Source organism: Cervus elaphus, chromosome 24 (assembly GCF_910594005.1).
Source record: "Cervus elaphus chromosome 24, mCerEla1.1, whole genome shotgun sequence".
Lineage (NCBI taxonomy): Eukaryota > Metazoa > Chordata > Mammalia > Artiodactyla > Cervidae > Cervus > Cervus elaphus.
Window position 1 is genome coordinate 12,668,309 of NC_057838.1, and position 72,089 is coordinate 12,740,397.

Here is a 72,089-nt window from a genome sequence, read left to right on the forward strand (position 1 = left end):
AGCATCTAGTACATGATTACTAGGTTATTTCTGGATATTTAAAGACAAATTTGATGAGGAACATTTTTAAAGACTACTGAATTTCTTATAGTATTGCTTCTGCTTTATGTTTTGTTTGTTTGTTTGGCCACTAGACATGTGGAATCATAGCTCCCTAAAAGGGGGTCAAACCTTTGTTCCCTGCCTTGCAAAATGAAGTTTTAACCACTGGATCACCTGGAAAGTCCCCTATATAACTTCTTTATGCCACATGTATTTAGAAGTTTAAAAGAACTAAGCATTTATGAAATGATGTTGCTAATGGAAAATGATAAAAAACAAATGCATTTTTACTTCATTTACTTTAGACTTCATTGGAAGCTGAGCAAACACAATGTTAAAGGCAAACTACACGGAAGTGACTGAGTTTATTCTCCTGGGACTGACAGATCGAGCTGACTTGCAGCCTGTCCTTTTTGTGGTCTTCCTAGTCATCTACCTGATCACAGTCATTGGCAATATGAGCATGATTTTATTAATCAGAACTGACTCAAAGCTTCAGACTCCAATGTACTTCTTCCTCAGCCACCTCTCCTTTGTAGATCTCTGTTATGCTACCAATGTCACGCCTCAGATGCTGGTCAATCTCCTATCCAAGAGAAAAACCATTTCCTTCCTTGGTTGCTTTACACAGTTTGACTTTTTCATTTCCTTGGGGCTCACAGATAGCTATATGCTCACAGCAATGGCTTATGACCGCTACATGGCCATCTGCAAACCCTTGTTATATGGCACCAAAATGTCCCGAGGTGTCTGCCTCTCTCTCGTTGCTACATCTTATATTTATGGCTTTGCAAACGGTCTTGCACAGACCATCCTGATGCTCCACCTCACCTTCTGTGGACCCAATGAAATCAACCACTTTTACTGTGCAGACCCACCGCTCTTAGTCTTAGCCTGCTCAGATACTTATGCCAATGAAACTGCCATGTTTGTGGTGGCTGGTTCCAACCTCATCTTTTCTCTCACCATCATCCTCATCTCTTACATTGTCATCTTTACAGCCATTCTACAAGTGCGTTCTCCAGAAGGGAGGCACAAGGCCTTCTCCACCTGTGGGTCTCATCTGACAGTTGTCGCTATGTTTTATGGGACACTGTTCTGGATGTATCTGAGACCACCTTCTGAGGCATCTGTAGAACAGGGCAAAATTGCAGCTGCTTTTTATTTCTTTCTGAGTCCTATGCTAAACCCTTTGATCTACAGCCTTCGGAACAAAGATGTTAAAAACGCAGTAAGGAGAGTTATTCAAGAGAAATTTTCTGTCAAATTAGGTACACATTTGGCCAGAGGTCTGTAATATATTTGTATTCTCTGACCGATTAGAGAGAATTTTAAATTAATGAGTCACTTTTTGTCATTGACTTATTTTTTTCCCTTTGCAATTCACTTATGAAATGTGGAAGAATCTGTCAGATCATTAGCTTGTGTCATTTCACTGTAATTAAAATGTATACCACATGGAAATTCAATGACAAGAACAAACAGCATTGTTTTTTTTGTATTAGTAAAGGACAGATAATTCTGTGCACAGTATTCATAAAGGTAGAAAGTTATAAAAGACAGAATTACCAATGATGCTAAGACAATGCCAACTTGTTTGATTTGAGGGGTTTAAAGTTTTCCAAATTATTTTCCAAAACTTGTCAATCGTGTAAGGAGGAAAGTTTTTTGCTTATTTGGTTGGTTTTTTCCTTTGTTCACATTATATATCCAAGAAGATTTTTGGGTATCTTAAATTATTACTCTAAGAACTATATTTAAATATTAGTACTGGTCTAACAGAATCCTCATTGATTAAATGTTTGACAGAAATGCCAAATTTCCTTTAGATTTTTTTTTTTAATATTTCTTTCGATTTTTTTTTTTACCAGTATACCTCCGGCGTTAACTTATATTGGCTTTCACTTTTTTTTTTTTGTATGCACTGTTAACACCTCACAGACAAAAATAGTGAGTAATATAAAGAGCACTTTTCAAAGTATACCTAATCATCATTAAGTTTTCACACAAGGACACTTTGTTTCAAATTTGCACAAATCTCCATGTCATAGGCCTGACTGCTCAACCTTTGGCGTCTCCCCCTGGGACATATAGGTTGGGGAAGCTCACGATGCTGGAAAACTCTTCAGAAGAGAGGAGAGTTGAGCAGAACTTGGTTCTGTTAGGTCAATCGAGTTGTTCTTTTTTTTTTTTAACTGATTTAGAACTGATTTGTAATTTTAAGTTTCAGGTATACAACATTTGAAAGTCACTCAGTCGTGTCTGACTCTTTGTGATCCCATGAACTGTAGCCTGCCAGGTTCCTCTGTCCATGGGGATTCTCCAGGCAAGAATACTCAAGTGGTTCACATGCCCCTTTCTAGGGGATCTTCCAAACTCAGGGATCGAACCCAGGTCTCCTGCATTGTGAGTAGATTCTTTAGGGAAGCCTGGTGTTCAGCATAGTGATTTACAATTTTTAGAACTGTTAAAGAGGCTTCTCTAGTGGCTCAATGGTAAAGGATCTGCTTGCAGTGCAGGCGACTCACAAAATACAGGTTTCAGAACTGGATTGGGAAGATCTACTGGCAGAGGAAATGTTTAAAAAGCAGTAAGAAGATCAGTTCAAGATAAATTATTTGCCAAATAGCATAGACATTTTGGTCACAGGTATGTAACATATCTGTATTCGCTGATCAATCAGTGAGCACTTTAAATTAACAAATCATTTTGGCTATTGACTATTCTTTTCCTTTTATAAATCACCTATGAGACTTAGAAGAATGTTATCAAAAAAAAAAGAAGAATGTTATCAAATTGTTAGTTTTGTCAGTATATTAAAATAGCACCACACATATATTAAGACACAAGACCAAACAGCAGTGTCAATGCTCTATAAACTTAGCAAAAGACAGAGTATTCTATCTACATTACACATAGTCACCAAACATGTGAACTTGTTTGTTGGGCTGTTTATTTTGTATTTTTTATTCAAATTATATAGAAATGAAGATCTTTAAGAATCTCAGGTTATTGCTCCAAGATATATCTTTAGGTATTAGTACTGGTCCAATAGAATCCCCATTCATAAGATTGTTGATGTAAATCCCAAATATCCTAGAGAATATTTTTATTATTTCTTTTAAGTGTTTTAAGCTATTTACATCCCTATTATAAAACTAGTTCTGAGGTTTCACTTTGTTGTTGTTGCTATGAATTATTTTCAGTACACATCCAAAATATAAGCCAACACAAAGGCTACCAGTGTAAGGATAACTAACAATTAATATAACACACAATGCCACATTTTTCATTTTTGAAATGTTTATTTTGTCTTCGAGCGTAGTTGATTAACAATATTGTGTTAGTTTCAGGTGTACAGAAAAGTGACTTAGTCATACCTATAATGTATCTATATTTTTCAAATTGTTTTCCCATTTAGATTATTATAGAATATTGAACAGCCTTCCCTGTGCTATAAGAGCAGGTTCTTTTATTTCACTGTTTCAGAAACTCAGATCCTGCACCTCTGCACGTCATGGACACTGGTGCTCATCTCTGGCCTCTCCTCCTGAGGCGTATCTGGGGGAAAGACCATGACACTGAAACATGCTTAGAAGAGATGGGAACTGAGCAGAGCAGGGTCCTGTCAAATCTGTCTAGTGACTTTTCTTTTATCAGATCTTCAGTGTCCTTACAGATGTTTGCATCTTCATACATGGAAATGGAGAAAGATGATGTGAATTTGCTTATTTTCTTTTGTAGTTTTTAAAACTATTGAGACTATATTATTAGGTCTTATCAAGTACTGAACTAGTATTATTCTTTTATCATTTATACTTTCTATCCCTTCTATGATGTATAAAGTCTAAAAGTGTGACTTGTCTGATATTCACATTTACTTGGCTGTTTTATTTGTTTGTTTTTAGTTGGTTATCTCTACTATGTTTATGTTGCCTTTTTTATTTTCAGGCTTGGAGTCCTTTTGATCACTATTTCTTATTTTATTGTGGATATTGACACTTTTGAATATTTCTGACAACTTTGTGTTTTTCACAAACTTCTTTATGCTTTTTCTCCTCTTTACTTACTGTGAATTAAATCATATTTTGTAACTTTCCTTCCTTTTTAATCCTTGTTTGACTATGACATATTCTATTTTTTATTATTAATAAGTTCCCTTAAATTGCATATGCATACTTGTCTTAACTTAGTCTTCATTAATCAGTACATCTACTTTGCTATTAAATAATAAAAGGAACATACAATATTTTAATTATGAATTCATCCTGCTTCTAACTTATAAACTGTCATTTGCAGATATAGAATAAATCATTAATAGTAAATTAATAAATATTAATGAACTTTAAATATTATCTATATTGTATATGATTACAGTTATAATTATATTAAATGGTGATTCAGTGTTTGTGTTCCTTTAATTTTCATGACACTTATCGATTTTTCTCTCACTGTTATATGGCACCCACTCTTCATTTCTGGTTTAGTTTTCTCCTGTGTGATATATATCCTTAAGCACTTCTTTCAGTGAGAGTCCCTCTCTATCCACTTATCTGATATCACTTGTCCATTCTCAAAGGAGAATTTATTTGGGTGTGAATGTAGAAAAACAGATACTTGCTTTCAGTATTTAAAATATCTTATATTCTGGCTTCTTCTTGTTTGGTTATGCAGATGAATATATTACCATATTATTTGTTATTTCTCTGTGGGTAAGATACTTTTTCATTTTCTAATATTCAGTTTCAGTGTTTGTTGGGATTTAGTTATATTTATGCTTTTGTATTTTCAGTGCCTCTTTGCTGATCTCTTAAAGTCATATCCTCTTAGGATATATTCTCACAATATCATATAACTTTACTTCATAGAAATTTTAAAACTGCATTTTTAATATTATCACTGTGACTGACTCATGATTATATTATCCCCAGTATTCTCAGGGTTATGAGGGCAAGGTCTTAGATCCTTGTCTAGCTTTGCTCACTAATTTAAAGTCAGAATAGAGATATTCTGAATAAATATCACTTGAGTTAATAATCACTATGACCTTTGCATTATAGTTCTTTGAGTAGTGAAAGATCTACTCCCTTCCACTTTCCAACATAATTTTCATTCAATCTAAATTATTTAGAATCTGACTGTAGAGTTTCTATGCCTCATGCCTCCTACCATGAAACAGAAGCAATTGACAGACAAAAACCACCTTTATCTTTTTCTTACACTTTCTCCATTGACCACACAGTGGCAAACAGAAGATTTTCTCTGAATATTTGACAACTATGTGGATGGATGAATGAACGGATTAATCGATAAGTGAATGCCTTTATACCCAGAGAATGTGCAGCATTGTGTGAACGTGCCACATTTCTTTTCCAAGCAATACGTTATCATAGACTAATAATCTGTTTGATCCCAGCCTCACAATGTATTAACTGTAGGTTCCAGGGAAAGTTAATTAACCTCTACTTGTTTCAGTCTCTTATCTGTAAAATGAAGGTACTCATACTAAGAACCTACACCATTTGTAAGTTTAACTGAGCTAATGCTTGTGTAGCTGTTAACCCTAAGGCTGGTACATATTGATTCCTCAGTGCCTGTTATCTATAACTAATTACTCCCATCGTGTTTTCTTTCCTGTGACCTTTAAACAAGTTTGTCATTATCCCAAATCCTCTCTCTGTAGACTTTCAGTTTGAGGGCTAAGATTATGCATTCAATGAAATGCAGGTTTACCGGAGAGAGGGAAAACTAAGAGCTGTTTACAGTCCTCAATAAATACACATTGCACACTCCTTGAAGTATTTAGGACATATTGGTTCATAACTGTTATCTCCAGGGACTGTGCTAGCTGTGGAAATGACACCTCTGCTCACAAAGATTTGAATTCTAGCAATGACACTAGAAATATAAGTAAGTACTGAAAGCAGAGTATGTTAGTCAAGGGTAGAGCAGAGAGGTAGACAGCATGGTGAATGGAGGTCAAACTCTGTGGAGGCAAAACAAAATTATACTCATTAACAGAAGAGAATTTAATGGAAAGAATTTAACTTAATAAAGAGAACACAGGCAGGGTTAAAGAAATCAGTCTAAGTAGCTGAAACACCTCGAGGCTAAGTTCAGAAGGTAAATAAATCCCAGACCTGAAGCAGCCAACACAAAGGCCACTGTCAGGAATCCGGTGAAACTAGATCCAGGAAGAACATCCCAGGCCGCATCTCAACACACACCTCAGCAGGAATTTTCCTCGGAAGAATGCAGCCACCTTAGCACTTCATTGTGAAACTGGGGGGAAATGAGAAAGAAATTTGGATACTTTTTGATTATACTCTCACCTCTGTTATGCTCCTGGTTTCTCCTACTGGCCAAACTCAGAAATTCGAAACCAAAGGAGCTCTAATGATGGAATCTAATGATTAAACTTCAGGTGGGCAAAAAAAATGTAGAGAAAAAAGACATTAGGTCTAGATGGGCTAGGCTGACAAAAGAAGAATCACCATGCATTTAAGTTATCGGTATAGCCACCATATTCTCTTTGCTAAATATTTATTATTTTATAATACAAAGAACAAGGTTTAGAATCAGGATATAAGTAGCCCAACTAACTAAAGTTGACTGATTGTCCAGTGGTTTTCCTACATCATGCACTCTTCTATCTCGCATGTTGAAAATTTAAACACAATAAAATAAACTGCTGAAGATCTGTGAATGTCAGAAACAACTTTTAGATTTTAAGTATTAGGGATGGGATAGAAACTAGAAATGATGTTAGGAATAAAACTTGCTTATTGCTTGACATAATCTAATAATATAAAGTCAATGTTTATTGGACCAGTATGCGTATCTAATTTAGTATAACTTAATATCTACAAAATATGGAGAACTTAATATATCCCCCAATCAGCTCAAAATATCAAGACATTTAGGCTTAAGTTAAAACAAACAATGAGTCCCATTGCTTTACCATTTCAGGAGATTTGATTCCCTGATGATCTTGGGGTGTGGCAAGAAGTCACGTCTTCGATGAACTTAAGATTTTTAAAAAAGTAAAACGCTCATGTTTGTTTGTAGCCTAAATGGTTTTCTATGAAAAATAATTGAACCTTAAGGAGCTGGTCCATCTGTGACATTCTGGTATAAACTTCTCAGGTTCTTCACATCAGTGATGTCCCTAGGAAATCACTCTCCTCTCACAGGTAGGACTTGGTATTGTTAAAATATATTTTGGAAATTAGAAACAGATACTTTAATCAATAAAAATAAAATTATGGCCTGAAATCTATTCTTATAAATTAGCAAATGCTTTTATAAACAATTCTAAAGTCAGTCAATAAAAGAATCTGAGTTTGCATAAAAAATAACAGTACATATTTAGAATGAGTACAATGTGAGAAACATTCTTCATTGAAAGTTGTATGAAAATCATTATTATGTTATAATTTAGGCAAAGTTTTTTTTAAAGTTGGTTTTCTTCTCTTTCTCCGTAATGTGGGTAAAAAAGTATTAGTGCTACCTAGACCATCAGCTAAGTAAGTACTGTTATTGAGTACTTTCTACTATGAAAGTGAAAAAAAGAGTGAATGTGCTTGTCACTCAGTCGTGTGCAAATCTTTGCATGGACCATAGCTCACCAGGCTCCGCTGTCCATGGACTTCCCGAGGTAAGAATCCTGGAGTGGGTAGCCATTCCCTACTCAGGAGTCTTCCCGAACCAGGGACTGAACCCATGTCTCCTGCATGGCAGGCATTTCTTAACTGTCTGGGCGACCAGTGAAGTCCACTTTCTCCCATATTGCCCCCTCTAATTGCCACCAACTTTCACCTGATGCAAGTGATATGCTATGTTTGCCCCACAAAAGAGGATGCCATGAGCACACATTAAATGTAAGATACAGTTCAGCTTGACAAATGCTAAAATGTGACTCTCAGATTCAGGAGTCATTTCTAAGTATTGGACTAATTGTTTTGGACACTTACCTCAGAAAGGTAAGTGTGAGACCTCATTAAGTGAAAATTACCACCTTCATTAACATACAGATGAAAAAAATAAGCAGGTTTAAACTCTTCTATTATTCTCATAGTACAAATATTTATAAATGTACCTTGGAGTGAAATAATAGGAAAAAAAATAGATCAAAGACCACATGACAGAGTCTCAGCATGAGGGTGATTGTCCAGAGATCAAAGCTTGTTAGACTCCAGAGCCATTTCTGCCCACTTCTCTCTGAGTTTTCCTTGCCCCATCATGTAGGATGTGGTTCTCTGTTTTTGTGAAGAAATGTCATAACCATGAAGAATTCAGGTAAATGATCTAACACATTGACTGCTTGCATTGCCTCATTTCCACACAGTAAAAATGGAATGGAGATGTTAATTATTTGGGGGTCTTGATTGATGATTTAATAAATATTGAGATTAAAGAAACAATCCAGAAACAAAATAATGTTTGCTTGTTATGACAATAAGCCTAGGAGCTTATAAAAGGAAACCAAATGATTGTGATCTCATTGATTTAAATGACTTCAGCATGGGCTTCCCTTGTGGCTCAACTGGTAAATAATCTGCCTGCAATGTGGGAGACCTGGGTTTGATCCCTGGGTTGGGAATGATCCCCTGGAGAAGGGAAAAGCTACCTTCTCCAGAACTCTGGCCAGGAGAATTCCATGGACTGTATAGTTCATTGGGTCACAAAGAGTTGGACATGACTGAGTGACTTTCACTTTCACTTGCATTTTACCACCCTGGTCAATAAATTCAAATATCTCAGCAGGATAAGGAAGTAGTGTAAACGGGCGAGAAAGCAGGGGTGGTTCTTCATTTACAAAGTGCTTTAAACGTGATCTGTATCCATCCCTGTATTGTAGCTTTTAATAAGAGTCATTATCACAATGACATACCTGGTTATTTCCTGCTATTGAACAAAAGTATAGACTTTTCCAGCATTGCCTTTATGGTCTCTTTTATCATTCACAAAAGCTGAGAAGTGTACCTTATGATTTTTCACATAATATCACAGTTTTATAGGTAATATAATTATTATTATCAGTGTGACCATTTACATGTTTTAAAGAACTTGAATCAAATCTGTATCTTAGAGTTTATTCTTACCCTCTGTAAAAGGGAAACTGTAAGAGTTAAAATGAGGGTAGTTTCAGCAAAATCATTACGGTTTGGGGATGTGTCTGACAATCATTTTAAAATAATTGTCTCCTCCTCCAAGAGAAAACTTTTAATATATTATTTTCCCCTAATTAGTCCCTCCTTTAATATTTAATATCAATGATATACATTTGTGTGTTTGTATAAAAATACACATATTTTTGTGTAATGTATGCTTATCTATTTTTATAGAAACAAGAAATGACTTACTTTTGTGTCCCATGAACCAACTTATGCCCTCAATAACTGGCTACAACATACAAAGCTAAGGATAGCCTGAGATGTCTTAAAAGTGAAACAAGCTTTGGTGATGTGAGGGCCACCTGAGGCAGGCAAGAGTGGATGAAGTGAACAGGCATCACTTTATGTTGTGATGGGGGGATTAACTTAAATGTCCCTGAGGTTAGAGCGGCAGGTAGACAGACACTGGCCCTGTAAGTACCATCTGCTCTACTTCTTTAAGTCCACTCAGCTGAGAAAACGCATGAGCTTTATTGACTGATTGTTTAGACACTGCACCAAAATTACACTGAAAACAAAGGACTGTAATTAGAAAGAAAAGCAATGTTTAAGAGAAAATGTCAGTGACCAATTCATGAGAATGAATTGCAGAAAAGGTAAAAGATTTTCATATAGGAAAAGACTTGCAGAAAAGCATTGGAAAATATGACTATTTTATGTAAAGGAACTTTATATTAAGTTAACTATTGAAAACATCAAATACATACTTACTAGGATATTTCTGTGCTTTTTTAAAGAATTTTTCAATGTGGACAATTTTTAAAGTATTTACTGAATTTCTTATAATACGGCTTCAGTTTATATTTTGTTTTGTTTTGTTTTATTTGTCAATGAGGCATGTGGGATCTTAGCTTCCTATCTGGGGATCAAACTCTCGCCCCTTGCATTGTAGGGCCATTGGATTCCCAGGGAAGTCTCTTAGGTTACTTTTTTTTAAAAATTAATTTACTTATTTTAATTGGAGGCTAATTACTTTACAACATTGTACTGGTTTTTGCCATACACTGACATGAATCAGCCATTTATACGACATGTATTTAGAAGTTTGAGAGAGGCAGGCATCAGATGACACCATGTGAGTAATGGAAAAAAGACAAAGGACCAATTAATTTTTATTTCCTTTATTTTAGAAATCAATGGAAGCTGAGCAAACACAATGCTAAAGGAAAACTACACAGATGTGACTGAGTTTATCCTCCTGGGACTGACAGATCGAGCTGACTTGCAGCCTGTCCTTTTTGTGGTCTTCCTAGTCATCTACCTGATCACAGTCATTTGCAACATGAGCATGATTTTGTTCATCAGAACTGACTCAAAGCTTCAGACTCCAATGTACTTCTTCCTCAGTCACCTTTCCTTTGTAGATCTCTGTTACGCCACCATTGTCACTCCTCAGATGCTGGTCAATCTCTCATCTAAGAAAAAAAACCATTTCCTTCCTTGGTTGCTTTATACAGTTTGACTTTTTCATTTCCTTGAGGCTCACAGATAGCTATACGCTCAAAGCAATGGCTTATGACTGTTACACGGCCATCTGCAAACCCTTGTTATATGGCACCAAAATGTCCCGAGGTGTCTGCCTCTCTATCGTTGCTGCTCCTTATACTTACGGCTTTGCAAATGGTCTTACCCAGACCATCCTGATGCTCTGCCTCTCCTGTGGACCCAACGAAATCAACCACTTTTACTGTGCGGACCCACCTCTCCTAGTCCCAGCCTGCTCAGATACTTATGCCAATGAAACTGCCATCTTCGTGGTGGCTGGTTCCAACCTCGTGTTTTCTCTCACCATCATCCTCATCTCCTACATTGTCACCTTCACAGGCATTCTACAAGTGCATTCTCCAGAAGGGAGGTGCAAGTCCTTCTCCACCTGTGGGTCTCATCTGACAGTTGTCACTATGTTTTATAGGACACTGTTCTGGATGTATCTAAGGTCACCTTCTGAGGCATCTGTAGAGCAGGCCAAAATTGCAGCTGTTTTTTATCTTTGTGAGTCCTATGCTAAACCCTTTGACCTACAGCCTTTGGAACAAAGATGTTAAAAGAGCAATAAGGAAAGTGTTTCAAGAGAAATTATTTGTCAAATCGAGTACACGTTTAGTCAGAGGTATGTAATATAATTGTTTTCTCTGACCAATCAGAGAAAATGTTCAACTAATAAGTCACTTTTTCTCATTGACTTGTCTTTTTCTTTTGTAATTCAGCTATGAGACTTGAAAGAATTTGTCCAGTCATTAGCTTGTGTTACTTTACTGTATTTAATATGACTACCACCTTGAATGGAGAGGGAAATGGCAACCCACTCCAATATTGTTGCCCGGAGAATCGCATGGACAGAGAAGCCTGGCAGGCTACAGTCCATGGGGTCTCAAGAGTTTGCCAGGACTTAATGACTAAACCACCACCACCCACCATGCTGAAATCAATAAAGCACTGCTATTGTTCTGTAAAATTAATAAACGTCAGATAATTCTACCCATAGTACTCATAATGGTAGAAATTTATGAAAGACAGATTTACCAAAGGATGCTAAGGCAATGACAATGTGTTTGATTTGGAGGGCTTAATAATTTGCAAACTATTTACCAAAACCTGTCAACCATATCAGGAAGAAAGGTTTTTCTTTCTTTGCTTCTTTTGGTTGGTTTTTCCTTTGTTCACCTTATATATCAGTGAAGATCATTGAGTATCTTAAATTATTATTCTAAGAAATACATGTAGATATTAGTACTGGTGTAATGGAATCCTCATTCATAAAACTTTTGAGAGAAATGCCAAAATTTACTTTAGATTTCTCAAAACTTATTTATTTTTATTTTTGTTTGTTTGTTTTACCAATATGCTTTCCACTTTAAAATGATACTGTGTTTTGATTTAGTATTTTTTTTATTATGAACTATTAACAGCTCACAGCCAGAAGTAGAAAATAATGCAAAGAGCAGTTGACTATGCATAACTTATCATCAGTAAGTATTCACACAATGACACTTTTGTTTAGGATTTTCACACATCTCCATGTCATGGACCCCACTGCTCACCTTTGGCATCTCCTCCTGAGGCATATAAGTTGGGTCTTATGGTGCTGGAAAACACTCAGAAGAGATGGCAATTGAGCAGAACATGGTTCTATTTGGCCAAGTTAGTTGATTTTTCTGCTTTATTCAGATCTTCAGTATCCTCACACATGTTTATTATTTCATACATAAAACACGAGAGAGAAGTTTGTGAAGTTTTCTTTCTTTTCATAATTATTTAAATATTGAATTTATATTATTATATTATGTCAAGTAATAAACTAGTATTATTCCTCATATCATTTATAGTTTCTATCCCATCTCTGATACTTAAAATCTAAAAGTTGCTTCTGATAATCATAAATCTTCAGCAGCACTTTTTACTGTTTTCAGTTGGTGCTTATTTATTTATATATTTACACTTTTTAAAATTAATTTATAATTGATTTATAATTTATAAGTTTCAAGTGTATGACACAGGGATTCACAATTTTTAGAACTGATAGGAGGCTTCCCCATTAGCTCAACAATAAAGAAGGCCTGCAGTGCAGGCGACTCAGAAGATTCCAATCTGAGCTCTATCTAGTCAGGAATATGTCGTGGGGGAGGTATTGTTAAAAAAGCAAAAAGGAGAGTGACTCAAGAGAAATTATTTGCCAAATAGGATAGATATTTTAGTCACTCGTATATCACATATCCATATTCTCTTGTCAATTAGTGAGTACTTTAAATTAAATCATTTTGGCTATAGACTATTGCTTTTCTTTCTGTAATTCACATATTAGACCTGGAAAAATGTTTTCAAATAGTTAGTTGTGACTCAATATATTAAACAAATACCATGTATAAATTAAAACACAAGATCAAACATCATTGCCAGTGCTCTATAAAACTAATAAAGGGCAGATTATTATGTCCACATTACCTATAAAGGTACACAGTTTTATCAGATAGAATTACAAAATTATGCTAAGGCAATGGCATTTTGTTAGATTTCTAGGGCTTACTGGTTTCCAATAAGTTTTTCCAGGAACTTGTCAACAATGCATGTGTATTGTCTGTTGGTATTTTTCTTTTGTTTTCTTTTATCCAAATTATATAAGAATGAAGATCTTTGGGAGTCTCAGGTTATTACTCTAAGACACACCTTTAGAATTCTCATTCATGAGATTTTTGATGTAAATGTCATATATCCTATAGAATACTTTTATTATTCTGTTAATGTTTTAAAACAATTTATATCCCTGTCATAAAACTAGTCTTGTGGTTTCACTTTTTTTGTTATGAACTATTTCGAATACACAGCCAAAATATAAACTAATATAAAAACCCCAGTTTCAGTAACTAACAGGCAATATCTTCACGCAATGCAACATTTTTCTTTTTAATTTTTATTTTATACGGGAACAGAGTTGATTAACAATGTTCTGATAATTTCAGGTGTACAACAAAGGGACACAGTTATACATATACATGTAACTCCTTTTTTCAAATTGTTTTCCCACTTAGATTATTACAGAGTATTGAACAGTGCTTCCTAGGCTCTTTTTGTTTCATATATTTAAGAAACTCAGATACTGCACCTCTCCATGTCATGGACCCTACTGCCCATCTTTGGCATCTCCTTCTGAGATACATGTGGGGGAAAGATACGATGCTGAAAGTCCTTACAGGAGATGGGAACTGAGCAGAGCAGGGTCCTATTACATCCATCTAGTGCAATTTATTCTTTAAGATCTTCCAGAGCCTTAAAAATGTTTGAATTTTCTTATGCAAAGATGGAGAAAGATGATGTGGATTTGCAAATTTTTTTTGTATTTTTTAAATATATTGAGGCTGTATGATTAGGTTTAGTCAAGTACTGAACTAGTGTTATTCATTTTATCATTTATGGTTTCTATCCCTTCTATGATGTATAAAGTCTGAAAGTCTGATATTCACATATATTGGGCAGTATTTTTTATTGATTTTAGTTGGTTATGCCTATTATGTATATTTCAAAACTTTTATTTTCAGGTCCTGAGTCCTTTTAATCATAGTGATCTTATTTTATTGTGGAGGTTGGCACTTTTGATTATTTTCTAACAACTTAATTTGTGCTTTTCACAAATCTTTATGTGTTTTTTCCGCCTTTACCTACTGTGAATTAAATCATATTTTTAAGTTTCTATTCTTTTTGCTCTTTATCTATGACACATTATTTTATCTATGACACATTCTTTTATATATTTTTAATAAATTCCTATAAACTGTATATGCATACTTGTCTTAACTTAGTCTTCATTAATCAGTACATCTACTTTGCTAATTAAATAGTAAATGAACTGAAAATATTTTAATTGTGAATACATCCTGCTTCTGACTTATAAATGGTCATTTACAGGTATAGAATACATCACTAATAATAAATTATTTAATAATGAAGTTTAAATATTATCTATATTGTATTTGATTGCAATTATAATTATATTAAATATTAATTGATATCAATATTCCTTTAATTTTAGTGACAATTATAAATGTACCACTCACAATTCTTTTTGCTCCCACTCTTAATTTACAGTTTAGTTTTCTTCTCTGTGTTATAAACACTTACTTAGTTCTCTTTAGTGAAAGTACCTCCTTATTCACTTATCTGAGAATATCACTTGTGAGTTCTCAAAGAAGCATTCATTTGGGTATGAATGTAGAAAGACAGAAACTTGCTTTCAGTACTTAAAATATTTTATTTTCCAGTTTCTTTTAGTTTGGTTATACAGATAGATGTACCACCAGATTATTTGCTATTTCTCTGTGAGTAAAATTTTATCTTTAATAATTTGCTATTTTTCAGTTTCATTGTGGGGATTTAGTTATATTCATCCTTTTATATTTCCAGTGCTTCCTTGGCTGATCTCTTAAAGTCATATCCTTTTAGGATATGTTCTCAAAATATCATATAATTAAATTCATAGAAATTTGGCAACTGCTCTATACAGTCAGCAAAAACAAGACTGGGAGCTGACTGTGGCTCAGATCATGAACTCCTTATTGCCAAACTCAGATTTAAACTGAAGAAAGTAGGGAAAACCACTAGACCATTCAGGTATAACCTAAATCAAATCCTTTATGACTATACAGTGGAAGTGAGAAATAGATTTAAGGGACTAGATCTGATAGACAGAGAACCTGATGAACTATGGATGAAGCTTCGTGACATTTTACAGGAGACAGGGATCAAGACCATCCACATGGAAAAGAAATGCAAAAAGGCAAAATGGTTTTCTGAGGCGGCTTTACAAATAGCGGTGAAATGAAGAGAAGCGAAAAGCAAAGGAGAAAAGGAAAGATATTCCCATTTGAATGCAGAGTTCCAAAGAATAGCCAGGAGAGATAAGAAAGCCTTCCTTAACGATCAATGCAAAGAAATAGAGGAAAACCACAAAATAGGAAAGACTAGAGATCTCTTCAAGAAAATTAGAGATACCAAGGGAACATTTCAGGAGAAGATGGGTTTGATAAAGGACAGAAATGGTATGGACCTAACAGAAGCAGATATTAAGAAGAAGTGGTAAGAATACACAGAAGAACTGAACAAAAAAGATCTTCATGAACCAGAAAATCACAACGGTGTGATCACTCATCTAGAGGCCTGGTGTGCTGTGATTCATGGGGTCGCAAACTTGTTGAGAACCTGTTCATGATGTGCTTTTTCTCTCATTCACTTCCATGAATTAATTGGGCAATACAATGACATAGTATAATGAATTAGACTTAAAGCATATTAATATTTTCAGCTCTGCCACTTAACACCTATAATCTGTGGCAGTCATTTAATGGCTCTTTGCTTCAGGTTCTCCCAAGTACAAATCTGAGACAGTAATACCATGTATCTCAGTTGTTCCAATGGCCATTGAGGTAATATCTGTAAATATCTGGGGTGAAAGACCTGTGAAATGCATGCTGATTACTGTTTGGCATATAAGCAACACTATACATGGATTGTCTATTAATCTACCTTCTAATGTTTTTGCAAATTATCCTCTATGTTTGGTCTTCCACTAGTATCACTTGTCATTCTAACACCCACACTAAGCTTAATAAATTCTTAAGTCATCCAGTGGGTTTTTTTTTTTTTTTCTGCTTTAAAAATGCAAAATAAAAACCGTTTTAGCTACCATCTCTTCCTCTCTCTTTCAGTCAGTTCAGTTCAGTTCAGTCACTCAGTCGTGTCCGACTCTTTGCAACCCCATGAATCGCAGCACGCCAGGCCTCCCTGTCCATCACCAACTCCCCGAGTTTACTCAAACCCATGCCCATCAAGTCAGTGATGCCATCCAGCCATCTCACCCTCTGTCGTCCCCTTCTCCTCCTGCCCCCAATCCCTCCCAGCATCAGGGTCTTTTCCAATGAGTCAACTCTTCTCATGAGGTGACCAAAGTATTGGAGTTTCAGCTTCAGCATCAGTCCTTCCAGTGAACACCCAGGACTGATCTCCTTTAGGATGGACTGGTTGGATCTCCTTGCAGTCCAAGGGACTCTCAAGAGTCTTCTCCTACACCACAGTTCAAAAGCATCGATTTTTCGGCACTCAACTTTCTTCACAGTCCAACTCTCACATCCATACATGACCATTGGAAAAACAATAGCCTTGACCAGATGGACCTTTGTTGACAAAGTAATGTCTCTGCTTTTTAATATGCTATCTAGGTTGGTCATAACTTTCCTTCCAAGGAGTAAGCATCTTTTAATTTCATAGCTGCAGTCACCATCTGCAGTGATTTTGGAGCCCAGAAAAATAAAGTCTGACACTGTTTCCACTGTCTCCCCATCTATTTCCCATGAAGTGATGGGACCAGATGCCATGATCTTAGTTTTCTGAATGTTGAGCTTTAAGCCAACTTTTTCACTCTCCTCTTTCACTTTCGTCAAGAGGCTTTTTAGTTCCTCTCTGCCATAAGGGTGGTGTCATCTGCATATCTGAGGTTATTGCTATTTCTCCCGGCAATCTTGATTCCACCTTGTACTTCTTCCAGCCCAGCGTTTCTCATGATGTACTCTGCATATAAATTAAATAAGCAGGGTGACAATATACAGCCTTAACATACTCCTTTTCCTATTTGGAACCAGTCTGTTGTTCCATGTCCAGTTCTAACCGTTGCTTCCTGACCTGCATACAGGTTTCTTAAGACGCAGGTCAGGTGGTCTGGTATTCCCATCTCTTTCAGAATTTTCAACAGTTTATTGTGATCCCCACAGTCGAAGGCTTTGTCAATAAAGCAGAAATAGATGATTTTCTGGAACTCTCTTGCTTTTTCAATGATCCAGTTGATATTGGCAATTTGATCTCTGGTTCCTCTGCCTTTTCTAAAACCAGCTGGAACATCTGGAAGTTCACGGTTCACGCACTGATGAAACCTGGCTTGGAGAATTTTGAGCATTACTTTACTAACGTGTGAGATGAGGGCAATTGTGCAGTAGTTTCAGCATTCTTTGGGATTGCCTTTCTTAGGGATTGGAATGAAAACTGACCTTTTCCAGCCCTTTGGCCACTGCTGAGTTTTCCAAATTTGCTGGCATATTGAGTGTAGCACTTTCCCAGCATCATCTTTCAGGATTTGAAATAGCTCAACTGGAATCCCATCACCTCCACTAGCTTTCTTTGTAGTGATGCTTCCTAAGGCCCACTTGACTTCACATTCCAGGATACAAAGATATATTCAAAAAACCGAGTAACATGTCACATATCTTCAAATTCGATGGTGATTAGGGAAATGAAAATTAGAACTATAAAATATTTGTCCTTACACACAAACCTAGCATACAAAAAATTTTTATAAACAACTTGTAATATTAATATTGGTAAGACCATGGAACAAAAACTACTTAAATAGTGCTAATGGGAATGTAATTCATATAACCAGTTTGTGAAACTATTTGTCAGTTTAAGCAGAATATATACCTAATCTGTAAACCAGCAATACTATCCAAAATTTTATCAAGCAGAAGTGCATGGATATATATTCATATAGAGACAGGAACAAGAATGTATTTTGTAATAGCCACATCAGGAAGCACTCTAGATAGTCTCAAAAATAGGAAGAATACATAAGTTTAGGTACAGTCACATAATGGATACTATGTTGCTGCTGTTCAGCCACTCAGTCGTGTCTGACTCTTTGTGACCCCCTGGACAGCAGCAGACCAGGCGTCCTTGTCCTTCACTATCTCCTGGAGTTTGCTCAAATTCATGTCTGTTAAGTTGGTGACCAACTTAACAAAGTAGCCAAAGTATTGGAATTTCAGCCTTAGCAACTGTCCTCTCAGTGAATATTCAGGGTTGATTTCCTATAGGATTGACTGATTTGATCTCCTTGCAGTCCAAAAGACTCTCAGGAGTCTTCTCTAGCACCACAATTTGAAAGTATCAGTTCTTGGGTGCTCATCCTTCTTTGTAGTCCAATTCTCAAATCCATACATGACTACTAAAAAAATAAACCAATAAATAATAACAACAACAAAAAAAGCATAAAAGCATAGCTTTGACTATACAGACCTCTCTCAGCCAAACGATATCTCTTCTTTTTAATATGCTATCTAGATTTGCCATAGCTTTCTTTCCAAGGAGCCTCTTTCAATTTCATGGCGGCAGTCACCATCCACAGTGATATTAGAGCCCAAAAAAATATAATCTGCCACTGCTTCCAATTTTTCCCCTTCTATTGGCCATGAAGTATGGGACATCCCATGTAGCGCTAGTAGTAAAGAGCCTGCCTACCAATGCAGGAGACATACAGGATACAAAAGATCCTGGTTCGATCCCTGAGTCAGGAAGATCCCTTGGAGGAGGGCATGGCAACCCACTCCAGTATTCTTGCCAGGAGAATCCCCATAGACAGAGAAGCCTGGCATGCTACAGTCCATGGGGTCACAAAGAGTAGGACATGACTGAAGTGAGTCGGCATGCATGAACAATGGAACTGATGTCATGATCTTAGTGTTTTGAATATTGAGTTTCAAGCCAGCTTTTTCACTCTCTTCTTTCACCCTAATCAAGATCCTCTTTAGTTCCTCTTCACTTTCAGCCATTAGAGAGGTATCATCTGCATATCTGAGGTTGTTAATATTTCTCCTAACAATCTTGATTCCAGCTTGTTACTCACCCAGCTCAGCATTTCTTATGATGTATTCTGTATATGTTAAATAAACAGGTTGACAACATACAGCCTTGACATATTCCTTTCCAAATTTTGAACCAGTCTGTTATTCCATGTCCAGTTTTAACTGTTGCTTCTTGACCAACATACAAGTTTCTCAGAAGACAGCTAAGGTGGTCTGGTACTCCTATCTCTTTACGTTTCTCTACAGTTTGTTGTGATCCACACAGTCAAAGGTTTTAGTGTAATCAGTGAAGCAGATTTTTTTTTTGGAACATCTCTGCTTTCTCCGTGATTCAATGAATGCTGGCAATTTGATCTCTACACTTACAGTAATAAAAGAACAATTGCTATTCAGATGTAAGGGCTTTAAGTGATTAGGTCATGGAGGCTTTGCTTTGCTCTCATGAACTGAATTAGTGCCTGCACATGCTTAGTCATGTCTGACTCTGTGACCCCATGGAAATTTATGTTTTGTGCACATTTTGAATGTGTACTATAATGGTTTAAAATATATTAAAAATGATACTCTTCAAAGAAGCAAAGCTTCCTTTGAATATGAAAGCAGTCTCTTTGTCTACAGAAGGCAGAGCATATTAGTTTACAAGGGCTGCTATAACTAAGTACCACAGCCTGGGTGTCTTAAACAAAGGAGACTGATTTCTTTCTAGTTTGGAGGGTAGTAACTCAAGATCAAAGCATTAGTAGGGTTGGTTTCATGCTGAAGCTTCTATCTGGCTTATAGACGGCCGTCACCTCCTGTGTCTGTCACAGTCTTTCCTGTGTGAACTTTTGTGTCCTAATCTCCTTTCTTAAAAATGACACCAGTCATCTTGGGTTAGGATGCACTCATCTGAATTCATTACAATTTAATTTCCTCTTTAAAAACTATATCTACAGATTCAGCCATATTCAGAAGTATTGGGAGTCAAGATTTTGATATATGGATATTAAAGAAACTGTTCAACCCATAACCCAAAGTGAGATGGTAATAAGTTGTGGCACAAAGATATGATAGTTGTGTGGAAGAAATTGCATGAAATTTGATTAAGCAAATATTATGGGTAACAGAATATGGTATGAGTATCAATGGCAGACATCAATATTATGATGTGGACTTCCCAACCTATGAAGAAAAATATTGACAATGAATCGAAAAAAAGAAAAACACTAGAAAAGCAGTTGGGTCCTGTGGCAAATCAGAATTGTACCCATTTGTTATTTCTCCAGAGAATTCACTTAGTGTAAAATACTATCTAACAAAGTAGTTACTTAATACTCACCTATATGTGTAATCTCTTAGGGAAATGTATCAGTTGACAAATAATATAAATTCTGCCTGCATTATTCAGCAGAAGAGCCATGACATTCATATTCTTTCCAAAGATGGCTCTTTCTTCATAGGTATGTAGACTTCTATATTATACATTTATTTATTTATAACCATCAAAATTCTGCTTTCTTATTTAGACAATCATGTGCATTACCCAAACTAGATTTATGATTCAAAAATGAAAAAATAGAAAAAGGAAATACAATGACTAGAAAAGTGTGAAAAGTGTGGATATTTACTATTTTAAGTACTGTTACTTATAAAATTCATTGAATCATTTAGGTGGATGATAAGGAAAATGAAATATATTGAATGCCATTCTCTAGGATTCTTTACTTAATGACTAATAGCTAATATTATTGAGAACTAGCCAGTCCATGGGTGTACAAAGTGTCAGAAATGACTAAGCATGCACACATACACACAGACATGTATATAGAACAATATTTTTGGTATTGCATACTTTCTATTGTATAATCCTCAAAATAACCCTATCCATATAAGGAATCCATTTTGAGTAGAAAAAAAAGAAAATGATGAAGCCCAGAAATATTAAGAAACATTGTCCAGAGTGCTTGGATCAAAATTGCTAAAGCCAGAATGAGAATTCAACAAGCTGACTTCACAGCTCATGTTTTCACAAGTAAATTCTCCTCAGTTCAGTTCAGTTGCTCAGTCGTGTTTGACTCTTTGCGATCCCATGGACTGCAGCATGCCAGGCCTCCCTGTCCATCACCAATTCCCGGAGTCCACTCAAACTCATGTCCATTGAGTCGGTATCCAATCATCTCATCCTCTTTTGTCGACTTCTCTTCTCTCCTTCAATTTTTCCCAGCTTAAGGGTCTTTTCCAATGAGTCAGTTCTTTGCATCAGGTGGCCAAAGTATTGGAGTTTCAGCTTCAGCATCATTCCTTCCAATGAATATTCAGGACCGATTTCCTTTAGGATGTACTGGTTGGATCTCCTTGCAGTTCAAGGGACTCTCAAGAGTCTTCTCCAACACCACAGTTCAAAAGCATCAATTCTTCAGCATTCAAGCTTTCTTTATAGTCCAACTCTCACATCTATACATGACTACTGGAAAAACCATAGCCTTGACTAGATGGACCTTTGTTGGCAAAGTAATGTCTACTTTTTAATATGCTGTCTAGGTTGGTCATAACTTTCCTTCTGAGGAGTATGTGTCATTTAATTTCATAGTTGCAGTCACCATCTGCAGTGATTTTGGAGCCCCCCAAAAATAAAGTCAGCCACTGTTTCCCCATCTATTGGCCATGAAGTGATGGGACCAGATGCCATGATCTTAGCTTTCTGAACATTAAGCTTTAAGCAAACTTTTTCACTCTCCTCTTTCAATTTCATCAAGAGGCTCTTTAGTTCTTCTTCACTTTCTGCCATAAGGGTGGTGTCATCTGCATATCTGAGGTTATTGATATTTCTCCCAGCGATCTTGATTCCAGCTTGTGCTTCATCCAGCCCAGTGTTTCTCATGATGTACTCTGCATAGAAGTTAAATAAGCAGGGTGACAGTACACAGCCTTGACATACTCCTCTCAATCCTCTGCCTTTTCTAAATCCAGGTTGAACATATGGAAGTACTAGATTCACGTACTATTGAAGCCTGGCTTAGAGGATTTTGAGCATTACTTTGCTAGTGTGTGAGAGGAGTGCAACTGTGCGGTAGTTTGAACATTCTTTGCTGTTGCCTTTCTTTGGGACTGGAATGAAATTGACTTTTCCAGTCCTGTGGCCATTGCTGAGTTTTCCAAATTTGCTGACATGTTGAGTGCAGCACTTTCACAGTATCATCTCTGAGCATTTGAAATTGCTCAACAGGAATTCCATTGCCTCCACTAGCTTTGTTCTTAGTGATGCTTCCTAAGGCCCACTTGACTTTGCATTCCAGGAAGTCTGGCTCTAGGTGAGCAATCACACCATCGTGATTATCTGGGTTGTGAAGATCTTTTTTGTACAGTTCTTCTGTGTATTCTTTTTTTTTTCCTTCTGTGTATTCTTGCCACCTCTTCTTAATATCTTCTGCTTCTGTTAGGTCCATACAATTTCTGTCCTTTATTGAGTCCATCTTTGCATGAAATGTTCCCTTGGTATCTCTGATTTTCTTGAAGAGATCTCTAGTCTTTCCCACTCTGTTGTTTTTCTCTATTTCTTTGCAGTGATCACTGAGGAAGGCTTTCTTATCTCTCCTTGCTATTCTTTGGAATTCTGCATTCAAATGGGTATATCTTTTATCCTTTGCTTTTTGTTTCTCTTCTTTTATCAGCTATTTGTAAGGCCTTATCAGAAAACCATTTTGCCTTTTTGCACTTCTTCTTCTTGAGAATGTTCTTGATGCCTGTCTCCTGTACTATGTCATGAACCTCTGTCCATAGTTCTTCAGGCACTGTGTCTATCATATCTAATCCCTGACTCTATTTGTCACTTCCCCTGTATGATTGTAAGGGACTTGACTTAGTTCATACCTGAATAGTCTAGTGGTTTTCCCTACTTCAATTTAAGTCTGAATTTAGCAAGTGAATTTGAATTTGGCAAGTGGATTTGGATAATCTTTGTTACCTTTTTTTTTTTTTTTTCCCCCCAAAAGTGAACCACTTTCTCTACTCTTTTCAGAGTTGTTTCAGTGTTGCATGAAGGATGATAATGTCAAGGTCATTGGTTAAGTAACCATGGTTACATGGTTTTATAACCATGAAATGGTTGAAATTCAGGGTGGTTTTGTAACATATTTTAAAAAATGGATCTCATTCATACATTTATTTATATATCTATCAACTTTGTTATAGTTACGCATCTCTAGTATAAAATGTATTTAACATTCACTCTCTTCCTTGCTGTCTCCCTCTAACACACACACATACAGGCACACTCACACACACAATGCTTTCTTGTTTTAAATTTCCTTTTTCTCTAGGGAGTGCAGGTTAAGTTATAATAACATGGTGCCAGTGAGTTTGCCTGATGCAGTCTCTCCATAAAAGGGGAGAAGGAACTAAGGAATCTGGGGTCCTTGGGCACTGAGGAATACAGGAAAGCTTTGCCTAATTATTATTCTGTCCATGATTTTCCAGCCAAGTTGAGGTAGTACAAATAAGAGTTTATGAACAATTTTGGCTTCCATTCAGATTCTTTAAACTGCTAGATATCTTTAATGTCTGAGCTACTAGGGAAGTACCAGCAATACTGGAGAGGATAGCCATTCCTTTCTCCAGAGGGTCTTCAGGACCCAGGGATCAAACCTGGGTCTCTTGCATTGTAGGCAGACTCTTTTCCATCTGAGCCACCAAGGAAGCCCCTACTATCTATACTTTGTGGAAAAACAGAACCTCAGAATTATTTTACATATGCTTTTCTTTTACCCTTCAACACAGAGATAATACTGATCACAATCACAAATAGGTGGTGAGATCTTACTTGTGAACTGTTAATAGGTGAACCTACACAAGTCATTTCAATTTTTTGACTGCTTCATCAGAGACAGGCATTATGCTAAGAATTTCCCAATGTTATCTGTGATCCCCACACCTCACTGAGACAGCAGTTTCCTTTTCCTACAGATGAGCTTTGAAACTGAGAATCCTTACTTTTCCAAAGACAGGTAGTTAATAATGGTGCAGAGTTAAGATTTTATTTCTGACCTAACTGACATCAAAGTTGATGCTCTACTGACTCCCAAAAGAGCCTCAGTTAACTGATAAATTGTTCTACTACAATCAACTTCTCCACCAATGACCTCTACTTGTACTCATTCTCCCTAGATGCTTCCATGGGATCTGTACTTCTGAGGCCCTGGGATCTCTTCAGCAGCCATGAGATACACAGAGTGTACATTGCTGTGATTTCCCTGAAAGATAATGATTACTAGAACTAAAGCATAATAGAAAAGAAAGTGACTGAGCAACATTGTATAATGCAAACCAAGGATGCTTTCCTGAGGCGCAAGGTGTTTTCCTGAGGCCGATATTATACCATGTGAAGATGGGAGAGACTATACCATGGTATTAAGGATATTGGTCACTGATGTTATCATAAGACATTCTTCTGATCAACCCTCCTTAACTTCCCTTACTCCTGAGATGTTTCTATAATTTTAATTATAATTTGTTTCATCATTATCTGGATAGTTCCTTGGGGAGATGCTCTCAATGTGTGCAGTGTTCAAGATTCTATTATAAATAGTGAGGAATTATCATTGTTTTTTGCTGCTGCTGAAGGTAGGTCTGCAAATTTTATACTCTGCAATAGAGATTAATGCAATTATATCTTTTATTTTTATCCCCTTTTTGAAGAGGAGACTAAGACCTTACTTGTGGACCTATTTGTTATCACAGTGTTTTATTATCTGGAATTATATACTTGGAGAATATTACTATTTTTATTAATAGTTGATATAAAAATTCATAAGAATATCTTGCTATCATAGGGACTTACAAGAGTTTTTGCTCTTCAGGTTTTGCCTTTTATGTCTTCTCTACAAAGATCATTGATTTTCACATTGTGTTTTAAAATGTATCTGAGTGGAATTGAAGGTATTGCATCATTGGGAATGATTGTTATTGTTCAGTCACTAAGTTGTGTCCTACTCTTTGCCATCCCATGGACTGTAGCATGCCACATTTCCCTCTCTTTCACTATATTGGACAAATAATTATACCTTTGCCATATTGTGTGTGTGTGTGTGTGTGTGTGTGTGTGTGTGCACGCGTGTAAAATTCCTGAAAAGTTAATGAAAGTGATTTTTTAAAATTTCTAAATTATACATTCTATATGCTTAATTGCTTTAAAAGATGTTGCACAGTTATATAATAAAGTGGTTCTCTATAAGAAGCTACTTCAGTCATCCAACCCTAGGACTATGGGATCACCTAACCTTGAGAGGTGTAGATAAACAGTGGTCCAAGAACTCTGTTTTTTTAGGCTCTAGGGCAATGCCAAGCTCTTCTGGTTCATCAAGCATGAATTATCAAAGGATAACTTTTTCTCTTTTTTGGATGATAATCAAACTGAATTTTAAACGTAGAGAAATAGAATATTAGAAAAAGTTATCAAAGAGGCAGCAGTGATATAAAGTTATTGAGTGTAACCTGAGAGTCCAGTTAATTGCTTTGCATTTCCGTCTGGCAATTTGCAGATGTCTGATCCAAGGAAAGCCTCTTTATCTGTCAGTGCTTCAGTTTTCTCGTTTTTTAGAAAGATACACTAATTAGAACCTCTCTCATGGGACCTTTGTTTATAAAAGATTGTATAAGGATTCAACAAAAGTTAGCTATTCTCTTACCTTAAAGTTGAGACTGCTGCCACTAGAAAAAAAATTAATAGACATTTTATTAGTTATGGACACAGTAATGCAGTCTATAAAGCTGATCTGGAGATCAGGATGCTTAAAAATTGTGTGTGATTATCTCCAAATGTCTACAATATATAATAAACTAATACAGTCAGTTTGAAGTGTTCTAAGATGAATGAGACACACTCTACTATCACAGAGCTGAATATGATTGTGAAAAGTGGAAGAAAACCCACATATCACACAGGAAGAGAAGTTGGAGAAGTAGTATTACTTTATGTTTCTTAGGTGCCTTGATGATTTTTTATATATTTTATATTTAGTTGCTGTTGTTATTCAGTCACTAAGTCGTATTCGGCTATTTGAGGCTCCATGGACCGCAGCACGCCAGGCTCCTCTGTCCTTCACTATCTCCCACAGTTTGCTAAGGCTCATGTCCACTGAGTTGGTGGTACTATCTAACCATCTCATCCTCTTAGAATTAGTAGAACCAATAATCCAAATCAAACTCTGTTAATTAGTTAATTATGGGTTCACCAAGTAGAGTCAAGAGTTTTTATATATGAAAATTCTTGGTCTTAGCTCTATCTCCCAGTCAAAATCATCAACTCAAATCTGGGTTAGCAGCCAGATTAGCAGCCACACTTAGCAGCCAGAAGATCTACAATCATGAAAATATAGGGTACAGGTGAACCCAGACCAGAACTGAAATATGACTGCCTATGTTATGTGCCCAAATCATTTTCTCTATGGTGCACTTAATTCCCATATGAATGATTTCAGGGGTAGGAAAATAGTTCACAGATATTAATCAAATTCCAAATTGTGAGTTGCTACCCTTTTCCAACAACACAAGAGAAGACTCTACACATGGACATCACCAGATGGTCAACACTGAAATCAGATTGATTATATTTTTTGCAGCCAAAGATGGAGAAGCTCTATACAGTCAGCAAAAACAAGACCGGGAGCTGACTGTGGCTCAGATCATGAACTCCTTGTTGCCAAATTCCCGACTTAAACTGAAGAAAGCGGGGAAAACCACTAGAGCACTCAGGTATGACCTAAATCAAACCCCTTATGATTATACAGTGGAAGTGAGAAATATATTTAAGGGACTAGAACTGATAGAGTGTCCGATGAACTATGGATGGAGGTTCGTGACATTGTAAAAGAGACAGGGATCAAGATCATCCCCAAGAAAAAGAAATGTAAAAAAGCAAAATGGCTGTCTGAGGAGGGCTTACAAATAGCTGTGAAAAGAAGAGAAACAAAAAGCAAAGGAGAAAAGATATACCCATTTGAATGCAGAGTTCCAAAGAATAGCAAGGAGAGATAAGAAAGCCTTCCTCAGCGATCAATGCAAAGAAAATAGAGGAAAACAATAGAACAGGAAAGACTAGAGATCTCTTCAAGAAAATTAGAGATACTAAGGAATATTTCATGCAAAGATGGGCTCAATTAAGGACAGAAATTGTATGGACCTAACAGAAGCAGAAGATATTAAGAAGAGATGGCAAGAATACAGAGAAGAACTATACAAAAAAGATCTTCACAACCCAGATAATCGTGATTGTGTGATCACACAACTAGAGCCAGACATTCTGGAATGTGAAGTCAAGTGGGCCTTAGGAAGTATCACTATGAACAAAGGTATTGGAGGTGATGAAATTCCAGTTGAGCTATTTCAAATCCTGAAAGATGATGCTGTGAAAGTGCTGCACTCAATATGCCAGCAAATTTGGAAAACTCAGCAGTGGCTACAGGACTGGAAAAGGTCAATTTTCTTTCCAATCCTAAAGAAAGGCAATGTCAAAGAATGCTCAAACTACCACACAATTGCACTCATCTCACACGCTAGTAAAGTAATGCTCAAAATTCTCTAAGCCAGGCTTCAGCGATATGTGAACCATGAACTTCCAGATGTTCAAGCTGGTTTTAGAAAAGGCAGAGGAACCAGAGATCAAATTGCCAACATTTGCTGGATCATCAAAAAAGCAAGAGAGTTCCATAAAACCATCTATTTCTGCTTTATTGACTATGCCAGAGCCTTTGACTGTGTGGATGACAATAAACTGTGGACAATTCTGAAAGAGATGGGCATACCAGACCACCTGACCTGCCTCTTAAGAAACCTGTATGCCAGTCAGGAAGCAACAGTTAGAACTGGACATGGAACAACAGACTGGTTCCAAATAGGAAAAGGAGTACGTCAAGGCTGTATATTGTCACCCTGCTTATTTAACTTATATGCAGAGTACATCATAAGAAACACTGGGCTGGATGAAGCACAAGCTGAAATCAAGATTGCCCGGAGAAATATCAATAACCTCAGATATGCAGATGACACCACCCTTATGGCAGAAAGTGAAGAACTAAAAAGCCCTTGATGAAAGTGAAAGAGGAGAGTGAAAAAGTTTGCTTAAAGCTCAACATTCAGAAAACTAAGATCATGGCATCCGGTCCCATCACTTCATGGCAAACAGATGGGGAAACAGTGGCTAGCTTTACTTTGGGGGGCTCCCAAATCACTGCAGATGGTGATTGCAGCCATGAAATTAAAAGGTACTTACTCCTTGGAAGGAAAGTTATGACCAACCTAGACAGCATATTAAAAAGCAGAGACATTACTTTGTCAACAAAGGTCCATCTAGTCAAGGCTATGGTTTTACCAGTGGCAATGTACGGATGTGAGATTTGGACTGTAAAGAAAGCTGAGCACCAAGGAATTGATGCTTTTGAACTGTGGTGTTGGAGAAGACTCTTGAGAGTCCCTTGGACTGCAAGGAGATCTAACCAGTCCATCCTAAAGGAGATCAGTCCTGGGTATTCATTGTAAGGACTGATGCTGAAGCTCAAACTCCAGTTTTTTGAACACCTAATGCGAAGAGCTGACTTATTTGAAAAGACCCTGATGTTGGGAATGATTGAAGGCAGGAGAAGAAGGGGATGGCAGAGGATGAAATTGTTGCATGGCATCACCGACTCGATGGACATGAGTTTGGGTAAACTCTGGGATTTGGTGATGGACAGGGAGGCCTGGCATGCTGTGCTTCATGGGGTCACAAAGAGTTGGACACTACTGAGTGACTGAACTGAACTGAACTAGTTGGAGGGAGCCATGATACAATCATCAAGTTTATACACTTTTTAAAATAGTTCCACTTCTAACTTTTTGTATTTTCATTTTCCTCAATATTTTTACATAACTGGCTACTTGCCCATAACTGAAAAGTTTATCCTCTAAGAGATCTTTGACTACTCTGTGTGCATACTGCTGCTTCTTATTTCTGTTTATCAACATGTTCCATTTTTGTCTCATAGTAGTTACATTCCCTAAATTGTCTCTTTTGTATGTTTTTCATTCACTCACTTTCAAAAAGAATCAATCATGATACAAACCAGAATCTCACATAGCTTGTTCAATTTCATATTATAAAACTTAGACTACTTCTAGATATAATATAATAAATAATAAATATAATATAGCAAATATATTTGACATAAAATTGGTTTTGATGTCTGTAAATGAATTATCATAAGCAATTATAAGTACAGCCCATTTTATGTCATAATATTCTCTTCAAGCAGTATTATTATGGGGATCTTAAATTCCCAAGATGATGTTAATCCTACAGATGCATCTCTAAGTACTCAGAGCAATTTACCTCTCAGAAGACTTATCTGGGGAAGTGTATTAAATGGAGAAAATATTCCTTGTGGACATTTTCCTTGTAATGACATTGAATTTGAAAATAAATAATTAGATATATAATGGATTGTTGCTGAAAAGCAGTAGAATCTGAAGTAAGACAGTAATTTTAAAAACATGGCACCTGAATTTTATTTTATATATAAATAGAATTTATCTATTGATATAATTTTGATATGGTGATTGAACCACTTGCAGTTTACTTTTCTGAGATAACTGTTAAACTGATACAGTCTGTGTCATTAAATACCCCTTACCTCATCCTGCAAGCAGCAGTAATCAAGCAAGTGAAATATATAGCTAAATAAAATAAAACATGACTAGGATTTTCATAAGTTGAAAGTTTTTGATATCATATACTGGCATAATGTAGAAAAGTATGTCAGTGACTAGATTGTAAGCCCAAGGTTTGAGACAATCATCCCGTAAAATTGCGTAGATAAGAAGATATCTTCTGGACTTCCCTGGTGGCTCAGTGAATAAGAATCTGACTACCAATGTAGGGGACACAAGTTTGATCCCTGGTTGGAGGAAGATTCCACATGCCATGGAGCAACTAAGCCCAAGAGCCACAACTACTGAGCCTGCACTCTAGAAGCTGTGAGTCACAACTACTTAAGCCTGCTCACCTAGGGTCAGCGCTCCACAACAAGAGAAGCCACTGCAGGGAGAAGCCCACACACCCCAACCAAGAGGAGCCCAAGTGCAGACAAAATTAAATAAACAAACACATTTTAAAAGGTATCTTTCAAGTTATAGGGAAATGAGTAAGTTAATACTACATGTGTATTTGTATTAATATTGACAATGAGAGGCAACCATCATACACAAAAATAGTGTTCAATGGAATTTCAATGATTCACTCTCCTTACCTCCCTGTTCAGCACAAAGTGGTTTTCTGACCTTGGTTGAATATTTACATTTATGAGTCTCAAGTCTTTTCCTATAAGACAATACGTTGAAATGGATTTGGTCCTTCTCTGATGACTCTCAGTCTAGCTTTAGTTCTATTAGCCCTCTATGATGTTAATATCATTGAAATAATTTAGCAAAAATAAGTGTCTATTACTAGTAGTACATGAATGTAATTGTCTGTTTTAGAGTTAAGAAACTAATATTGCAATAATTACCTATAAGGCCTATTAAAGGAAATACATGTGATTATATAGTCTTAGACTGTGCAAAGTCTGCATTGATTTTTATAGTATTTGAACTAGAATACTGATAAAGATGACTCAAAATTTTCAAGAATAAAATAAATCCATTCATTTCTTTTCATTTGTCCATAGGCAATGTAGACTGGGTCTAAGTGAAGACAATGCCAAATTTCACAGATGTGACAGAATTTATTCTTCTGGGGTTAACCAGTCATCAGGAGCTTCAAGTTCTCTTTTTTGTGGTGTTTCTAGTAGTTTACATGATCACTCTGATAGGGAACATTGCTATTATTGTTTTGATCAGCATCAGCCCCCAGCTTCAGAGCCCCATGTACTTTTTCTTGAGTCATTTGTCTTTTGTGGATGTGTGGTTCTCTTCCAGTGTCACTCCGAAGATGCTGGAAAACTTAGTATCAGAGACAAAAACCATTTCCTATGTGGGGTGTTTGGTGCAGTGTTACTTCTTCATAGCCCTTGTCCACGTGGAAGTATATATCTTGGCTGTGATGGCCTTTGATCGCTACATGGCCATCTGCAACCCTCTGCTTTACGGCAGTAAAATGTCCAGGGCTGTCTGTGCTCGTCTCATCTCTGTGCCATACATATATGGATTCTCTGTCAGCCTGATCTGCACGCTGTGGACATACGGCCTGTACTTCTGCGGAAACGTTGAAATCAACCACTTCTATTGTGCTGACCCTCCTCTTATCAAGATTGCCTGTGGAGGGGTCCACGTTAAAGAATACACCATGATTGTTATTGCTGGGATTAATTTTACGTATTCCCTCTCAGTGGTTCTAGTTTCCTATACCCTCATCGTAGCGGCCGTGCTGCGCATGCGCTCTGCCGATGGCAGGAGGAAGGCGTTCTCCACGTGTGGGTCCCACCTGACGGCCGTTACCATGTTTTACGGGACTCTCATCTTCATGTACCTCAGGAGGCCCACTGAAGAGTCTGTGGAGCAGGGGAAGATGGTGGCTGTGTTTTACACCACAGTGATTCCCATGCTGAATCCCATGATCTACAGTTTGAGGAACAAAGATGTGAAAGAGGCGGCCAACAAAGCAATCGTCAAGGCAAACTTGAGGCAGTGAACCTGCAGGACATAATTCTGTGTATGCCACTTCTTGTTATAAATGTCCAGGCATATAAATTCCCCGTTTAAAACAGACTGCGTACAGGCAACACTTAAATATGCTAAGAGGTCCAGTCTAACACAGCGATGGTTTACCCCATGAATGGACTCTCAGGGCTAAGCCTCCTTTATCTACATGTGCAAACATACTAACGCTGACCTATTACTGTTAGTCACAGCGTGTGTAAAATTGTGCTAAGTGTACTCATCAGATAACTCGTTAATACATTTGGATAAGCACATGTTAATTTGTAGGTAACTTTGTAAGAGTTGAATATGATTTCTTAGGATATTTTGTATATACAATTGCTCTTCACTTGTTTTATAAGTAATATATAATTTCATGAGAAAAAATTAAGACTTCATCACTTTTCCATGAATATAAAAGTTGGTGGATCCTCATTTACCAAACAAGCTTTCAGTAACATTCATACATGCATGCGCTTTTGAAAACAAAAATGTATTTAGAATCTTCAACTAGTGTCATGAATCAATCATAAGGTTAGTTCTCAGTATGTATTGCTCTATTAACACTATTTGTGTTTCAAGCAATCTGTTGACTCACCATAATTCTACTCTTTGGTTTGAATTTTGGCTAGCTATTTTTCTCTTTATTAAATAGGTGAAAAATTTTGACTAAAGCCTATCATGTCCTTCTCATGGTTTAAAAAGATGAAGCAATATGGATTTTCGTCATTTAAAATCTAACTTTTGATCAGAAGAATGTCCTGTTAAACATTTGATTGCTATGATGAAGCTATTGTTTGATTCCAAATTCTTGTCACTAACATTACATTCTTAGGTCTGTGTTTAGCTGCTTAAGTCAAGCTTTTAATAACTAGAGTGGATCAACCAGGTAAGAATCTCTGTAAAACCAAATGCCATTGCACTAGACATGTGTAAAAATGTGATCAGCACAGCTCAAACTGGTATCCATTGGGATCTGATTACAAGTTTACTATTCAATTTATGTTGATTGGTGTCCACTTAATCTACCTTCATTCTTAATATAAGTGGAATATATTTTTTGTCCTTGTTGACTCTTGCTAATAATACCAGCATAAAAGCAAGTCAGAAGAAGTAATTTATCATGAATGGGTTTTCTTGTTTAAGGGCTAATCCAATTAAAAGGGATGCACAATTGAACATGTGTAGAAAGACTCTGAGAAGTAACATTTACCTGTGATAATATCACTGGAAAGATGGATTCATTTAAGCACAGAAAATATTGTTATTCAGGCTAATTTACTAATTGCCCACAAGCCACACTCCCTCAGATTGGTTCTGATAAAAGGCAGATGGTGGGAGGAGAGTTCTTTTTCGTAACTTTAGGTTCTGAGCAGGAAGAAAGAGTACCATTTGATTAGTATTGGAAACTATATTAACAAAGTATTTTTTTGTTTGTTTTTTTTTCATGTTTTCAAATCACCCAAGTTTGCTTCTAACAAGTTGGTGTCAAATATGAAATGATAGGCTGCTCAAGAAACAATTGTATTGACAGAGATCATTATAACTTGACCCTTTAAGATCACATTTTCTGTGATCCTTATGGCAGACATATTCCTCAGTGTCCACTATTTTATATTTTATTTTATAAGTAAAACACCTGTCATCCAGCTGTTAACCACCATTCCCATTGTCCCTTGTCAGTGAGATACATAATATTGTCAGGTCTTGGCAATGAGCCATCAGTAGAAGGTGATGCCTGAAACCTAAAGATCACCTTCTCTATGTTAAAGCCATTAGATATGGACTTTTTTCTCTTCCTTCCCACTGGAAAATGTTGCCACCGAAATGATCACTTTTTAGAAAAAATGGAAACCACATATTGAGGGTCTAATTGCCCTTCCCAAACCCCTTAACTCATACTGGTGCCTGAGAAAGGAATAAATTATTTTATTAAGTCACTGCATCTTGGGAGTTCACTTAGCTAGAGTGCTATACTTGCTCTTATAATATTCTCCATAAACATATCCTTGGCACTTCATCTCTGCATCTTACCACTTACTAGGATGATTTTTACCTCAGAATGATCAAGTCTCTTCAGAATCTATTCTGGTATTGAGAGAAGGGCATCTTGTCTTCTGTCTTAACCAGAAGGAGAAAAACTCAAGCTTCTGATCTATATTAGATATTAGGTTATATATCCCTTTGTCCTAACTACTTGATGAGTCCTTGGGCTTGTTATGACCTTTAAGACTCCAGTTGTCACATTAACTGGTTTTGGATCCCTTTTGACCAGTCATCTAGGCCATTTTGCTAGCCTTTTTATGTACTTACAGGTCTCTTTCTTAAGCTTAGGGAATCTCAGCTTTTTTTTTTTTTTTTTTTTTTCATGAACTGTGCTTACAGGTGTAGATAAGGTGTGTTTTCACCAGACATTTGAGCCAGCATATCTTTAACTGTCCTTACTTATTAGTGGGGCTTCCCCAATGGCTCAGCAGCAAAGAATCATCTGCAAGGCAAGAGACATGGTTTCAATCCCTGGGGGAACATCCTCTGGTGAAGGAAATGGCAACCCACTTCAGTATTCTTGCCTGGAAAATCCCATGGACAGAGGAGCCTGGTGGGTTACAGTCCATAGGGTCACACAGAGTTGAACACAACTGAGCATGCACACACTTACATGCACTTATTATGAGTGAAATTGTTCCCCCATAAGATGTGTTAAGTTCCTAACCTGAAGGACCTCAGAGTTTGGTTATAGGGTCATTGGGTTATAGGGTCATTATTTGAATATAGGGTCGTTGAAGATGCAGTGGTTAATATGAAGTCATACTGAAGTAAGGTGGACCGTTAACCCAGTGTGAGTGATGTCCTCACAAGAATGAAGAAATGTGGACACAGATGTAGAGGGAAGAAGACCGTGTGGAGACAGCAGACACTGGAGTGATGTTTACAAGCCAAGGAATGCCTGGGGCCAGGAGCAGCTGGAACAAAACAAGGAAGGAGGCTCCCCTAGGGCTTCACAGAGAGCATGGTTCCACCAATACCCTGATTCAGACTTGTAGGCTCCAGAAATGCGAGAATATAATGTTGTTCTAAGTCAATGAGTGTGTGTACTTTGTTAACACAGACTGATGAAACTAATATATTTCTTTCGAGTTTTGTTTCAATGTTAGAACTTTGTTTTTCCTTTAGTCTTTTTTAGTCTCCCAGGTCATCACCCTTTCTTCTCTGGGAGTGCTTCAAATGTATCTGAACTGTCTTTGGTAAATGGGTGGTTTTGCAGCAACCTCCCCCAGATCCAGTGTGCTACCCAGAAGGGGCACCAGATTCCTTTCAAAAGATTCACTAACCTTTAAACCCTTCTTACATTGCCGATCTCAGGTTCAGCCTTTACTCTACAGTTTACTATGTAAGCTTGCTGCTGTGCTTTTAACTGTTTAAATTATACTTTTGAAACTATTTTTTTAAAAAGCTACAACAATGATGTTCTCTTTTCTTGCGTTTTATCTTTGGCAATTGACAGTCATGATTTCCAAGATTAATTTCTCTGCAACTGTGCTCCCTGACCCTGAAAGACATTGATAGAAGAACTTGAAAATCAGGATTGCAAGTCATTGCTTCTCTTCAGAATTTGTACAATTTACATCCACTTAGAACACCTCATTGCTGCTTTAATAATGGTGGTGAGGTTAGCTGAGGCATATATTAAAATAAAGTTTAATATAAATAATTTAATATGGCAATACTGATGTCTTCACATAAATCTGAAATCTAATTTAACAATGAAATGTGTACTAAGATAACTTGGATAGAATAAACTAAAATGTTTCTGAATAACTTATACAATCATTTCTTTTGCCAGTATTTCCCAAAATAGCAGACTGTTCAGCATATTCAGGAATGTTTTGGATTTGCTCTACAAGAATAGCTCACAATATCACCCACATGGTAGACACTAAACATTTGAATCTGAATAAAAGAAAACAAATACATTCCAGTTGATGGTTTAATTGGGTTTTAGATTACATCACTTTACAACCACCCCAACATAGAACTATATTCCTGACATATGACAGCAACCACATTTATAACTTGGTTTTAAACTACCCCTCCCTGTCCCCTCAAACAATTGTAATTTCTTCAAATCCCTAAAATATAAAAGGATCCTAAGTTTTGCTGGGGGAATATAGGAGTATGTCTGCATTTTCGTTTTGATACAGAAAAAGAGAGTATGACTTTCCAAAAGCCAACCCTAAATCCCAGACCTGCGTGGTGAAAAATGACATCATTTTGAACAACATGAGAACCATGGAATTATAGAGAGTGACCAACAGTGAATCTAGTGGGAGTCAGAAGCAGAGAGGAATGATTTTTAGCAGACAGGGTACAGTTGAGGAACTGCTACTGCATGGAATGACGTGGGGATGGACAAGAAACTTACTTTATCACTTCCCTTTTTCTGTCTCCACAATGTATAAAATAGAAACATTTTTGAAAGCAGTGGCTAAATCTTATTATCAGTTAAATAGAAACTCTCCAGGTCAAAACTGTCAAGTGTCACATATGCAAATAGTAGCAATTTGTTCAAAATATGCATTAGAGTCTTTTATTTATTTATTTATTTTAGACTGTTTATGTTTTGGTTTATTATCCCCCTCTGGTGAAGCATAAGCACTTAAAAATGTATTTTCTTTCAAGTTGGACAAAAGCAATTAACATAACCTCACTCACTTATCGCGTGAACTTAATTACAATCTCAATTTTAAGAAGATACTTTTCCTTCTTGCTTTTCACTCAATCTGAGGTGCCCCTGCTCAAATATGACATATACTCTTACCATATTTAATACACTCTACTGTGACTGTTAAAAACCTTTTTCATCTTTCTTTTTTTAAACCTTTCATCTTATTCATAAATTATATAAAAAATAGAACACCTGCGCAAAGTCATTTCGCTCATATAAAAATGGTGAAAATAAAATTAATCTATCAAAGATAATAAAAACAACATATGTGTATGTGGCATAGTTCTAAGACAGTCAGTTGTTACAAGATACATTTTAATGTTTATCAGAGACAGAAAATAATATTTTTCAAAGGCTTTCCTCAACGCATTTTTTACCTCTTGGTTCCTCAGGCTGTAGATCATGGGATTCAACATAGGAATGACTATTGTGTAGAAGACAGAGGCCATTTTGTCTGTGTCAAGGGAATGGTTTGATTTGGGCTGCAGACACATGAAGATCAGAGTCCCATAGAATATAGTGGCAGCAGTCAGATGAGAACCATAGGATGAGAATGCTTTGCGCCTCCCTTCTGCCGATTGGATTCTCAGGATGACAACCACAATGTATAGGTAAGAAGTAAGGACCTTAGTCAAAGAGCTGATCATGTTGAATCCAGCAAAGATAAAAATCAAGATCTTTTTGAGGCTGGTGCCTGAGCAGGCAAGAGCCAGCAAAGGAACATCATCACAATAGAAGTGATTAATAATACTGGGGCCACAGTAGATCTCTTGAAAAGGAACAACTATGTGGAGGAAAGCAACAGAAAACTGTATAAGTAAGGGCCTGCTACCAGTTGCATGCACACCTCTTGGGACATGATCACCAAGTAGAGAAGAGGATTGCAGATGGCCACATAGCGGTCATAAGCCATTACTGCAAGAAGGAACATCTCCAAAATCAAGAAGTTCCAGAAAAAGCCCAGCTGTGCGCACATGCACAGAGAGATATGGGCCTGTGCTTGGTCAGGAGGGTCTCCAGGAATGTTGGGGCTATTGATGAGGAGTAACAAAAGTCTACAAAGGCCAGATTACTGAGAAAAAATTACATGGGTGTGTGAAGGTGAGGATCCAACCGGATTAAGGAAATCATGCCAATGTTTCCCACCAGAGTTAGAGAATATACCACTAAAATGAGAAGAGAAGGATTTCAATCTCTCTCTGCACTGAAAAACCCAAAAGAATGAATTCCATCACCACGGTAATATTCTCTTCAATCATTTGTTCTAGTCTCTGAACTGCCAAAAAGAGACAAGTTAAAGACAGATAAGTTATCAGGAGTAAGGAATTGTCATCAGATGCCAAAACATGTGTGTTTTAACTTGAGAAATTATTGCTCATTGAAGCAGAATATCAGAACAAATAAATATAACCCCTCTCAAACTCTCCTGTTTGACTATTTTTAATTCTCTGAAACCAAAATTTGAGGTTTAATAAAAATAGTGTTTATAAAGATATGTAATATTTTAGGTTTAGATTATTTTAGTTATATTTAATAATAGAGAGAATAAAGATATTTTTAAATATCCTGCTCCCATATTTACTTCTCAGTGAAGTAAAACTTAAATATGTAATATTTTATTTGTTTTAATAGACATTTATTTTAACAAATGTATATTATGATGAATATAATAAAAGCTAAACAGGATATTCAATGGATAGAAAAGTAGAGGCGATTAAGTATTTCTATTTGTGAATTAGGCAAACTTTGGGTTCATATGCAATTTATTCATTTTTACTTTTTTTTTTAATTCATTTTTAAATACTACTTTCTAAAAGTGAAAAAGTACAGTTGTAGTTTGAGTTAGAATACACATATGTTAAAAAGTACAGCTCTTTATAAATATAAGAAAATAAGCCTGATTTCAATGTATGCTCAAAGAAAAGTAACTCAGTATCAAAATTTCTGCTACATATCTGGTAAATCATCTGCCTGCAATGCAGGAGACCCAGGTTCAATTCCTGTGTTGGGAAGATCCCTTGGAGAAGGAAATGCCAACCCACTCCAGTATTTTACCTGGAAAATCCCATGGACAGAGGAGCCTGGCAGGCTACCATCCATGGGATCACAAGAGTCAGACACGACTTAGCAACTAAACCACCACATACAAATCAGTTCAGTTCAGTCGCTCAGTCATGTCTGACTCTTTGTGACCCCATGAACTGAAGCACGCCAGGCCTCCCTGTCCATCACCAACTGCTGGAGTCTACCCAGTCCCATGTCCATTGAGTCAGTGATGCCATCAAACCATCTCATCCTCTGTCGTCCCCTTCTCCTCCTGCCCTCAATTTTTCCCAGCATCAGGGTCTTTTCAAATGAGTCAGCTCTTCGCATCAGGTGACCGAAGTATTGGAGTTTCAGCTTCAACTTCAGTCCTTCCAATGAACACCCAGGACTGATCCCAATATGCATATATACAAACACATGCATACTTATACATAAGTACACACATAAAATGTGACGTGAAAACTGTTTCCCCCCATTCATTTATTTTCCTCTTGCTGGAGGCAAAACCCAGCTTGTGAAAGTTCTGTTTCAACTAACTTGTCTTCCTGAACAGACATCTTAGAAGAGCTACTGGCACTGCAGCTCACCATTCTGGCAAAAGAGTGGAAAAAAATGATAAAATATTGATCTGAACATCATTTGCCCATTTCCATGATGGTAATATAATAACTCTAGATGCTTTTGAACTGTGGTGTTAGAGGACTCTTGAGAGTCCCTGGGACTGCTAGGAGATCCAACCAATCCATCCTAAAGGAGATCAGTCCTGGGTGTTCACTGAAAGGACTGATGCTGAAGCTGAAACTCCAGTACTTTGGTCACCTGATGCGAAGAGTTGACTCATTTGAAAAGACCCTGATGCTGGGAAGGATTGGGGGGGCGGGAGGAGAAGGGGACGACAGAGGATGAGATGGTTGGATGGCATCACCGACTCAGTGGACATGAGTTTGGGTAGACTCTGGGAGTTGGTGTTGGACAGGGAGGCCTGGCATGCTGTGGTTCATGGGGTCACAAAGAGTCGGACACGACTGAGTGGCTGAACTGAACTGAGTCTCACTTTGGTCTTCCATAATAAATATCAAATTGGGATTTTTAGAGGTAATTAGCAGAAATTTTGATAATGAGTTACTTTTCTTTGAGCCTACATTGAAATCAGGCTTATTTTCTTATATTTCTTCTTTTTAATAAAAGGAAAAAGAAGCCAAATACACACAGCCTCATCAATTTTAGAAACACACACACACACACACACCACCTCCCTATTTTGTGAATTACTTTCAGCCACAAATGTCTCTTTTGGCAAATGTTTTTAAAGATCAAAATTTCTCTCGAGAGAAAGACAGCACTCATACAAACAAATGCTCTTCTTCCTTAGGAATTGGCTTCCACAGTTTCATCAACAAAGCGTTTTCTTCTAAAGGAAGCCTAAGTCTTGGGCAGAAGTCAAAGAGGATATTTTATTTGGGGTAGGCTAAGAAAGTATTTCATTATTGTGTATACATGTCAGCTTCATCCAACTGGAGCCGAGTTAGACAGGGTCTTCTACTTTCCTTTAAATTGTGAAAAGTGTAGAGGCTTGGAAAATGAGGATTATGGAAATGACCTACAGTATCTCTTAACCTACTTGGTTGTAGAAGAAATTTTCCCCTGAAAGTTGGAAGACCCAGGGTAACTGAATGTGTGAAGTAGACCTTTATAAAGTGCAGTCTCTGTTCCTTGGGGAGTTAATTCCTAATATTCCCCAGACATGACTGCACCAGGTTCACTGACCCTCCAGGATGCAGCTGTGATTAGAAAGTGTCAATTAGGAAAAAAAAAAAAATAGCCTATAAAGACAAAGGTAACAATAGGTCTTATTTTAAACTAGAATGTTGTGAAGTAATTAGCCTTTGATTAAAATAAATTAATTTTTAAAAATAAGCAAAAATAAACTATAATGATGTCATCATGAAATCACTAATCCTTGATTCAGTTCAGCTTAGTCACTCAATCATGTCCAACTCTTTGCAGCCCCATGAACTGCAGGATGCCAGGCTTCTCCTATCCATCACCAACTCCTGGAGCTTACTCAAACTCATGCCCATCAAGTCTGAAATGTCATCCAACCATCTGATACTCTGTCGGTCCCTTCTCCTCCTGCCTTCAATTTTTCCCATCATCAGTGTCTTTTATAATGAGTCAGGTCTTAGCATCAAGTGGCCAAAGTATTGGAGTTTCAGCTTCAACATCAGTCCTTCCAATGAACACCCAGGACTGATCTCCTTGAGGATGGACTGGTTGGATCTCCTTGCAGTCCAAGGGACTCTCAAGAGTCTTCTCCAACACCACAATTCAAAAGCATCAAATCTTCAGCACTCAGCTTTCTTCACAGTCCAACTCTCACATCCATACATGACTACTGGAAAAACCATAGCCTTGACTAGACGAACTTTTGTTGACAAAGTAATGTCTCTGCTTTTAGAAATGCTGTCTAGGTTGGTAATAGCTTTCCTTTCAAGGAGTAAGCGTCTTTTAATTTCATAGCTGCAGTCACTGTCTTCAGTGATTTTTGGAGCCCCAAAAAATAAAGTCATCCACTGTTTCCACTGTTTCCCCATCTATTTGCCATGAAGTGATGGGACCCGATGCCATGATCTTAGTTTTCTGAATGTTGAGCTTTAAGCCTTCATAGAGTCATTCAACTTCAGCTTCTTCAGCATGACTAGTCAGAGAATACACTTGCTGTTTTTTCTTGTGTGTGTGTGTGATATTGAATTGTCTGCCTTAGAAACAAACAGAGATCATCCTGTCATTTTTTGAGATTTCATCAAACACTGCATTTTGGACTCTTATGGAGTGTGATGGCTACTCCATTTCTTCGAAGGGATTCTTGCCCACAGTAGTAAATATAATGGTCATCTGAGTTAAATTCACCCATCCCAGTCCATTTTACTTCACTGATTCCTATAATGTCGATGTTCACTCTTGTCATCTCCTGTTTGACCACTTCCAATTTGCCTTGATTCGTGGACCTAACATTCAAGGTTCCTATGCAATATTGCTCTTTACAGCATCGGACCTTGCTTCCATCACCAGTTACATCCACCACTCAGTGTTGTTTTTGCTTTGGCTCCATCTCTTCATTCTTTCTGGAGTTATTTCTCTACCAATCTCCAGTAGCATATTGAGCACCTACCAACCTGGGGAGTTCATCTTTCAGTGTCCTATCCATTTGCCTTTTCATACTGTTTATGGGGTTCTAAAGGTAAGAATACTGAAGTGGTTATTCTTGATTGTGCACGTCCAATTCAGTTGCTTGAAACAAAACAAGCAAAAGCAAAAAAAAAAAAAAAAAGTGGTAAACTCTTTAAATATCCCAACTGTTTCTGATGCACTGTCATCATTTGTTTACATGTCTCTTCCATTCCCTGTGACCTTCCTAGTTGAAGGGATTATGATTCAACTTATTTGCTTTATATCTACTAACTGTGTTTTTCACCTAGATGTTGTAAATCATAAGTTGTTTTCTTTATTCTTTGCTATGTGTAGACTTAAGAATAATAAATACCCTCTGTCTACATCATATATCATTAAAACTCAACTTTTAAAATTACATAACATTAATTTGTTGTGTGACCTGCAGCAAGAATCTAAGCTATTGTTTCTCCACACAGCGAGCTAATTTCCCTAATAATATTAATTAAATAATCCATCTTTCTTATTAATTTATAATTAACAAGACTTTAAAAATATCACCTCATTTACTAAAATACCTCAATAAAATCTATGAGTTTAGAGTTTTAGAAAATTTGATAGGTGTAGGGCATTTTTATATATGCTTTACTTTATGAAAAGATAATTTTTTGAGAACATAAATAAAGTATAGTTGACACCTGAACAACATGGGTTTGAACTGCATGGATCCACCCAAATGCCATTTTATTTTCAATAAATACTACTACAGTCCTACTCTATCCAAAGTTGATTGACTCTTCAGATGAAGAATTGCATATCTAATGCAAAGTTAAGGCAAATTCTACAACCAGTGGGGTTTATGTCCCTAATCCTACATTGCTCAAAGGTCAAATGTATATGTAAGCATCATAATAAAATTTGATATACAGAAAAATATGAAAAATATACAGTATAAGTCATCCACTACAGGTAACTTCTCTTTTAAGTTTCAAGACAATTCATTTTCCTTCATATTGTATGTACTTTATTAACATATGCTCTTAGAGTATATGACGATTTACTACTTATACTGCCCCCCCTTTTTTCCCCCAGCAAGTTCATCAATATCCAGGGGGGAATGGTTCTAGGACACCTCTCCTCCATCCCCACCAAATGCAAGGGTGATAAATTCTTTTATACAAAACGGCATTGCATAGCACAGTTGTCCCTCCAATACAGAGGTTCTGCATCAGTGGATTCACCAACCATAGTTCCTAGATGAATTGCCAAATTCAGGGCCCACAAATATAAAAGCCTGATGATATATCAGGATTCTGGGCTTTCCTGGTGGCTCAAATGGTAAAGAATCTGCCTGTAATGAAGAAGACCTGGGTTCAATCCCTGGGTCAGGAAGATCCCATGGAGAAGGGAATAGCAACCCATTCCAGTATTCTTGCTTGGAGAATCCCATGGTCAGAGTAACCTGGCAGACTACAGTTCACAGAGTTGCAAAGAGTTGGACACCAGCAGCTAACACTACTACTACTACAATATCCGGATTTAATATACCATGTAAGATTATTTCCAAAATACGTTTCTAATACTCTGTTATATATCCAATTTTAATATTTTGTTACTTTTTCTAATTGATAAAATGGTTCCCCGGTGGCTCAGTAGTAAAGAATCCACCTGCCAATACAGGAGACACGAGTTCTATCCCTGGGATAGATTCCAAGGAGAAGGAAATGGCAGGAAGATCCACTGGAGAAGGTAACAGCAACCCATCCCAGTATTCTTGCCTGGAAAATTCCATGGACAGAAGTTGCTAGCTGACTACAGTCCATGTACATGTCTTGTGACCAAAAGAGTCAGACATGACATAGTGACTAAACAACAGCAAATTAGAAAATACAAATCCTATAATAAATCCTCTTACTCAAGACTGGTTTAGAATGATCCAATATTTTTAAGATTAAATACTGAAAAATAAAATGTTGAGTAAGACAATAAGTCTATTTTAACATTTTTGCTGTGGTTGTTCAGTCACTAAGTTGTGTCCGACTCTTTTCAACCCCATGGACAGCAGCATGCCAGTCTTCCCTGTCCTTCACTACCTCAGAGATTTTGCTCAAACTCATGTACATTCAGTCAGTGATACCATCCAACCATCTCATCCTCTGTCACTTCCTTCTCCTCCTGCCCTCAAACTTTCTCAGCATCAAGGTCTTTTTCAATGAGTTGGCTCTTCACATCAGGTGGCCAAAGTATTGGAGCTTCAGATTCAGCATCAGTTCTTCCAACGAATAGTCAGGGTTAATTTCCTTTAGGATTAACTAGTTTGATCTCCTTGCAGTCCAAGGACTCTCAAGAATCTTCTCCAGCATTACAATTTGAAAGAATAAATTCTTTGACCCTCAGCCTTCTTTATAGTCCAACCATCTCATCTGAACATGACTACTGGAAAAAACAAATAAACAAACATAGCCTTGTACTTACTTTACTGCAAAATTATCTTTTTTGCAGCACTGTTCTTTGCAAAGTTGTTTGTCTTTGTATGCTGCTTCCAGTGTATGTCCTCCCACTCCTCATGAAATCATTCCAGTCATCCTTTTATTCCGATTATTCAATATAAAGTCCACTTTACAAGATCATGCTATTTAATCTATCACCATATTTGCTATAGTTTTTCCTTCCTTGATGAATTTTCTCACATTTGAATTTTCATGCCCCCCTGAATTTCTTCCTGAATGTTCATCCTCAGTTTCATTGTTGGTTTCTCTTCATTGCCTTGACCACTAAATGTTGGACAGACACAAGTTCAAGTCTTTGTCAATTTCATCTAATTATATCTACACATTTTCCTTTGCTTGTTAATTTCATTCAGTCTTATTCCATTTAACAGTGTCCATGTGCAAATTGTTCCCAATGTAACTCTTCGCCTTAGTACATTCTGAATTCTAAACTCTCATATTCAACATCAGATTGATGTCTTTACTTGGTAGTGCACTAAGCATCTTAGATTTAGGGTCCAAAACTGAGTTTCTAGTACCATTCCCTTTCCTTTCTCAAGTCTGTTCCTCTCAAACTCCTCTGAATCCTATGGTTGCTCCGGACAAATACCTTGAGTCATTCTTGACTTGGAGGAATTCAGATCGGTGCTTTCTTCCAGTTTATCTGGCATCCAACTTATTTTGCCAGCTAGAATGCTACTCCATGTTTTACCCATCATCCTTTCAGCTAGGTTCCCTGTTTCCATCCTTTCTCTCTCCAGTCAATTGTAAAGCAGAGTAATTTGTTTGAAGAGTAAATTAGGTTATCTCACTCCCTGGCACAGAATCCTCCAATAGTTGCCCATTTCACCCAGTATAGAAATCAGATTCTTTTTTATGGCTTTTTCAAATTTATTTTGAATTGGAATATAGTTGCTTTACAATGTTGTGTCGATTTCTGCTCTACAAAATGTGACTCAGCTTTAAGTAGACATATATCTCCTTCTCTTGAGTTTCCCTCCCAGTTCCCCACTCCATCCCATCCCTTTCGGTCATCACAGAGCACCAAATAAGCTCCCTGTCCTCTACAGCAGTTTCCCACTAGCTATCTATTATAGACATCCTGGTGTGTACATGTCAATGACACACTCAATCTGCCCCGCTCTCTCAGATATGCAGATGACACTGTTCTAATGGCAGAAAGCAAAGAGAAACTAAAGAACCTTCTGATGAAGGTGAATGAGGAGAGTGAGAAAGCTGGCTTAATACTCTATAATCAAAAAACTAAGGTCATGGCATCCAATCCCATCACTTCATGGCAAATAGATGGGGGGAAAAGTGGAAACAGTGCTAGATTTTATTTTCTTGGGCTCCAAAATTTCTGCAGACTGTGACTGTAGCCACAAAATTAAAAGATATTTGCTCCTTGGAAGAAAAGATAATAAATCTAGACAACTTCTTAAAAACCAGAGACATTACTCTGCTGACAAAGGTCAGTATAATCAAAGCTATGATTTTTTTCAGTACTCATATAAGAATGTGACAGCTGAACCTTAAAGAAAGCTAGGCACTTAAGAATTGATGCCTTCAAATTTTGGGGCTGCAGAAGACTCCTGAGAGTCCCTTGGACTGCAAGAACATTAAACTGGTCAATCCTAGAGGAAATCAACACTGAGTATTCATTGGAAGGACTAAGGAAGAAGCTCCAATGATTTGGCCCCCTGATATGAAGAACTGATGCATTGGAAAAGACCCTGACGCTGGGAAAGATTGAGGGCAGGAAGAGAAAGGGGTGACAGAGGATGAGATGGCATTACTGACTCAATGGACACGAGTTTGAGCAAACTCCAAGAGATGGTGAAAGACAGGGAAGCCTGGCATGCTGCAGTCCATGGGTCTGAAAAGAGCCAGACATGCTTGGGGCTGATCGACAACTCCTTCTCCTCCTGTGTCCACAAGTCCCTTCTCTATGTCTGTGTCTCTATTCCTGCCCTGCAGATAGGTTCATTAGCACCATTTTTCTAGATTCCATATGTATGCAGTAATATATGATATCTATTTTTCTGTCTTACTTCATTCTGTATAACAGGCTCTAGGTTAATCAACAGCACTTCAGAAAAATTTACAGGGGTCCACAGAACTGGGAATGATTAGGCTGTTTATGGCTTTCTGACTACATTTATCTTAATTCTTCCCCCTCCCCCCATTCCCTTCTTTCTATCCATATATATATATTATACATATATATATATATATATATATTTTGGGGCATGACAGCTTGCGTGTGTGTGTTCTAGGCTCCTCTGTCCATTGGATAATCCAGGCAAGAATACTGGAGTGGGTTGTCATGCTCGCCCTCAGGGGGATCTTCCCAACCCAGGGATCAAACCCATGTCTCTTATATCTCCTGCATTGGCAAACTTGTTCTTTACCACTAGAGCCACCTGCGAGACCCCATGTTTGCATTTGTTCCCTCTGCCTAGGATACCTTTCTTTGACATCTCAATCTTTCACCCCCTGGACACTTTCACAGTGTGAAAGGTGAGAACACTAGTCAGATATCGAGCCCCAAATTCTGGCTTTGTTGGCATGAGCCATGACAATACTTATTCACATAACACCCTATGTTTTGTTTTCAGCATCTTTGAAACAAAAATGGACATAGTAACTGCTTCTGGTGTGGCTTTGAAGATTAAATGTGTGTGTAGACTATGCAAATATAAAGGATGTAAACTGTGTAAAAGATCTAGAATCATGTCTGTATCATCATAAATGCCACATCGGCATTAATTGCTAGTACACTACTTCTCTTCCCTAACTTACTTTTTTTCCCCCAATATCATTCATCATTACACCAAACTTTTAGTTGGTTTGTTCCTTTGTCTTCTCTGATATTTATCATATGGGAAGAAGTTTTGGTCTCTCATCAGCCTCTTTATATGTGTTTGCTGACACAAACTGGAGACTCAATAAAGATTCTCAACAGAGTTGTAAGAGTTTACATTTTTTCTGCATTAACATTAATAATTATATATATAGTTTTCACTTGCCAAGCTCATTCTTTAAAAATAATATTTTCTCTTTTATGCCTATTAAATCATTGTTGTTGTTTAGTTGCTATGTCGTTTCCAACTCCTTTGCAACCCCAAGGACTGTAACCCACTAGGCTCCTGTGTTCATGGGATTTTCCAGATAAAAATATGGAGTGGGTTGCCATTTCCTTCTGCAGAAGGTCTTCCTGACCCAGGGATTGAACTCGTGTCTCCTTCATTGGCAGGCAGATCACTGAGCCACCAGGGAAGCATTAAATCTTTAGTAAACTGTATGTTAATCATTAGTAAAATTTAAATTTTACTAATAATTAACTAAGTTAACAAAAAAGAGGAAACCTTTTTTGAAAATAATGAGATTGGTATTGTTGGGAGTCAAACCGCCAAAACTTTTTGAGAAATTCATTTATTGCTCAACAATAATTTATTAAGTCCCTAGCTGTGTCAGGAACTACAGATAAAGTGGCTAAAAAATGACACCATTTAATTATGTTTTCTTTGTTGTTGTTGTTTTTAATTCCTAAATCAAGTTACATAAGGCTTTTTATTTTCTTTACCCAGTTTTTGGTACTTAATTTCTAATATACCTAGTTTCAATCTTTCTTATTTAACTACGAAGGAGGATACGGCTATTCATGATTAATTATCTACATATACCTTCGTTTGTATTCTTTTAGCTTTTATTTGGGCTTCCCTTATAACTCAGATGGTAAAGCATCTGCCTGCTGTGTAGGAGACCCTACACACACACATACACAATTATTTCTCTGATACTTTTAAGCTGAAAATTTGACTTATTCCTTGAAGCAAGCTTTTTATTTGTTTTCACAGAGTAAGTTGATTTGAGGGCTTCCCGGGTAATGATAAAGAATCTGCCTGCCAGTGTAGGAGACTCAGCAGACACAGGTTCAATCCCTGAGCTGGGAAGATTCCCTGGATTAGGAAACGGTAACCTACTCCAGTATTCTTGCTTGGAAAAGTCCATGGACAGAGGAGCTTGGCAGGTTAAAATTCATGCAGTAACAAAGAGCCGGACACAACTGGACGCTGGGCACTGGCGCTGACTGGACTTCATTTGACACCTTCATATCTTGTTTCCATCGTGATGAGATTTTTGTGCCCTAATTTCTAGAAAATGATCAAACCATAAATATGAGCATTTTAATCATATTTTGGTTCACAATTTCTATTCTAGAGCTATAAAGAAACCAAAACTTTGTCTAATTATTGCAGCTCACACACTATCACCTAATCCAAACTATGCACACAAGGTATATGGCATCTCACATTGGTAGTACATATATTTTACATTAGCTATTTCAATCGTATTTCCATCTGAATGAGCTTTTAACTAGCTGACTCTTCAGGATTTTTTTTTTAATTCAGGGAAGTATTAAACCCATCGGTATCCTTTAATGCATTCTAGCAATACCTTCCCTCATATGTCAAAAATGTGAATTATTAAAAAAAAAAACAGTAGCAGCATTGAATTTGAAAAAAATTAATCAGTGATTCTATTACCAAATTATTTGGTGTTAGCGAATATGAAATATCTCTCCAGAAAATTTAAAAGTTCCCAATTGCCTATTGCTTGCCCATAATATATGATATGAAAGAAATTAGGTTAATATTTCCATTTCTAGTCAGGTTGCAAAAATTCAGAATACCTGGGAAAACTAAGAAAAATATAATTTTTTGTAGCTACCATTCTTTACTTGTCTATTTTAATTGAATAACTGCTGATCATTAAGTAAAGAGAAACTGAAGTCAGAGTGTGCTTAAGTGTCAGTGAGGAAACTGTCTCTCTGGGTCTTATTACAAAACTTCCCTGCAAACAGAATTCCCTACTGTAATTGCTAAAGGTAGATTTTACCTTTTAATCAGTTTCAAGGAGACTTATTAAAATGATGTTTCTCAGCTTTTTCATGGGGATGTATTAATAGAAACCAATTTCAACAAACAAAGTTTCAACTCAGGATTAATGAATGTGGGGTGCAGTGTGAGTGTGTTGAAGTAATCATCTGATTCCTCAGGGATGACTCTGTCCTCAGCCTTGGAGCATCTTCCTTTGGGAGATCAAACTGCAGGCTGCAGTGGGAAGATTACAGGTTTCGGAGCAGGATGTAGGTTTGACTCAAGCTCATCAGTTACCTCCCCACACACAGTTGGGAAAGTCATAAACTCTGAGTCCCAATTAAGAAAGAAAAATACTACTTATAACACCAGGCACTTTTGATGAGTAAACCTTTAATGGACAGTAAATGAATCTGCAAACTGCAAATTAATGCTGCTATAATAATCGCAAGTAGAATGACAGTAATGATGATAACTGTGACTAAGATTTATTGGGTCATAATTCTGTGCCAAGCAAGGTACTAAGAAGATCTACATACTTTATATTGTTATTCCTTACAAAACACAATAGTGCAGATTTTAGATAAGAGAAACTCAGATAATTTAAATAACTTGTCTCAAGTCACAGCTGATTAAATCATTAGCTAGTATCAAGAATCAAGGGTTAACTGCAGAAGGGCTATATATTTCAAAAATAATGCAATCTAAAATTCTCACCGGGTCGCAAAGAGTCAGACACGACTGAGCGACTAAACTTAACTGAACTGAACTGAACTGAAAATTCTCAAGAATGTACTATTATTGTGTCCCTTTCAGAATGTCTAACAAAATTCTTGGATACTTTTGTCATTTGTAGTAGTAGTATAATAGATAGATGATAGATAGACAAATACATACATATATATATATATATACACACATATGTATATCATTAAATTGCTTTAAATATCTCAACCAAAGAAATTATTTTTCTTTCCTCAAATAAGAATCCCACTAAAAAAAATAAATAAATAAGAATCCCACTATAGAATCCCTTCTCATACCAACATAAACCAGAGAGCAATAAACTATGAAAGTACATCTCTAAATTCTCTTGTTTTTGAAGTACACAAACATCATTTATAATATATATTTTTTACATTTTGAATTCCACTTTTTCTATCACATTCAGAGGTAGCAACTGTAAAGGACAGTTTGAAGGAATATATGTATTTTTTTTCCTCATGTAAAGATTTGCTGACCTGTATGATAATAGTTTTAATAAAGACATATTAGTATTTCAAACCACAAGCTGAAACAACTACTTACAGATTTTCAATGATTTTTATCTTTTTACTAAAAAAACTAATTATCATGTAATCAGGTTTTTTACTGTGGAAATTTTCAAACACATACAAAATTACAAGATTTGATACAATAATTTCCTCCATAAAACCTGCCAGCTTTAACATGTCTGTTCATTGTCAGATATGTTCCATCCATACCTCTTGTTGTTCAGTGACTCAGTTCATTCATCTCTAGGTCCATTCATGTTGCTGCAAGTGGCATTATTTCATTTTTTCTTTATGGCTCAGTAGTAGTATTCTATTGCATATATTTTAATTGTAAGGACATATAGGATGGATAAACAACAAAGCCCCACTGTATAGCACAGGGAGCTATATTTAATATTCTGTGATGAACCATAATGGAAATGAACATGAAGAATATATATGTATATATATATAATTCATGCTCAGTCACTCAGTCATGTCTACCTCATTGTGCCCCATGGACTGAGCCTTATGGGCATTATATATATATATATATATATATAATATAAAATATAATCATATATTATATAATAATATATAATATAATATGTAATATGTAATGTATAATAATTTATATAATATAATATGTTATTAATTAATTATAATGTACTATAATATAGTATAATATATTTATATATATATTTAAATATATTTATATATTATGTATTATTATATATTATATAGCAATATATAATTATATTATATATTATATGTATATATTATATATAATATACACATAATACAATTATATGTACATATAATATGTATATATTATACACATATATTATATAACATAGTATATATTACCTTATATATTAATATTAATATATCATTATTATAATAATCATTAACTATATTAATATTAAATTATCATTATATTTTAGTATTCTTATAATTATTTATTTATTATAATTATTTATTATTATGATTTATTGTCATTATAATTACTATTTATTAGATTATATTATATATTTAGTATATTATATATAATATAATATAAATTATATAAATATATAAATATTTATATAAATAAATATAAAATATAATTATATAGATTATATAAATATATATAATATATTATATACTATAATATATGGTTACAATTAATTATAATATAATATATAATTTTATATAATAAATGCAATAATATAATGATAAATATTAATAATATAAATATATTATAAAATAATAAGATATGTATTATAATATATATAATATATATGTATACACAGAGATATGAATCACTTTGCTCTGCAGAAATTTCAACTATCTTTTAATAAAAAAAGAAAAAAAAGAAAATGTGGCATATACATATATAGGAATATCAGCCTTAAAAAGAAAGAAATTGTGCCATATGTGACAACATAAATGAGCCTGGAGAATATTATAAGTAAAATAAGCCAGTTAGAGTAGGATAAATTGCTCATTATTCCACTTATATAATGTATCTAAAATAGTCTTTAAAATAATTAAATTTTCTTGAAAGTATGATTTATTAATTTAACAAAATGAATTGTAGAAGTACTATATTTTCAAGAATATGCTTAGAATGGAAATATTCTGATGATGAGTTTAATTTTTTGTTGCTTACGTATAAGTACTTCATATTCCCTCAATTATATTTCTTATTTACATATTAGTTCAGAGAAGTCCATATTTTAATATAGTTTGACTACTTCATAGTAACATTACAGTGTTATCTATGAAGAAAAACCATTAGTGATTATATATTTATAGACAGTTTTTTTCCCTCAGACCTTCTTCTTGTTACTTAATTTGGTTTTTAGATAATTAATAAGCATAGATGTTGATATTTTATTATATAAGTAATAACCCAGGACAATTAGAGTTAATTTCTCCTGAATATCTTTTCCTGAATAGCTTTTCCTCAAGTGTGGTGACTTTTCCCTTCATTTTCTTTTCCAGAGTATGCGAGCCCCATGAAAGATTCATTCATTGTGCCAGATTCAGGTTCATCTCTTTCAAATTATTTTTCTAATTAAACAAATAATTTAAATTTAGTTTTTAAATTAATTTGAATCAATGTTCCAAACCAGTTCAGTTCAGTCACTGTCATGTCCAACTCTTTGCGACCCCATGGACTGCAGCACACCAGGCTTCCTTGTCCATCACCAACTCCTGGAGCTTACTCAAACTCATGGCCATCAAGTCGGTGATGCCATCCAACCACCTCACCCTCTCTCATCCACTTCTCCTGCCCTCAAACTTTCCCGGCATCAGGGTCTTTTCCAAAGAGTCGTCTCTTTGCATCAGGTGGCCCAAGTATTGGAGCTTCAGCATCAGTCCTTCCAATGAGTAATCAGGACTGATACGTCCTTTCAGATTGACTGGTTTGATTGCCCTGCAGTCCAAGGGACTCTTGAGAGTCTTCTCTGATGCCATAGTTAAAAATGTTTAAAATAGTCACTAAAACTCTGTTTTAACAAAATTAAACTCATTTTTCCCCTCTAATTATTAGCTACATGCTTATTAAAGAACTACATAAACTGTTCTGGATTTTTTTTATTTTTTAAATACCCATCTCAGTAGAGTGCTATAAAAATTAGCTGATACCATCCATTTAAAGAGTTTCATCCAGCACCAGATACACAGAATAAGATCCAACTGATTTATCTCCAGTTTTACTTTGAAAATTTGGAACAAAATAATTAATATTTTATTACTGCAAGCCTTACTAAGTGCAACAAAAACAGCTTAAATTTTGTTTCAAGAAAATATATGCTTATTTTAAGAGCAGGAATGGAAGAACCAAAAAAATTCAGTTTGAAATATAATCACAAACACACACACAAAAAATAAATTTAAAATGGCCAATTAGGTAAATGAGCGAGTGAGTGATGGTCGTTCAGTCGTGTCCAACTCTTCGAGACCCCATGGACTGTGGCCTGCCAGACTCCTTTGTCCATGGGATTCTCCAGGCAAGCATACTTGGGTGGGTTGTCATTGCTACCCAACTGTAGTTTTGATTTGCATTTCACTAACAATTAGTGATATTGAGCATATTTTCATGTATCTTTTTTTACTATCTGTATGTCTTCTTTGGGGAAATGTCTATCCATCTTCAAAATATCTACAGGCAATGCATGCTAGAGAGGGTATGGAGATAAAAGAGCCCTCCTATACTGCCGGTGGGGATGTGAGTTGGTACAACCTCTGTGGAGAGCAGTATGGAAGTTCCTTAAAGTAAATAAAACTGCAGCTGCCGTGCGTGTGCTTCATTGTTCATTCACGTCTGATTCTTTGCAGTCCTATGGACAGTCACCCACCAGGCTCCTGTGTCCACGGGGATTCTCCAGGCAAGCATACTGGGGTGGGCTGCCGTGCCCTCCTTCCAGTGATCTTCCCCACCCAGGGATCAAAACCAGGTCTCCTGAGCAACTTCACCAGCTAAGTTACTGGGGAAGCCCAGCTGGACATATATCTGAAGAAAACCATAATTTCTAAGAATGCATGCACCCCAATGTGCATTGTAGCACAATTCGCAATAGCCTGGACATGGAAGCAACTTAAATGTCCATCAACAGAGGAAGGAATAAAGACGACGCGGTACATATGTACAATGGAATATTACTCAGCCATAAAAAAGAATGAAACAATGCTCTTAACAGGAACAGGGATGGACCTAGAGACTGTCAAAGTGAGTGAAGTAAGTCAGAAAGAGAAAGACAAATATACAGTATCCCTTATGTGGAATCTACAAAAATGGTACAGATGAACTTGTTTGCAAAACAGAAATAGAAGTACAGATATAGAAAAGAAACTTACAATTGCCAAGGGAGGAAAGACAGTGAGTGCATTGGGAGGGTGGGACTGACCTATCCACACTGTTGTGTATAAAACAGATACCTGAGGAGGACCTGCTGTAGGGCACAGGGACTTCTCCTCATTGCTCTGTGGTCCCCAAATGGGAAGTGAATCTGAAAAAGAGTGGGTATATGTGTATGTGTAACTAATTCACTTTGCTGCATGGCAGGAAACTAATGCAATATTGGAAAGCAACTATACCCCAACAAAATTAATAAAAGCAATTGCGATGAAATTTAGGGGCAGTGGGAGGTAGGATGGGCTTCCCAGTTTGTGCTGGTGGTAAACAACCTGCCTGCCAATGCAGGAGAAGCCTGGGCCCCTCTTCCATCCCTGGATCAGGAAGATCCCTTGGAGGAGGGCATGGCACCCCACTCCAGTATTCTTCCCTGGAGAATCCCATGGACAGAGGAGCCTAATGGGCTACAGTCCATGGGCTCACAAAGACATGACTGAAGTGACAGCATGCATGCATGCATGTGTGGGAGATAGAATGGTTTAGAATAGCTCAGTGGTGTGGGTGCTGCATGGCATGTCATTGATGTGGGCAATGCACTTTCAGAGAATGATTATGCCAAATGTTCAACATGAAGCTGTTTGCACTTCTGAAATATAAAATTTCTCTGTCTTAAAGAGTTCATATTGTTGATTCCATTTATATGAAACTGTAGGAAATAAGCAGTCAGACATGACTGAAGCAACTTAGCATGCAGCATGCATGTAAGAATTGGAAAGCGATCCACAGTGACAGGAACCAGATTGGTGGTTGCCCACGGTCAGTGGAGGAGGAACCTCGGGGAAAGAGACAAACTCGTCCAGCATTTTCACTGTGGTGATGTTTCAAAACTTATCAAATTGAGTACTTTAAATATGTACAGTTTTAAAAAGTCATTTATTGTGTATGGTGTTAGAAAGTGTTCTAGTTTCATTCTTTTACAAGTGGTTGACCAGTTTTCCCAGCACCACTTGTTAACCTAGATGCCCATCAGCAGACAAATGGATAAGAAAGCTATGGTACATATACACAATGGAATATTACTCAGCCATTAAAAAGAATTCATTTGAATCAGTTCTAATGAGATAGATGAAAGTGAAGCCCATTATACAGAGTGAAGTAAGCCAGAAAGATAAACACCAATACTGTATACTAACACATATATATGGAATTCAGAAAGATGGTAATGATAACCCTATGTGCAAGACAGAAAAAGAGACACAGATGTATAGAACAGACTTTTGGACTCTGTGGGAGAAGGCGAGGGTGGGATGATCTGAGAGAAGAGCATTGAAACATGTATATTTTGAACTGTAAAACAGATCGCCAGTCCAGGTTGAATGCATGAGACAAGTGCTCAGGGCTGGTGCACTGGGATGACCCAGAGGGATGGGATGGGGAGGGAGGGGGGGGGCGGGTTCAGGATGGGGAACACATGTAAATCCATGGCTGATTCATGTCAATGTATGGCAAAAACCACTACAATATTGTAAAGTAATTAGCCCCCAACTAATAAAAATAAATTTAAAAATAAATCAAAATAAATCAAAAAAATTAAAAAGTCATTTATATAAATTTGAAACAAAAACGAAAAGGAATGAAATTGCTTTAATGGTGACAATACAGTGACTTGTTACTTATATTTTCATTTTGTTGATTTTAAAATAAAGCATATCACGTTGCCAACTCTTTCTAAAAAGACTATGCATGCTATAACAATGCTGAAAATAATGCTACTAATTAGGTGTAATAGTCAACGCTCAAGAAGCTCTTGGCATGTACTACGAACTATGTAAGCCTTTTATAGTCATAATCTTATTTAATCTTCACAATCAGCCAAGGACAAAGGAACTATTACTATTGTAGATGAAGAAACCCCCAAGGAAAAGAGATGTGAAATATAATAATTTACCCAAAATAACAACTATTACTTGGAAAAATTTAAATTGTTAGCCCCACTGTGTGAAGGAAGAGTCCATGTGTCTAATCACAACTGATATAGAACAAGCACAAGATTATAATGGCAGGAAAGAGCTCCAGGGAACTAAACTGATACAATGTCAGGATGGGTGTCACTAAGGGTTCAATGTCAAGGCTGTTCTGCTGGTGCTATTCTTTGAGCTGAATGCAAGAAGAGGAGTGTTAGGAAGATTATTCAGAGTGCCAAAAAATTCTTGCTGTTAAACTCTGCCTTCTTTTCCAGATTATCTATGCAGCAAACTTGAAATATAAGATACCAAATGTTGGTCTATCTTAGTATGACCCATATGAAACAGAATTCAGATAAAGTCATTATGCCCAATGTCCGTTTCTTTAATTTTAAAGATGTCTGTTCAAACAGGTGAAGATATCTCTATCTCGATTTCTCTCTCTGTCTTTCCTTGTTTGTCTGTCTCTTTCTCCTTTTAAAGTTGAACACCTGAAGGTGGATCTTTGGAGTCCACCATCTTCTTGGTTTGGTGGCTTTCTGAATAAAGCCGCTATTCCTTGTCCTAGCAACTCCTCTCTCCATTTATTGGCCTGCCTTGCCTTGCCACTCATGGCGAGCTGGCAGTTGGGGATTTTGCGGGTAAGGCCCTAGCAGCTGGCAAGACCACTTGCCCTGAGGCTCTTCCTTCAAAACTCCCCAAAGCCGCACTGTAGGGGAAAAAAAAATTTTTTTTTTCTTTCTTTCTTTTTTTTTTTTTTTTTGTTTTTTTTTTCTTTTTTTTCTTTTTCTTTTTTTTTCTTTTTTCTTCTTTTTTTTCCTTTCTGTTTTCTCTTTTATTTTCTATTTTTCTTTTTCTCTTATTTCTTTTAAAGTCCTCTAGTACTCCTCTACTACTCTTCATTTTCATTTTCACTACAATATAACCTTACAAAAAAAAAAAAAAAAGAGAAGCCCTATCTTTAAACCGAAGATTATTCTCTCCAAATCTTGACTCTCTGTTTTCTACCTCAGAACACCTCTATTTCCTTCTTTCCCCTTCTCTTCCCAATCTAATTCTGTGAATCCTTGTAGGTGTCTAAGATACGGAGAACACTCTGGGAACAGACAGCTGCGTAGATCTGTCTCTCTCCTCTTGAGTCCCCCTTTTTCTCCTGCTGCTCATCTCTATCTCCCTCCTCCCTCTCCTCTTCTTCACGTAACTCTGTGAACCTCTCTGGGTGTCCCTAACGGGGGAGAATCTTTTCGCCATTAATCTAGAAGTTTTATTATCAGTGCTGTATAGTTGGAGAAGTCCTGAGACTACAGGAAGAATAAAGCTGAAATCCAGAGGCAGGAAACTTAAGCCCAAAACCTGAGAACACCAGAAAACTCCTGACTACATGGAACTTTAAGTAATAAGTGACCGTCCAAAAGCCTCCATACCTACACTGAAACCAACCACCACCCAAGAGCCAATAAGTTTTAGAGCAAGACATACCACGCAAATTCTCCAGCAACACAGGAACATAGCCCCGAATGTCAACATACAGGCTGCCCAAGGTCACACCTAACACATAGACCCATCTCAAAACTCATTACTGGGCACTCCATTGCTCTCCAAAAAGAAGAAATCAAGTTCCACGCACCAGTACACTGACGCAAGCTTCCCTAACAGGGAAACCTTGACAAGCCAATCGTCTAACCCCACCCACTGGGTAAATCCTCCACAATAAAAAGGAACCACAGACCTCCAGAATACAGAAAGTCCACTCCAGACACAGCAATCTAAACAAGATGAAAAGGCAAAGAAATACCCAACAGGTAAAGGAACATGAAAAATGCCCACCAAGTCAAACAAAAGAGGAGGAGATAGGGAATCTACCTGAAAAAGAATTTAGAATAATGATAATAAAAATGATCCAAAATCTTGAAAACAAAATGGAGTTACAGATAAATAGCCTGGAGACAAAGATTGAAAAGATACAAGAAATGTTTAATAAAGACCTAGAAGAAATAAAAAAGAGTCAATTAAAAATGAACAATGCAATGAATGAGATCAAAAACACTTTGGAGGGAACCAAGAGTAGAATAACGGAGGCAGAAGATAGGATAAGTGAGGTAGAAGATAAAATGGTGGAAATAAATGAAGCAGAGAGGAAAAAAGAAAAAATGATCAAAAGAAATGAGGACAACCTCAGGGACCTCTGGGACACTGTGAAACGCCCCAACATTCGAATCATAGGAGTTCCAGAAGAAGAAGACAAAAAGAAAGGCCATGAGAAAATACTCGAGGAGATAATAGCTGAAAACTTCCCTAAAATGGGGAAGGAAATAGCCACTCAAGTCCAAGAAACCCAGAGAGTCCCAAACAGGATAAACCCAAGGCGAAACACCCCAAGACACATATTAATCAAACTAACAAAGATCAAACACAAAGAACAAATATTAAAAGCAGCAAGGGAAAAACAACAAATAACACACAAAGGGATTCCCATAAGGATAACAGCTGACCTATCAATAGAAACCCTCCAGGCCAGAAGGGAATGGCAGGACGTCCTGAAAGTAATGAAAGAGAATAACCTACAACCTAGATTACTGTATCCAGCAAGGATCTCATTCAGATATGAAGGAGAACTCAAAAGCTTTACAGATAAGCAAAAGCTGAGAGAATTCAGCACCACCAAACCAGCTCTTCAACAAATGCTAAAGGATCTTCTCTAGACAGGAAATGCAGAAAGGTTGTATAAACGTGAACCCAAAACAACAAAGTAAATGGCAACGGGACCACACCTATCAATAATTACCTTAAATGTAAATGGGTTGAATGCCCCAACCAAAAGACAAAGATTGGCTGAATGGATACAAAAACAAGACCCCCATATATGCTGTCTACAAGAGACCCACCTCAAAACAAGAGACACATACAGACTAAAAGTGAAGGGCTGGAAAAAAATATTTCATGCAAATGGAGACCAAAAGAAAGCAGGAGTCGCAATACTCATATCAGATAAAATAGACTTTCAAATAAAAGCTGTGAAAAGAGACAAAGAAGGACACTACATAATGATCAAAGGATCAATCCAAGAAGAAGATATAACAATCATAAATATATATGCACCCAACATAGGAGCACCGCAATATGTACGGCAAACACTAACGAGTATGAAAGAGGAAATTAATAGTAACACAATAATAGTGGGAGACTTTAATACCCCACTCACAACTATGGATAGATCAACTAAACAGAAAATTAACAAGGAAACACAAACTTTAAATGACACAATGGACCAGCTAGACCTAATTGATATCTATAGGACATTTCACCCCAAAACAATCAACTTCACCTTTTTCTCAAGTGCACACGGAACCTTCTCCAGAATAGATCACATCCTGGGCCATAAATCTAGTCTTGGAAAATTCAAAATAATTGAAATCATTCCAGTCATCTTTTCTGACCACAGTGCAGTAAGATTAGATCTCAGTTACAGGAAAAAAATTGTTAAAAATTCAAACACCTGGAGGCTAAATAACACGCTTCTGAATAACCAACAAATCATAGAAGAAATCAAAAAAGAAATCAGAATATGTATAGAAATGAATGAAAATGAAAACACAACAACCCAAAACCTATGGGACACTGTAAAAGCAGTGCTAAGGGGAAGGTTCATAGCATTACAGGCTTACATCAAGAAACAAGAAAAAAGCCAAATAAATAACCTAACTCTACACCTAAAGCAATTAGAGAAGGAAGAAATGAAGAACCCCAGGGTTAGCAGAAGGAAAGAAATCTTAAAAATTAAGGCAGAAATAAATGCAGTAGAAACTAAAGAGACCATAGCAAAAATCAACAAAGCTAAAAGCTGGTTTTTTTGAAAAAATAAACAAAATTGACAAACCATTAGCAAGACTCATTAAGAAACAAAGAGAGAAGAACCAAATTAACAAAATTAGAAATGAAAATGGAGAGATCACAACAGACAACACTGAAATACAAAGGATCATAAGAGACTACTACCAGCAGCTCTATGCCAATAAAATGGACAACTTGGATGAAATGGACAAATTCTTAGAAAAGTATAACTTTCCAAAACAGAACCAGGAAGAAATAGAAGATCTTAACAGACCCATCACAAGCAAGGAAATCGAAACTGTAATCAAAAATCTTCCAGCAAACAAAAGCCCAGGACCAGATGGCTTCACAGCTGAATTCTACCAAAAATTCAGAGAAGAGCTAACACCTACCTTACTCAAACTCTTCCAGAAAATTGCAGAAGAAGGTAAACTTCCAAACTCATTCTATGAGGCCACCATCACCCTAATTCCAAAACCTGACAAAGATGCCACAAAAAAAGAAAACTACAGGCCAATATCACTGATGAACATAGATGCAAAAATCCTTAACAAAATTCTAGCAAACAGAATCCAACAACATATTAAAAAAATCATACACCACGACCAAGTGGGCTTTATCCCAGGAATGCAAGGATTCTTCAATATCCGCAAATCAATCAATGTAATACACCACATTAACAAATTGAAAGATAAAAACCATATGATTATCTCAATAGATGCAGAGAAAGCCTTTGACAAAATTCAACACTCATTTATGATTAAAACTCTCCAAAAAGCAGGAATAGAAGGAACATACCTCAACATAATAAAAGCTATATATGACAAACCCACAGCAAGCATCACCCTCAATGGTGAAAAATTGAAAGCATTTCCCCTGAAATCAGGAACAAGACAAGGGTGCCCACTCTCACCACTACTGTTCAACATAGTGTTGGAAATTTTGGCCACAGCAATCAGAGCAGAAAAAGAAGTAAAAGGAATCCAGATAGGAAAAGAAGAAGTGAAACTCTCACTGTTTGCAGATGACATGATCCTCTACATAGAAAACCCTAAAGACTCTACCAGAAAATTACTAGAACTAATCAATGAATATAGTAAAGTTGCAGGATATAAAATTAACACACAGAAATCCCTTGCATTCCTATATACTAACAATGAAAAAACAGAAAGAGAAATTAAGGAAACAATACCATTCACCATTGCAACAAAAAGAATAAAATACTTAGGAGTATATCTACCTAAAGAAACAAAAGACCTATACATAGAAAACTATAAAACACTGATGAAAGAAATCAAAGAGGACACAAACAGATGGAGAAACATACCGTGTTCATGGATTGGAAGAATCAATATTGTCAAAATGGCTATTCTACCCAAAGCAATCTATAGATTCAATGCAATCCCTATCAAGCTACCAACGGTATTTTTCACAGAACTAGACCAAAGAATTTCACAATTTGTATGGAAATACAAAAAACCTCGAATAGCCAAAGTAATCTTGAGAAAGAAGAATGGAACTGGAGGAATCAACCTGCCTGACTTCAGACTCTACTACAAAGCCACAGTCATCAAGACAGTGTGGTACTGGCACAAAGACAGAAATATAGACCAATGGAACAGAATAGAAAGCCCAGAGATAAATCCACGAACCTATGGACACCTTATCTTTGACAAAGGAGGCAAGGATATACAATGGAAAAAAGACAACCTCTTTAACAAGTGGTGCTGGGAAAACTGGTCAACCACTTGCAAAAGAATGAAACTAGAACACTTTCTAACACCATACAAAAAATAAACTCAAAATGGATTAAAGATCTAAATGTAAGACCAGAAACTATAAAACTCCTAGAGGAGAACATAGGCAAAACACTCTCCCACATAAATCACAGCAAGATCCTCTATGACCCACCTCCCAGAATATTGGAAATAAAAGCAAAACTAAACAAATGGGACCTAATGAAACTTAAAAGCTTTTGCACTACAAAAGAAACTATAAGTAAGGTGAAAAGACAGCCGTCAGATTGGGAGAAAATAATAGCAAATGAAGAAACAGACAAAGGATTAATCTCAAAAATATACAAGCAACTCCTGCAGCTCAATTCCAGAAAAATAAATGACCCAATCAAAAAATGGGCCAGAGAACTAAACAGACATTTCTCCAAAGAAGACATACAGATGGCTAACAAACACATGAAAAGGTGCTCAACATCACTCATTATTAGAGAAATGCAAATCAAAACCACAATGAGGTACCATTACACACCAGTCAGGATGGCTGCTATCCAAAAGTCTACAAGCAATAAATGCTGGAGAGGGTGTGGAGAAAAGGGAACCCTCTTACACTGTTGGTGGGAATGCAAACTAGTACAGCCACTATGGAAAACAGTGTGGAGATTCCTTAAAAAACTGGAAATAGAACTGCCATATGACCCAGCAATACCACTTCTGGGCATACACACTGAGGAAACCAGATCTGAAAGAGACACATGCACCCCAATGTTCATCGCAGCACTGTTTATAATAGCCAGGACATGGAAGCAACCTAGATGCCCATCAGCAGATGAATGGATAAGGAAGCTGTGGTACATATACACCATGGAATTTTACTCAGCCGTCAAAAAGAATTCATTTGAACCAGTCCTAATGAGATGGATGAAACTGGAGCCCCTTATACAGAGTGAAGTAAGCCAGAAAGATAAAGAACATTACAGCATACTAACACATATATATGGAATTTAGAAAGATGGTAACGATAACCCTATATGCAAAACAGAAAAAGAGACACAGAAATACAGAACAGACTTTTGAACTCTGTGGGAGAAGGTGAGGGTGGGATGTAAAAAAAAAAAAAAATAAAAAAATAAAGTTGAACACCTCCAAATTTTAAAAAATGCCTTTCATGTGTAAATCACCAATGATGAAACAGTGGGTAAGACATATTGAGTAAGTATTAACACTGGAAGTGAGGCATTTGAGACTATTATTTATCAGCATTTTGACTCTAGATAAGCCATAATTCCCAGTCCTCTGATTCCTCACTGTCCTTGATTTTTTCAGTCATTTGATAGTCAAATGGAACTTTTCTATAATTCTCTTCAGTGCATTCTTCACTTCCTGATTCCTCAAGCTATAGATCAATGGGTTTAACACAGGAATCACTACCACATAGAATACTGAAGCAAATTTACCTGTGTTCAGAGAATGACTTGAATTGGGCAGGAGGTACATAAAAATGATTGTTGCATAAAATATGAAGGTGAGATGGGAAACACAGGTAGAAAAGGCGTTTTGCCTTCCTTCAGCAGAATGGATCCTCAGAATGGCAAAGAGGATGAAGACATAAGAAATGATCACGATCAGCACAGAGAGCAAAGGGTGGTGAACCCATCAATGGTTAACAGCATCAGCTCTTTGAGTGTCAGAGCAAGCCAGCGTGACCAATGAAACGTCATCACAGTAGAAGTGGTTGACCCTATTGGAGCCACAGAAAGATAAGAGGAATGTTGTGACTGTCTGTGCAAGACCCACAACAAATCCATAAATATATGTGCTAGCAGTGATCCGATTGCAGAGTTTTTTAGGCATGAGGATGGCATACAGTAAAGGTTGCAAATGGCAACATACCAGTCATAGGCCCTGATTGAGAGCAAATACTGTTCACAAACTACAAATGTGATGATGCAGCACACCTGAATGGGACATGCATAAAATGTTATACTTTTAGCTTCACACAGAAAATTCACCAAGGTGTTTGGGGTGACAGATGAAGTAAAGAAAAATCAATAAAAGCCAGATGGCTGAGAAAAGGAATACATGGGTGTGTGAAGCTGCGGGCTGACTTGTATTAGTACAATCAAACCAAGATTACCCAGGACACTAGCTAAATAGATTACTAGGAATACACCAAAGAGAGTAGCTTGAAGTTCTGGATTACCTGTGAGTCCCAAGAGGATAAACTCAGACACTGCAGAATAATTGCCTTTTGCCAGAGTAGAGAATTATTATTATTACTTTTTTAACAATAAAACCCCCTAGAGCACACAGTCTGAGTATTCTTGTCTCCCTTAGAGATAATCAAGCAGATGTTGGGAACTGATTCTGATCCACCCTGATCTTATGTTGGACACATTCAAAGGAGACTCTCCATGCAAATTCTGGTTTCAGAATGAAGTGATTTGTTCTCTGCAGAATTTCCAAAGTATGAAATTCTGTGGGGTTTGGAAAGATGGAAAGATGGCATTTTATTTAAATTCTAACATAATTTAATAATTTCTTATTCTTACCTGCACCTGCTCGGCGTTCTCCTTGGCACCCGCACCTCCCCTCTGGCCCGCGCCTGCTCTGACCTCCCTCTCCTGCATGAAGTCCGTGGATCACAGTCACCCGTCTGCCTGGAACACTGGCTGCACCACTCCCAGCTCTTCTAACGGCGCCTCAGACAACCAGCAGCAGAAAGCCCTCGGACCCACAGCACTGGTGTCTCCCATCAGAAGCAGAGATGAGCGTGTCACCAGACTCCCGGCTGAACTCTGGAGCTCAGCACGGATGCTCAGGCCCTGAGCACTGAGGCCTGGGCCTGGGCCTGGCGGTACCAGCAGCTCACGCAGCACGGGCCTGCTGAGAGGCGGGGCGGCCCGCCTTGACTGTGAGCCGCCTGCGAGGCAGGAGGCCCGGGCTCTGCTCAGTCCTGTCTCTGGGAAGAGGGCAGCGCCTGCACGTGCAGGAGTCCCCAAACCCGGGAGACAGAGCCCTCCCCCGAGGACAGGACACCCCACACGTCTGCAGGGCGGCCAGGGCCAACCACCAGCTCAGCCTGCTCGGGCTCACATGCTGCGCTGCTTGACGCTTTTGCAAGGAAGCTGTGCTGCACAGATGGAATCTGGAATCTCCCCGAGCAACACCTGTCTTTCCTCCCGTCTCCCTCCCTCCTGAGGGAACCACTGCTTTCTCTGCTCGAATTCTGCCCAAGGGCCTGGGGCCAGAGCACACTTGGGAATTGGGTCGGGGGTACGACACTGTCCCGCCATGGACTGCGGACCCCCGCGGGTCCTCTGAGGGCCACAAAGCCTCTGGGTTGGTCGCCCCCAACCATCACCTCCCAGTCCCCTCGTGGAGTGCAGCCTCCATCTCTCTCCCCTTCCTCACCCGAGGCTCTTTCCCCCAGCAGAAGGTCTCAGAGACAAGGTGACCAATTCCACTGGGAGGTCCTGCCAAATACGCCAAGCCTGCCCTTCCTGTGAGCCAGGATTTCAGTCCCCACTCCCTCCCTCCTGAGCCAGCATAGTGCCCCCCGCCAGCCCACACAGCCTGCAAGCCCCACTCTGAGGCCCCGGCCTGTGCTGCTAAGTCACTGCCGTGACCCCTCCAGAGCTGCCTCTTGGAGACACCCCTCCCTCGCACCAGCCACTGCAGCCCACTGTCTTCAGAGCACAGCGGCCCCTCCTGCCCCGTGGCTGCTTCCTCTTCTCATCTCTCACTCTCGCTGACACACAGGGGACGGTGACCAGGCCCCAGGCTTCTCCATCTGAACCCCCCAATCATGCCAGGCCTTTGGGTCCCGGCACCAGCGCCCTCCTCCTTACCCAAACCCCCCAAGAGCAGGAGGCTGTGTCCACCTCCTCTTCCTGCACTGTCTACACAGACCTCCTCACACTCACCTCGTCCACCCTGGGAGCAGGGGGTGTCCATCTCTGACAGCACCAGCCCCACACCCTGGAGGAGCTCTGCCAGCAAGTCTGGCCGTGTCCCCTATCCGCTCTGCAGGGCATGCGCTCTCCTTGAACTCCACCCACCGTGGTTTCTGGCACAGGGCCAGTTTCCGGCTCTGCCTTCGTCTCTAATGATATCCCCTTACTCTAGAACAGGGCTGGGCAGGGGCCCTCGACCGCAAGGATCCCCTAAGCGCACAAACGCAGAAATATGCATATGGGCTCCAAAATGTCTCCTAAGTCAGGATTCAAGCAGCAGTCGATTTCCTACAGATGAATGAAAGTCACCTGTTAAGCACTTCAGTAACCTTTGCTAAAGTTTCTCTGTCACTTATGACCATTTTCCATGAAGAAGCCAAAGAAACATTTAAATACTAAATAAGAATTACTGCTGCCATAACAACGAGTAAGAAAAAATCAGGATGCTCAGTAATCTGCTAGCCTTATTCACAAGCCAGGTGATTCCTCCCACCACAGCCAACGGCAAGTCATGTCTCAGTCTCCATTAGATAAAAAAGACTACAGGTCATTAACCTTCTGCGACTCTTCAGAAAAATCACTGTCAGTCTGTCAGGTCCCTCAAATGAATACACCCAAATATCAACTGGTCCGCCTCCACTTCCAAACCTCTGCCTGTGGTTTTGGGTTTTGTCAATACCATGACCACCACTCTCCCTGGTACCAAGTTCGATTCTAAGGAACGATGCTTGTCTCTTCCCTCTCGCTGGCCACGAAGCTACAGGCTCCTTGAGGTGTGACCGTGAGAGACACCCAGTCATACTGGCCACACACCAGACAAGCCCTTGTCACACTCGACAGCGCTGAGGGGAGCTGCCTGGGGGAGCACCCTACCCGTGGTGGAGGGGAGCCCCTCGCAGCCTCGTCTGGTCCACGTCGGCTCTAGGGGTCTCCAGGTTTTTAATCAGCTGGTCCTACAAAACAGCAAATGACACAGCCTGCACCACTTGCTTTCCAGATGTAAAATGACTTGCACCAACATGTGCATAACAGGTTACATGAGTAGTTATCAACTCTGAACATTTTAATTCTGAGACAATGTACTCTAAGAGTCCCATAGGAAATATAAACACTCAAAACAATATTAACCCTTATAAACCATAATGAATAAGAAGTTCCATCTCAGGTGTAGAGAAGCTTCTGCAGGAAACATGCAAGCCATTGACAATGATGAAGTCTGTAGGGAGAAGCTGGGCTTGGGCGGGGGTTCGGGTGCGGGGGGACAGGACTCACTCTTATTGCCCTCGCTCCTCTCACTGCTTTAAACTGTCTCCATGGAGCTCACTGCATCCCTGGGCATCCCTCACATTCATTCCTCCACACCCCACTTCTCTTCTTCATGGGGTAAAACAAGTCAAATGGGCTTCGTTTCCGAGTCACTCGACTCAGCCTGGCAGCTCTGTGCTGTCAGCCACGGCAGTCACCCGCCTCGTGCAGCCCTGATCACACGAGACAGGCCAGTGCAAAGCTCGATGTGGAGATCACAGAGACGATTTCAAGACTCGCGGTGAAAAGAGGACATCAAGTAGTCGGTTGGTTTTTAGGAAACTTTAGATTCTGTATGTGGCTCATATTATCTTTTGACACACAGCTCTGTCCACCTTAAAAGCTCATGCTTGTCTCAGCTTTTGGGTGAACCTAGAAAGGACTACTCAGAATTCTGAGCCACACACAACGGCCACAGTCTAAATCCACCTATAATGCAAACACATTCAGTGTTCAAAACCAGAAATGGTATATGTGTTACAGTAGTGGATTAGCCATAAAGAAAATATAACTTGACTTCCTCTAAGCATCCGTAGTGACTGTAACAATGAGCCCAGCCCAACTCAGCTGTTAACAAATTTCTAAAGGATTTAGAGATTTAAGTACCTTGTCATTTTGCATTTCTTCTAATTGCTTTTTCGCATTTTCAACTTTCCATAGGAGGGCATTCTGAAAAAGATACAAACAGTGCTTTAGGGTCAATTCTTACAGCATTTTCACTCTCTTTTTCCTTCGTCAAGAAGCTCCTCATCAAGGTCCTAGTCGCTTTCTGCCATAAGGGTGGTGTCATCTGCATATCTGAGGTTATTGATGTTTCTCCTGATAATCTTGATTCTAGCCTGTGCTTCATCCAGTCCAGCATTTCTCATGATGTACTCTGGATATAAGTTAAATAAGGAGGATGATAATATACAGCCTTGACTTACTCCTTTCCCGATTTTGAACCAGTCTGTTGTTCCATGTCCAGTTCTGAGAGGGAAACAGGCAGAAAGGTCAGGGGTCTCCAAATAGAGGAAACAGACTGCAAGTGTCAGACATTTTTATCTCTCTTAAGCAGCAGGAGGAACCAAACTAGAGATATTTTTTTCCTTCTCTATACAAACTTAAAAGGAGGTTTCTCTTAAAATACTGTGTTGCCATAATGACACCTGGTTTCACTTGAAGTTAACTATTCTCAAACCTGGAGTTAACCAATGCATTTTTCTTATGGAAATGTTTGTCTTAAGCTATGTTAATCTGCTATGCATTTACCCCAGACTCTGTCCTCAGGTCTGTTCTGCCTAATGGCTCAGAACCTACTTGACAAACCAGTATGTTATACTCAGATATTGTTCCCCTAATCTATGTAAACGAACCTATTTGTATGGTAATCTGCCCGTCTACAAGATTCAAGTCAATTGTTTTATGGCCCCTGATGAATCATCTGGTGCCAAGATTATCCCAAAATGCATTTTATGGATGAGGGGCCTGGCACCATTCTGAGTTTTAAGACATTCCTTTCTTTTCATTAACAGTGACTAGTGACTATATAACATCCAGCTGAAGACTAGCAGGGGGTACTCTTTCTGCCCCCTTCTGATGCCTATGTCAGAAGCTTTCTCTATCTCCTTTATACTTTAATAAAACTTTATTACACAAAAGCTCTGAGTGGTCCGGCCTCATCTCTGGCCCAGATTGAATTCTTCTCTTCCAGAGGACAAGAATCCCAGCGTCTTATCATTCAGCAACAACCTTTCAATTCTAACTGTTGCTTCTTGATCTGCATACACATTTCTCAGGAGGCAGGTCAGGTTGGTCTGGTATTCCCACCTCTTGATGAATTTTCCAGTTTTTTGTGATACACAGACAAAGGCTCTGGTGTAGTCAATTAAGCAGAAGTAGATGCTTTTCTGGAATTCTCTTGCTTTTTCAGTGATCCAATGAATGTCGACAATTTGATCTCTGGTTCCTCTGCCTTTTCTAAATCCAGCTTGAACATCTGGAAGTTCACTGTTCATGTATTGTTGAATGCCTTGGAGAATCTTGAGCATTATTTTCCTACTGTGTGAGAAGAGGTCAATTGTGCAGTAGTTTGCTCATTCTTTGCCATTTCCTTTCCTTGGGATTGGAATGAAAACTGGCCTTTTCCAGTCCTCTGGTCACTGCTGAGTTTTCCAAATTTGCTGGCATATTGAGTGCAGCACTTTCACAGCATTATCGTTCAGGATTTGAAATAGCTCAGCTGGAATTCCATCACCTCCACTAGCTTTGTTCATAGTGATGATTCCTAAGGCCCTCTTGACTTCACATGCCAGGATGTCTGGCTCTAGGTGAGTGATAACACCATCTTGATTAACTGGGTCACGAAGATCTTTTTTGTATAGTTTTTCTGTGTATTCTTGCCACCTTTTCTTAATATCTTCTGCTTCTGTTAGGTCCAAACCAATTCTGTCCTTGATTGTGCCTATCTTTGCAGGCAAAGTTCTCTTGGAGTCTCTGATTTTCTTGGAGCAATCTCTAGTCTTTCCCATCCTATTGTTTTCCTCTATTTCTTTGCACTGATCACTGAGGAAGGCATTCTTATCTCTCCTTGCTATTCTTTGGAACTCTGCATTCAAATGGGTATATCTTTCCTTTACTCCTTTGTCTTTCACTTCTCTTCTTTTCACAGCTATTTGTAAGACCTCCTCAGTCAGCCATTTTGCCTTTTTGCATTTCTTTTTCTTGGAGATGGTCTTTATTACTGCTTCCACTACAATGTCACCAAATTCCGTCCATAGTTCTTCAGGCACTCTGTCTATCAGATCTATTCCCTTGAATCTATTTATCACTTCTACTGCATAATTATAAGGAATTTGATTTAGGTCACACCTGAATAGTCTAGTGGTTTTCCCAACTTTCTTCAACTGAAGTCTGAATTTGGCAATAAAGAGTTCATGATCTGAGCCACAGTCAGCTCCCAGTCTTATTTTTAATGACTGTATAGAGCTTCTCCTTCTTTGGCTGCAAAGAGTATAATCAATCTGATTTCAGTATTGACCATCTGGTGATGTCCATGTGTAGAGTCTTCTCTTGTGTTGTTGGAAAAGGGTGTTTGCTATGACCAGTGTGTTCTCCTGGCAAAACTCTGTTATTCTTTGCCCTGCTTCATTCTGTACTCCAAGGTCAAATTTCCCTGTTACTCCAGGTGTTTCTTGACAAAATAAGGTGTGTGAGTGCAAAATCACTTCATTCATGTCCCACTCTGTGCGACCCTATGTGCTGTAGCCCGCCAGGCTCCTCTGTCCATGGTATTCTCCAGGCAAGAACAGTGGAGTAGATTGCCATGCCCTCCTCCAGGGGATCTTCCTGACCCCCATAGAGGCATCTGTGGAGCTGCACAAATTGGGGGGGGAGGGGCGGGGAGGGCCACATGTATTTTCATTTTGTAATCTATGGCTCTGTACTATTAAAAGACACTTAGTTCTGGGAGGATGTCTTCAGTATTGAAATGTTGCTGTGATCATTTGTGGCCAATGCCAGGATTCTTGGCCTCTGGTGAAGAGGAATTTGATCCAGGGCCAGTGATGAGGCTTGATTGCTCAGAGCTTTTCATGTAATAATGTTTTATTAAAGTATAAAAGAGATAGAGAAAGCTTCTGACATAGATGTCAGAAGGGGACAGAAAGAGTGCCCTCTTACTAGTTTCTAGCAAGGAGTTATACACGTATTAGCAAGCTGCTAATTAGAGAAAAGAAACCTCAAAGCTGAGAGAGTTGCACCAGGCACCTCACCCACAACATGCATTTTGAGACAGCATAGCACAAGGGGAGTCATGCCTGGCCATGAAACAATTGACAAGAATCTTGAAGAAAGGCAGATTTCCAAGCAAATACATAGTCTTCTGACACATTAAGATAGTTTAAGGAAGACATTTCCATGAGAAAAACACATTGGTAAGCGCAAGATCTGAGATCAAGTTAAGTTCAGGCAGAACCAGGTATTGTCATGACAACAGAATTATAAAAGAAAAATAGAATTTAAAAAGTCCACCAATCGCAGTTTCATTTCCTCCTCCTGCTTGGGCACCTCTGACCTGCCTATAGAGGGTATTAACACTCTGAGCATGTATATGGCTTTTTTGTGTCGCATAAGCGTGAATGGGGTTACCCAACTTTCATTCTTAGTAAATGATCTGAGTGAGAAAACAAAATAAAAAAAGAGCAGAGATCTCTGAATCGGGAGGCACCTAACAAGTCAACAGTCTTCGAAATAGTGTTTTAGGGAGTGCTACCTGAGCCAGTAATGAACCTGTGACAGTAGTGGCCTGGATTCTTCAAAAAAATGATAATAATCCTGGCTTTAAAAGCTGTCTTATCTTCTGGAAGGCCTTATCACACCTCATCACTGGACCTGGCTTTTTTTGCCTCAGGCTTTCCTAGGTGTTCTTGCTCATTTTTCATGTGAAACTTAGAATCAGTTTATCCTGAAAATCAGTCTGAATGGCTGTTAATTAGGATTTCATTAGATGTTAGACTAATGAGAAGTGACATTTATATGACATTCAATCTGATCATTAAGAACACTGTGTGTCTTCACAATGACCCAAGTGCTTACATGTGTGTAGCTTCCTCCATAAGGTGTTGAAGTTTCCTTTATGTTCCCTCTGGAAACCCTGGGCATCTACACTGGAGATGGGGTGTGAATACAGCAGACACAAATTCCTGCCCTTGGACTTTTGGCTACCTGAGATCATGAAGATATTCCCCTATGTCATCTACCGGGTTTTCTTTCCTTTCCACTTAGGTTCACTATTCACTTGGAACTGACTTTTGTTGGATTGATTTTATTCCATCTAGATGGGCAGTTAATTAAGCAGCATTTACTTAAAATCGACTTGCCTGCTCACTGGTACTGAGTCAGTGAGTGAATGAATGAAAGTCACTTAGTTG

The 72,089-nt window shown here is 37.7% G+C and overlaps 2 protein-coding genes and 1 pseudogene across 2 annotated transcripts; 2 read left to right on the forward strand and 1 right to left on the reverse strand.

The window, feature by feature from the left end:
* Positions 1-373: 373 nt before the first annotated feature.
* LOC122683213 (olfactory receptor 5M10-like) lies at positions 374-1,339 on the forward strand. Its single transcript, XM_043886824.1, has one exon. It carries the CDS (start codon positions 374-376, stop codon positions 1,337-1,339), a length of 966 nt encoding a protein of 321 aa, XP_043742759.1.
* A 9,035-nt stretch (positions 1,340-10,374) lies between these two features.
* LOC122683019 (olfactory receptor 5M9-like) lies at positions 10,375-31,970 on the forward strand. Its single transcript, XM_043886491.1, is given in 3 exon segments — positions 10,375-10,638; positions 10,640-10,972; positions 31,035-31,970. Coding segments are annotated over 3 exon segments (1,533 nt in total).
* Positions 31,971-63,244: 31,274 nt separating this feature from the next.
* Positions 63,245-64,548, reverse strand: LOC122683214 (annotated as a pseudogene).
* Positions 64,549-72,089: the final 7,541 nt, after the last annotated feature.

Excerpts from the sequence above, each read along its gene's own strand:
- LOC122683213 (XM_043886824.1), top strand. The coding sequence starts at position 374 with ATGTTAAAGGCAAACTACACGGAAGTGACTGAGTTTATTCTCCTGGGA.